Below are 72,089 nucleotides of genomic sequence, written 5' to 3'. Positions count from 1 at the left end.
GGTCTCCTGGTCTCCTGGACGAAGAGAGCGAGCTGAGTTTCACACGATCGTCGTTTGCGGAGTCTTCAAGTTGTTTCAGAATCTTTATATCAGATATCTAGGGGTTATAGGTTACGTCAGGAGGACAGTTTTTGTTAAAACGTTCGTTGACGCTTTCAAGCGACGCTAGCCGTCCTTTAATATTATCTGGCCCTGAGATGTGGGAGTTCACCGAACTGACAGGGTCTCTAAACCAGACTGGCTGAGTAATACCTACCCCAGTAAACTGATAGTGATATTCAACAGAAAATCTTAAAAATGAGTGTCTCTAACGCAATCAGGATATGCAATCAGAGCAGATGACTGAATTATAGGCAGCACAGTAGGTATATGCATGCTGCATAATGCGGATGCATTATTGCTTCCCAGGAGCGTAACCAATTCCAAAGAACGCCTATGTCTCCACGAATTGTCAGCGAACATTTTGTCCCTACTAAATGTTGTCACTTATGAAGAGATCTATCACCCCTAGAAGTTTGATGTGAAAACACTTTGTATGCCGATTCCTACAGAGGGGATTTTTCGGTATCCAGAATTGAAATAACATGTAAACGTGTTACAAAGTTCTACAACAGACCGACATCAGCGATATATGTCTGTAGTTCTGTGCATCTGTTTGATGACCCTTCTTGAAAACGGGACTGACCTGTGCATTTTCCACTCACTGAGAATACTTCACTCCTGCAGCAACACCACTGCTACAGGAGGACCAATTTATTTTACACATGTGTAGAATCATATTAGGTCCAGTCACGTTTCCTCTGTTGAGTTGTTTCACTTGATTTTCCATCCTGCCAACACTTCTTTTGATATGTGTCATTTTGACGGTGATTTACAGGAGAAACTGCAGAGTAGTGGGGCAGCACAAGTCTTAGAACAGTGGGTGCATTGTTCTCCTTAATGTGAACAAACCAGCCATTTCGCATAGCGTCCTTATGTAAGCAAACCATGTAATTTATGACCCGAACTGCTCCCTTGTGCTCTTAGTAATGTTTACGTGGGATTCAAACAGTCCAGTCAAATAAATTTGACCACTACCAGTGTTCAACGTACAATAACCATTCACAGATGGTAGGTGACAGCAATAACAAATGGTTCAAATGGCTCTGAGCACAATGGGACTTAACATCCATGGTCATTAGTCCCCTAGAACTTAGAACTACTTAAACCTAACTAACCTAAGAACATCACACAACACCCAGTTATCACGAGGCAGAGAAAATCCCTGATCCCGCCGGGAATCGAACCCGGGAACCCGGGCGTGGGAAGCGAGAACGCTACCGCACGACCACGAGCTGCGGACTGACAGCAATAACAGTGGGGGGTGATACGCAGAAAACAGAGCAGTCGTTGTCGTTATGCAGAAGTGGAGCGAATTATCTGAAGTCCAAAAGGGCATGACCATTGGCTTTTGGGCCAAGGGTGGAAGCTTTAACGAAGCTGTTCGCGTGCCGCCGTGGCTAAAGTATACCGTGCATGGCAAAACAGCACTACCCAAAATCGACGCTGAGGCAACTGTGGTGCACAATGAACTGTGGAATCTACTGGCGGGACAATGCAACGTCTCATACAGATCGCAGTGTACGTACGTGGCTCTAAGTGTACCAGGATGACTTTAATGTACTTCCCTGACCACCAAACTCCCCAGATTTAAACCCAATCGACAATCTACAGGACAACCTCGAGCAGGCTGTTCGCGCTACAGATCCTTAACCAGCAAAAATAACGCATCTGGCCACAACACTAGAGGCAGCATGACTTCACACCTCTGTCGGTACCTTCCAAAACGTCACTGAATCTCTTCCTGCACAGCTCGCAGTGGTCTGCACAGCAAAATGTGGCTATTCAGGCCTTTGACAGGTGATCACATAAATGTGACTGGGCAGTGTAATTCATGGCCAAATGTTAGTGTCATCTTAAAGACCATAATTTGTAACCCATTATAATAACATGACTACCATATTAAAGACCATAATTTGTGACCGAAAACCGCCGCCATTTTTGTTTATGCAAACACCCCCAGCTGCCAAACCGACCAAAAGTCTCTGCTCGGCCTCCCCAAAACATGACCTCAACACAGTCGCATTCGCGCCTAACACCGGAGAAACTGATATCACCTATGCGCCTTAGATTACGCTCCAAGGCAGGCCGCGCGCGCGTGCGGTCGGCGGGAGAGGAGGTTCCAGAGCCTCGAGCCAAGTTCAGCTTCCGCGCTCGTGACAGCCCACTAGAAAGGGTACTATCCTCTGACACATGTGAAAGCTGCATTGTTCTTCTCATGTATACCGCCGGCGTCTCAGGTCTGGACCTGCCTTCACGTCTATTGTCAGAATAGCCCATAGCTCGTTGACACACACGATTAACGCCGCCGCGAAAACACTTACTACTAGCCAGCAACCGTGATTGTGACGGAAAACCAATCTCTCTGATCTGCGCTGCAGGGGCGTGTAATGATTGACAACACTCTATTTATTTTTTCAAACAACTTATTTAACCATACAGTATATCTATCACGCTATCACAAAACACGCACCCAGATGTGCCCTGGGCCATGTTGCACAGCCAACAGAGACGCACCAAATCATAATTTCAGTACACACAATAGCAAACTGCTACTAAATAATTCTTCACACTGATGTGTAGATACGCTCAGTACTCGTAAACTATCCAAATAACTCATAGCAGAGCCTGCAGATCCGCTCGCAAAATAACTCAGCAGACGTGCGCAGGTACCCCCTTCCGCACCCTGTCCACAGGATCGTGAAGTCACACATCCGTCTGATTTCAGACCTCGCACAGCCCCTGCTCGGCTTCCGCAAGCGTGAGTTGGCGCGGTTGACGCGCTCGTCAGCTATCAAAGCACACACAGACGTCCGTCCAGGACCGCGATCCGTCACAACTCCGAGCCGCGACCACCGAACGCGGGTGAAAGTCAACTTTATATCAACGTAGCATAATTCCAAAAGCGCAGCATCCATACGCTAGACACATCATAGCAGCACATGTATTTACCTCCTATGACACAATAGCACACTGAGAATTGCTCCTGTCACGACATTACACGGCCCTTTAACTAAACATAACTATGCAACGCCCTCTTAGAAAAATTTATGAATTACTGTGCTGGTAAACCCCTTACGTTATTTGATTTTTAAACAGCTGAGCAAAACTGAACGTATTCAGACATTTCTCTCTTTACTTATTCTGATCATTACTAAACTGACACACAATATTTTTAGCGCAACGCAATCTGACTTTCAATAATCGCAAAAGAATGACCCTGACTAACAATAACCTATACCTTTCATGAATCACTTACCTCACAAAAATCTTCATTACTCTAACTACTGCAATACAGCGATCGCCAATACTGCCAGCTAAATAAAAGATTCAAACTACTGAAGGCACTAACTACTGATAGGCATACTAAACAAATTAAAGATTTTGATAGAGAACAAACAATGTATTTACCTTAATAGTGTTCAAAAGTCATAACATATATATATATCAGTTCATGATATCCAGTAATACAAATTTACTCTTTCTGGCGGACACACGTCCAGATCGTCCGCTCTTAAAATTCTGCCATCTCTCTCCCCACATCCACCACTGCTGGCGGCTCACCTCCAACTGCGCAACGCTACTCGCTGTTAACAGCCAACTGACCAACACTACAATAGCGAATATTACAACAATGCCAACCAGCCACAGACTGCACACAGCACAGCCAGTGATTTTCATACAGAGCGCTACGAGGCGCTACCAATATAAGAACCTAAACAGCCTACTTACAACTACACATCCCTGCTCTCGCCTCGACGCGTGACCAGCCATCTAAAACCTTCTCAATATTATTCTTACTTTACAACATATTTTTAAAAATGAGATCTAATTTACGCCTCCCACAGCACCTAACCTCACACCCGTCCCACCATCAACATACGCAAACGTCCTCAACCCTATCTTGACGCTCAGAATATAACCCCACAAACCATGTCCATCAATCAATTTACTATTCTCATCCCCTCTTTTCGAATTACAAACGTAGCCTCTATCTAAACACCAATCAACTCATCTTTCTCGCACTTTCAACAGTGAAATTAATTTTACACACACCCCGAAATACCAAACGCAATTAAAGAGTCAAACTTTACACAGAGCATCAAGCACATACGACACTCACACCAATATTCAAAGCCTGGTCCATATTTACCACCTCCAACTTGAATTAAATATTATTACCATTGCCGCAACCATGTCGATATGTTGGGCGATATGTTGGGCGGCCTCCCCTCATTATAGATGTCGGACGTCGTGGGCTGGGCAGACTGGTAAAACAGGACAGGCGGCGAACAGTGGTGGAACTAACATGAGACTTTAATGCTGCGCAGAGTACAAGTGTGTGTGAACACATAGTGCACCGAACACTGATAACGATGGGCCTCCGCAGCCGACGACCTATGCATGTGCCAATGTTAACACCACAATATCGGCAACTACGACAAACGGGCGCGTAACCCTCGGCGCTGGACGTGACAGAGCATAGCGTGGTCTGATGAATCCCGATACCTTCTTCACCATGTCGATGAGAAGGCGCGAACCTGTCATCATCCAGGTGAACGGCTCTTTGCACCTGTACTGTAGGACGGAGACAAGCTGGCGGCGGTTTTATTATGCCCTGGGGAACATTATGCCCTGGGGAACATTCACAGCCGGCCGCGGTGGCCGTGCGGTTCTGGCGCTGCAGTCCGGAACCGCGGGACTGCTACGGTCGCAGGTTCGAATCCTGCCTCGGGCATGGGTGTGTGTGTGATGTCCTTAGGTTAGTTAGGTTTAAGTAGTTCTAAGTTCTAGGGGACTTATGACCTAAGATGTTGAGTCCCATAGTGCTCAGAGCCATTTGAACCATTTTGAACATTCACATGGCCATCCGTGGGTCTAGTGGAGCTCGTGTGAGGCACCATAACGAGCAAGGAGTATCGCACACTGGTTGCTGACCTCGTACGCCCCTTTATGACATCATGTTTCCCGACAGTAGTGGCATTTTTCAGCAAGATAATGTGCCATGTCACAAGGACAGGAGTGTGATGGAATAGTTCAAGGAACACAGTGGCAAATTAAAATTGATGTGTGGCTCCCCCCCCCCCTCCTCCCCAACAGATCTGATTCCAGTCGATCATATCTGGTATGTGATTGGACGTGGCGTCCGAGCTCATCGCCCCCCCCCCCCCCCCCTCAGAGGAACTTACCAGAATGAGGTGACCTGTATGTACAGATGAGGTCCCAGCTCACTCCAGCGACCTACCAAGGCCTCATCGCTTCTTTGCTATGATGTGTCGCTGCTGTTTTCCGTGCCAAAGGTGGACATACCAGCTATCAGGTAGGTGATCATAATGTTATGGTTGATCATTGTATGATATACTGTACAATAATGTAATGTAAATGTTTTATTGTAATTTCCGCTTCTACTGTGGTGGATATTTACTGTTTTTCATCACAGTCGTTACACATATCTGCCTCATCTGCGCATGTTTCATGAAGCCATTTTTGACAATGAATGCAACGGAACCACTCCACTTGCGGTCCACTGGGCTAGCAATAAATGATTCAAATGGCGCTGAGCACTATGGCACTTAACATCTGAGGTCATCAGTCCCATAGAACTTAGAACTACTTAAACCTAACTAACCTAAGGACATCACACACATCCATGCAGAGGCAGGATTCGAACCTGCGACCGTAGCGGTCGCGCGGTTCCAGACTGAAGCGCCTAGAACCGCTCGGCCACAACGGCCAGCTCGATCGCAATAGATTATTTTGTACTGAACACAGTCATTGTCTTCAACCGTCAATTTCTTCCCTGTGTTGTTTGCTGACTTACGAAGTTGTTTATATGCTATGCTCTTCTGTTGCGTGAACTTCATGACGTTCAGGTTTTTCTTGCTTGTAAACACCATTGTTGATTTCTTCCTTCTTTTTTCAGGTGGTTCCCAAATCACTCTCCAAGCAGTATCTTGAAATGTGGTTTAGCTGCAATATGTGGATCAGATGCAGATCCTGAATCATTGCTGACTCCCAAGTCAGTTGGTTCATTTGCTACATTGTTTCGTCTGGAGGGTCCCGCGGTTACAGGAAGAATAGCTTCAGGAGCGTTTTGTTCAGTTGCAGTTCCCCAGATATATTAGTAGGTCTGTTGTGGAAGGAGCAGGGAGGAAGTGGTGAGGCGCTGGGTCGAAATTAATCTATACATTTTATCAAAGAAATAATTTACTACACGAAGCTCGGATTTTAATATTAAAGTTCCAAACATGGTATTCCTTCACAATTAAACGTGACATACCCTTACTCTTTATTACAGTTTCTAATGATACCATGCCCCAAGATTAATAGTTTAACAGTTTGATGGCAACGCACATAACATCAAGCTCATATTATAAGTTTTACACACTGACTGCAGCTCAAGTAACACTTTAAAATCTAAGCTTGAATACACAAATACAAAATAACGTAAATCTCAGGCACATAGCCTTTTCATACTGTATGTACCTATAGGAGCTGACGCACCTCATTAGAAACAGTGGTAGCTCCAAGGAAACACTAATAACAGCTTAAAATCAAATGGCTATTTTATGTAACTAACACCAAGTAGTAACTACAATTGACTAGCTTACAGCATGACAAATTAAAACAATGAGTAGCTTACAATATGACAAATTAAAATCCAGATAACTTAAGAACCTGGCTCCAGGCAATTACTCACAGGTGCAAACCCCACTGTCAAATGTCTGCTTCCTGGGCTTTTAACAAACCATCAGTCATCAAGGTGGTCTTTACAATGCGTTAAACGAGAACAACATTTGGGCAGAAATACGTGAAACATAGATTTGTTACCGCAAACAAACAACATAACTAAAACAGGGCATGGCACTTAACACTTGTTACGTACAACAGCTGTTGATTAGAAAGTTAACAAAACACGACCAGTTTGATGTCACAGCACTTTTCAATCGTTGACATGAGAATAAACATAACTCGGCTTTCAGAAGTAATCCAGAACGCGGGAACAATATAAGTAGTACAAAAATTCTCACCGCTTTCTGGGGGATTAGGTAGAAGAAAACGACTGGCACATAACTTAGCTCTCTAGACAAGCTAGAATTAACGCGGTGGCGACAGGATACCAGAGTAATAATAACAAGATTCCCGCAATAGCCTGCCACAGTGTCACTAATTCATTGCAGACTCCACAAGAGTCTGCTGCACAGGATTCCAAAATAGCATACAGTCTCCTGATCTGCTCCTCAGAATGCTAACACAGCCCTTCGAGACACAAGTTCCCCTAGCAGTGGCAAGCCGGACCATGCTGCTACACAAGTTTTAGCCACCTTTCAACGGAAACTCCCCATCGCACATCCCTCAAGTTTAGTGGTAAAATGGTCCAGTGGATTGCCCATCAAAAACTAAGTACAGATTAGGCATAAAAACAGGACGAAGGCGTACTGAACTGTGAAAAAAAAAGCAAAATAGAAACAGTGAACGGTTCGAGAGCAAGAAGTGCAATAAAAGGCAGTCGTGTAGCAACAATGGCGTCATAGATAAGTGGTCATGGTGTTGGACTACCAAGTGGGCGAGCCATGTTTAAAACTCCTTCGTGCCATTTATTTATATATTCACAACATTGTGAACTGTCTGTCCGGTCATAGAAATGTTCATTCTCTTTCTGTAGTCTTTGCAGTTGTCAGACCATACGTTGGATATAGAATATGAGTCATGTGGTAAGAATAAGTTACCGTCGCAAGTAAATATGATGAAGAGAAGGCGATGTACCTCAGAGACGTCTCACAGAAATAAAACAACAAAGAAATGGATGTGAACTACGTTACAACAAAGGAAGTCAAGGGTCAAGACTTCCAAAACGGAATGAAACTTCAAAACCGCTGAAAAAATATGTTTTGATAGAGCAGAAATAAGCTGCGTGATTGTGAAACTGTTGCGTTCATTTGTTGCAGCTTATGTGACAAACTACTATGTTTTCATCATGTCCTTGGTGGTGATCACACACACATTCGTACGAGCACCCACATCAGGCAATGAGGCATATCTCACTCGCTTACCAGTCGTAAAAATTACGTACGTCGGTAAGGGATTCCTGAAATATGACACATGTACTGTCACTAATGCCGCGTATGACACACCAGAAATGTTTTTCGGTGGAGGATTCGGTTGACTTGTCACCTTGTCATCAAACGTCTGCGGTTCCCATTCGAAAGCCAGTTGGTCCTTTCGGCTACGAAAAGAGTAGTTTTGCAGAATCAGCTGTCATTATGGGTCCCTTGCTGTTGCAGACGGGCGTTACACCGCGACACAGAGACAAACTTGAATAAAACGAACAGTGGGGAAAAAAATGGCAGGAGGGAGGTTTGAACACAGCTCGCCTGTTACGCAGTCGAATACCGTTACCACTTAGGTACGACGCCATTTCTCTTACCTCTTGCTCTGTATTGCACTTCCTGTTCTTGGACCATTCACTGTTTCTATTTTCCCCCTTTTTCACAGTCCAGTACACCTTCTTCCTGTTTTCATGCTTGATCTGTGTTCCGTTTTTGACGGGGTGTCCACTGGGCCCTCTTCTCACTAAATCTGTTGGGGGCGCGATGGGGAGTTTCCCTTGTTAGACACACTACAGCCGACTGCCCTGGCGCCTGTCGTCACAGTTCGTTATCACTCGCGGCAGCTTGCGGGGAGTCACCACACAACCCACGGAGCCACTCTCGAAGCGAAAAACACGCCAACCAGCACGAGCACAAATAGGCTCCTACTCATTGTACAAGAAACCTTCTGACGGGAAAAATTTGAGAGAACAATAGAATTACCCAAGAAATCAGAAGGCACAGCAAAACCATCGCAAAAGCAAAGCCGGAAAGCTCAGGCTCGCATATTTCCTTAGTGATAGAACCAAATACGCTGTCCTCGACGGTGAGTGTGCATCAGACACAAGGGTATCGACAGGAGTGCCACAGGGACGTGTGACAGGACCGCTCACGCTCTCTGTATACATAAGTGATGTGACGGGTCGGGTGAGCAGCAATCTGCAACTGTTCGCTGATGATGCTGTAGTGTACGGGAAAGTAGGGTGGTTGAGTGACTGTAGAAGGACAGAGGATGAAAGACGTAACTTCTGTACCTTCATCTAATTGTTGAAAAAATTAAATTAATGCAGATGAGCATGAAGAACAATCCTGAAATGTTCCGTTACAGTACTAGTGGCGTGGTTGATGACGAAGTGACATCGGTTAAGAAAATATCTAGGCTTAACGTCGCAAAGGCCGGTATTACACTATCAAATTTCTTTGTCAAAGATTTGATCAAAGATATGATCAAATATTCTTCAAATTTATTTGACAAAGATCTTTGATGTGGAGCTAAAAAGGAGTATTACATTGTCATCATATTTTTCGTCAAAGTTCAAGATGGCTGACAACGACTACTATTTGTTAACTGCGGCAGTTGCATGTACCATAGTTGCACTGTGTGCACATGTGGAAGAGAAGTGGGGGGAAAAAAAGGAAGCGTACCTGGGTGCAGCCGTGTGTTTTACGACGAGACGGTAAAAGCATTCAACAAAACTTGTTACGTGAGCTTATAGTGGACGTCAAGTCGTACATAAATTACTTAAGAATGGATGAGCAAACATTTCAGTATTTGCTCAGTGAAGTGTATCCTCATATCACAAAGCACAATACTCACTTAAGATCTGCTATATCTGCAGAAGACAGGCTCACTGTAACACTCCGATTCCTTGCTACAGGAGAGAGTTAGGTTAGGTTAGGTTAGGTTAGGTTAGGTTAGATTAGATTAAATTAGATTAGATTAGATTGGATTAGATTAGGTTAGGTCTCCAATCTTCTTAATCTATTTTTTTTATTCAGGGTGCCTCACGTTGTAAAGCGCCTCATGACCTCCATACATCTCTATTAATTTTGTAGTTGTCGGTACACACCAATTGTATTTACTGGTCATGTTTATAAACACGCTACATATGACAGAACTCTGCAGAGATGCTAGCGCTCCATGCGGTAACATGTCACATTGCAGTGAACAGAAGACAAGCGACTTTTATGATAAAATCTACAGCGAGGCCCTAGATTTGATCAAATTTATTTGACAAAGTGCCCTATTCATCATCAAACGTCTTTGACATAAATATTTGACATATCAACTTTGACAAAGAAATTTGATTGTGTAATACCGGCCAAAGCGGTATGAAATCGAACGAGTACATAAATAAAAAGGGAGAATAGTCGACTGGGGTTTATTTGGGGAGTTCTAGGAAGGTGTAGCTCACCTACAAAGGGCACTGTGCATAGACCACAAGTGTGACACATTCTTGAGTATTGATCGAGTGTTTGAGTTCCCCACCATGTGGGGTTTAAGTAATACATCGAAGTAAATCAGAAGGGTGCTGCTAGATTCGTTGTCGATTGTTTCGATCAACACGCGAGTCTTCCAGAGATGCTTCGTAAAATAAAATGGGATTAACCTGGGAGGAAGACGAAGTTCATTCCATAGAACACTGTCGGGGAAACTTAGAGAACACAGATTTGCAGTTGACTACTATGGTTCTGTCGCCAAGGTGCAAGTCGCGTATGGACCACGAAGACAAGAAATTACGTCTCGTAAGGAGGCATATAGACTGTGATTACTCCATCTCTCCATTTTCGAGTGGAGTAGCGAAGGAAATCACTAGTAGTGTAACATGGTACCCTCCACCGTACAGCACACCGTAGCTTGTGGAGTATACAGGGTGAAGAAAACTTAGCGCACTCGGACTTCGCAGCCTGATTCCTCACATACTGGCGTTTCACAAAATTTCGTCGTGAAGATATTTCGGGCAGTAAATGGACGTTAGAGATTGGTAATCTGGCAACACTGTAATGACATGTACGGTAACTACCTCCGTCAGCACAGAAAGCTGTCCTACGCAGTTGGTGCAGTGGATCGCGTTTTGGGTTAGCACGCAAGAGGTCGAGGGTTCGACTCTGGGTCGAGGCTTACTTCTTTTTATTTGCTAAAAGTAGGCTGAGTGGTACAGTATTTGGCGTCTATATCGTCATACAGCGATTGCAATGGGTCTTCTACAAAACATTTGCAGTTAAGTTCTATATCCACAGAAATGGAAGTACAATCGTTTTCATGGGTCAGCTTTTAAAAAAGCCTTTTGCACGACGTGGACGCGAATTGTTTCGCTCCACTGCGTCTACTCGATACCAAACCTATATTCTGTGTACCCTCTCCCAATGGTCCCACCGAAATTGTTCGCAAAGCACGTTGCTAGCCCTACTGGTGATATAAGGCCCTAACGAAATGTAATGGACCTGAACATGGCAAGAATAATATTTGGTATTAATGGATGGCACCACTGGGGGAAGGTACAGACGAAAGAACTTTGCAATCTAGTAGATGCAGTGGTGAAAAACAATTCGCGTCCCCGACGTTAAAAAGTTTTCTTTAAAAGCTGATCAGAGGCAACGATTATATTTCCGTTTCTGTGTTCGTAGTACGCAACTGCAAATGTTTTGTAAAAGACCCACTGTAATCGCTGTATGATGACTGAGACGCCAGATACCGTACCACCCAGACTACTTTTAGCAAATAATACCAAATAAGCCTCGACACAGAATCGAACCCTCGAACTCCTGTATGCTAACACAAAACGCTATCCACTGCACCAACTGAACAACAATATTGCTTTCTACTGACAGAGGTAGTTATCTTGCACGTGGTTACAGCGTTGCCAGATTGCTAATCTCTAACGTCTATTTACTGCCCGAAATATGCGCAGGACGAAATTTTGTGAGAGAATTTTTTGTATGTACCAAGTAATGCATCGTCTACGTCAGGCAGCTGTTGTGCACAAGGAAAAATAAATGAAATCCACGAACGCACATGCACATTAACAACGAATAATAATAAACATACAGTGACATAAATTGGTAAATACTTACAATTGACTGTGCGAGTCAGTTTTTTCTGTCTGGATGTGACAGGTCTCTGACGACACTTTATGAAGATGAACCTTTCACTATGGTAAAGAGCATGAGTGTTGATTTCACCCAGTGCTTAGTCAGCGTGGACGCTGCGAATGAGATATGCGGGGGTAAGTAACTTAGCACCACGAAAATTGGAACTATTACCCTGAAGCGCCAAAGAAACTGGTATAGGCATGCATATTCAAATACAGAGATATGTAAGAAGGCAGAATACAGTGCTGCGGTTGGCAACGCCTGTATAAGGTAACAAGTGCCTGGCGTAGTTGTTAGATCGGTTACTGCTGCTACAATGGCAGGTTAACAAGATTTAAGTGAGTCTGAACCTGGTGTTATAGTAGGCGCCCGAGCGATGGGACACAGCATCTCTGAAGTAGGGAAGAAGTGGGGATTTTCCTGTGCGACCATTTCACGAGTGTACCTGAATATCAGGAATCCGGCAAAACATTAAATCTTCGATATCGCTGCGGCCGCAAAAAGATTCTGCAAGAACGGGTCCAGCGACGACTGAAGAGAATAGTTCAACGTGACAGAAGTGCAACCCTTCCGCAAGTTGCTGCAGATTTCAATGCTCGGCTATCAACCGGTGTCGGCGTGCGAACCATTCAACGAAACTTCATAGATATGGGCTTTCGGAGCCAGACCCACTCGTGTACCCTTGATGACTGCATGACACAAAGCTTTAGCCTCGCCTGGGCCCGTCGACACAGACCTTGCTCTGTTGGTAACTGGAAACATGTTGCCTGGTCGGACGTGTCTCGTTTCAAATGGTATCGAGCGAATGGACGTGTACGGGTATGGAGACAACCTCATGAATCCATTAACCCTGCGTGTCAGCAGGGAGCTGTTCAAGCTGTTGGAGGGTCTGTAATGGTGTTGGGCGTGTGCAGTTGGAGTGATAAGGGACCCCTGATACGTCTAGATACAACTCAGACAGGTGACACGTATGTAAGCATCCTGTCTGATCACCAGCGTCTATTCATGTCCATTGTGCATTCTGTCGGACTTGGGCAATTTCAGAAGGAAAATGCGACACCCCACATTTCCAGAATTGCTACAGAGTGGCTCCAGGAACACTCTTCCGAGTTTAAACACGTTCGCTGATCACCAAATTCCCCAGACATTAACATTTTTGAGCAAATTTTTGGTGCCTTGCAAAGTGCCGTTCAGACGAGATCTCCACCCCTCGTTCTCTTACGGATTTATGGACAGCTCCGCCAGATTCATGGTGTCAGTTCCCTCCAGCACTACTTCAGACATCAACTGAGTCCATGCCACGTCGTGTTGCCGAAGTTCTGTGTGCTCGCGGGGGTCCTGCATGTTATTAGACAGGTGTACCAGTTTCTTTGGCTCTTCAATGTAATTACACGGCAACAGATGTAGAAACTGCTTGTCTTGGACTTCATGTTTTGTCTTTTTTTCCGAGATCGTTCATTTCAAACACCTGAACTAGCCGTTATATAAGTGTAGTCCTTCCAAGTTTTACCAAGGTCATAATAACTGTACATTCTTACTGGGGCTGGCATCAGTGTCAGTAATAACATCACAATAAGTGCGCGTGCCTGGAGAGATTGCGCGTGCTATCACAGCCTGGATGGAAGACATGCCTCGCATTTCTGACGAATCGTTTCGGAAGTTTGCTGCATGATTCAGGTGAGTGCTGGTGGCTCTGTTGGAATGCATAAATGGAGTTTCACGCCCTTAATGTTTGCGATCAGTGTGTGTGGTGCTGTATATAGGGGAAAAAAACTTGCTAGGTGAAAGTATGTCAGTTGCTGGAGATAGATTCCCTGTTTTGGAATGTTAATAGAATGACATCCCAGACGACTAAGAGGCCTGGCACATGAGACGGTACATCCCAGAAATAGTGACGAGAAACGTTAAAAACAGACTCGACCGAGCGCGCGCGCCCTGTTGTGACGTTAGGAGCAGGCACGGCCGTCCCTGGCGTGTGTTTTGACAGCCAGGAGGTCGAGCTGGGCCGCTGAGTTACCAGTAGATGGCGGCCCCCTTTCAGCCGCAGTGATTGGCAGACCCGCTGAGTGAGAGCTTAGGCCGCAGGTAAGGCAAACGCAGGTCTGGCCGCGTGCTTGGGAAAATTTGGCCGTTGGCGTGATACATGGAGGGGTAACAGTCATGGCGGAATTGACTGTCCAGAAAAAATATCAAATACGACTAAATATAATAAATCCAGAACCCAACTAGTGACAGAGAAGTCAGCAACATGATTGCAAAGACAAAATTCAGATCAGCGCACTGGTGGACACACGCCCTCGATAAGAAATGTAGTTTTTCAGTTATTTCACGTTAAATGTTTCATGTCTCAAACGAATTTTAAAAATTAATATCTCGGCAACATCTTCAGCGATTTTCACACACAAGGTGTCAACGCATATGTATCAGTGAGTACTATTGGACTATCATAATATATCTTTTATAATTGTTACTTCCTTTGAATTCTAGGCAGGAATACACATCCTGTGCATAAAAACCTAGATTTTCACATAAATAGGACATGAAACATTGAAAATGGCGGCAGCATTACTAACTAGATATAACTAGGGATGTGTGAGTGTACTTCTTTTCTAATTGTTTATGTTTATTAGTAACAGAACAATGCACAACATTGACTACCTGGACAAAATCATTATTGATGAACGAACTATTGAAGTTAGAGAAACTAAGAATAGCAGTAGAAATCTGAGAAAATTTGTGCAAATTCATGTATGATTAATGAATATAACATTAAATTTATAATTTTTAAGTATGTTTCGAAAGTCGGAAGTGTGTTCACTTGACTCACCTCAAGGTGAGGGTATAAATAGCGACAGCCAGATTTGCAAGGGGACACTTTCCTTTTGGTTCATGCGGCCGTCGGGTTTGAGATCTGGAACAGACAGTACATATGTGCAGCAGTAGATTGCATTTCGAGTGTGGTCAGGTATTTTCTAAGTGTGGGGCCGTGGACCTGTAATGTTCACGTGTGTCGCTAGCAAAAACTCTGAAATATTTTCAGCTTGGTTACGTAGAATAATTCGCGTGAGGCGAACTGGTTGACTCAATGGATTTGTGATATTCACGTGTCTCGCTGCTGAATACTCTCAAACATTTTCAGCTTGCGGACTCCGAATATTTCGCATAGCCGCACATATTCTGAACTCTAGAAACTTGACAGCAGTTGTTTTTGCGAGTGAGCTGGGCTCAAAAGTTGGTTAGTTCGCTGTTGTGAAACTTTAATGTTGAACTTGTGATATATGAACTTTGATTATCTTTCAGAAGTTTACACAAAAGTGAGATACTGTTCTGTTTCATTTAAGCTCCCATGTAGACAAGCATTATTTCAGGGATGAACAATTATTAACAAGTATTCCTTTACTTGAAATAAACTCAAATTTGTTAAAATTTAAAATGGTAAGTGTACTGAACACTATTTTCATCTAAAATTGCTACCTGGATTTATTTGTACTCGTGACTGAATTTTTTTGGGGGTAATATCACAGGTGAGTTGGTTGGCCCTCAGAGTAGCCAAAACTTAAAAATCCAACCATGCATTTCAGAGGCCTTATAAACAGAGACTTTATGATTTATAATTTGTAATTCATACAATTGCACATGGGGGGTTCACTAGTTACTGACTGAACAGTTATTTTGAGGATGCAACAAGTTTTCGCTTCTCCATTCACATTTATTATCCGTATCATCACATATGGCTCACCTCATCTCACAAAATTCTCATTTATTATTTATCTGTCATCTTGCGCACAACTCCAACAAACGTTATAGATCCTTCACTGAGATACTGAGCCTGCCGGAGTTGCCGTGCTACAGTCTGGAGCCGCGTGACCGCTACGGTCGCAGGTTCGAATCCTGCCTCGGGCATGGATGTGTGTGATGTCCTTAGGTTAGTTACGTTTAAGTAGTTCTAAGTTCTAGGGGACTGATGACGACAGCAGTTAAGTCCCATAGTGCTCAGAGCCATTTGAACTGGGATACTGAAATCCACTAGCACAAACAGGGTGTAAATTTTAAGTTGAAAAACCAGAATAACTCGAAAAATAAGCTTCACACGGAAAAATGTTTATAACCCAAAGTTGATTATTTTCGAGGGGGACATCTGCTGGTGCTAAAATTAGCCCGCCACCCCATCCCCCTGGGGGTGGGGCGTGAGGCAACTTTAAAATTTCAAATGGGAACCCCCATTTTTTAATTGCAGAATAAGATTCAACATAAAAAACTACGTACATTTTGTCTTAAACATTTGTTTTAATTCTTGGTAGTTGACGCTGTAATTCAAGAAAATCCATGTTCTCATTTTTGCATGGAAAATGGTTACGGATAAATAAAAAATACTTATTTACTTCGTAAATTTTGATTCGCTAAAACTGAAACTCTCCCTCTCTCCCCATAGGCTGGGGTTTGAGAGAGAGGAATTAGAGTTTTACAAATGTTGACTCAAATATTAATTTTTTCCTCAGATTCGGATAAGTATTGTTTGTTTCGTGGTCATGAGTCCACACAACCTTTAATTATCAAACAAATCATCTGACTTGCTAACTAACTAATCAAACATCCTACTTAGTAACGAGTAAACTCATTAAATAAAAAACTAACTGACTCACGAACCTAATTTTTATTACATTCGGAGTAATCACTCTTGTTTGTCGAGAAGCCCCACAACTCGGGTGCATGCTTAATTTGAGCCGTTTAGTTTCGGGTGGAAAAATGTAGAAAACGACATTCATAAATTTATTGTCTTAAATAAGTATTTTTTCTTTATCCGTAACAATTTTCCACGCAAAAATGAGAACATGGATTTTCTTGAATTACAGCGCCAACTACCAAGAATCAAAACAAATGTTTAAGAAAAATGTACGTAGTTTTTTTGTAGCGTCTGATTCTGCAATAAAAAATGGGGGTTTCCATTTGAAATTTTAAAGTTGTCTCCTACCCAACCCTCAGGGGGCTGGGGTGGCGGGCTAATTTTAGCACCAGCAGATGTCCCCCTCGAAACTAATCAACTTTGTATTCCACGCATTTTTCCGTGTGAAGCTTATTTTTCGAGTTATTCTGGTTTGTCAACTTAAAATTTACACCCTGTATATCGTCATCCAGTCCTAATATTAGAGCCAAATTTAGTGTAAAATTGAATAGTCTTAGGAATACATCGGAAAGCACTCCAAATGGTGATGGCATTGGCTCTTAGCTCCAATGCCAGAACTTCTCTGAGACGGAAGGGCGCAGCGTCAGCGGTTTGAAAGCACACCAGCAGTGTTCTGGTGGAGGATGGGTCACAAGATTTTGCCCACATTCTTAACTGCATAACATGGCGATGCGACACAAATATCCTGCAAGTTGCAATAAACAAAGTGGCTGTATTTGTTGCACCAGGTGCTCCAGGCTTCTTGCAGTGTTGTGGCTCCAGTGCTCCCTGTCCGCGTGGTGCGGATGAGATGCTGTCACTGGCTGGCTGCACAGCTGGGTGGTTGCATTGGCCCTTAGCTCCAATGCCCGAATTCTCTGATGTAAAAGGGTGCTGGGTCGGTGGGGCCAACGTGGAAGAGATCCTCAAGCATGTTTGCATAAATAAATAAATCCTCCCATCTTATTGTACTGACGCTACCTAGTCTTTGAGCAAAAGTTATAAGTCTCTAGCGAAAGTAATGAGAAGTAGTGTCGAAGCCGCTGTGAAGCATTGCTTTAACGGCTGCGAGCTGGTAGCCGCCAGTGTGGCGACGTGTGGTTCACAACAACAGACACACACAAGTGGACTCTGAAGCTTGGATAGCCAAGCAAAGCAGTAAACTTTACTGCCCAGCAGTAACCGTGCAGCCAACGCAGCAATGCCACAACAATAGGGCAGATATCTTATTATGGGAGACGTGACTGGGTGCCAGGTTTTAGTGAAACAAGTGCACGCCAGAGGCATATAATTCAGTCTGGTTTTTGAGGCAGGTATCACCTCTCGTCGTCGGAAACCTACTGCACCAACATGATGCCACAGCTATCCCAAGCAGCGAGATGATCCTGGCAGCGACAGCCAAGGGTTAGAGACAGGGCCGCACTTTCCGCCAGTGCTAAATCCTGCCGACCTTCCATCCGAGCCTGCAGCCGCCTCGTACACTGAGTTCCTGATAGGACTTGGTGCTACAGCACCAGCTACTGTCCAACTCTTGCCAGAGGGAAGCGAGTTGCACCCATCATACAGAGTCACAGTGATGTGAGCAGAGCAAGCGGCTGTGCAGGCTCCGCAACAGTGAGGAAAGTAGCACGCTGCCGACCTCAATAGCCTGGCCTCTAAAGGCTGCCAGCCTTCTGGGGGCCTGTCGTCAGCACTGTAGAACATCGATTCTGCAGCCAGGGCGGGAGCCGACGCCCATATGTCAGTTAAAGCCAGGGACAACAGCGAGAAGCGTGGTCGCCTCACTATGTCATGCATTGAAGTCAATAAAGGTCATTCTTAACTGTCAACAGTGATTCCACTGGGGACTTTGCGCCCACCACTCACCCTTCAATATCCTACCATAAATTTTTAAACAGAATGCTGTTTTTCAAACTTAGAACTGTCTGCTTTGTGGAAATCCAGTGCATGTTTTATTTTCCTGCCATTTTATACACAGCAGCAAGTGACCTGGCATCTACGCAGGTTGTCTTAGTATCACCAGATTCACCGTCTTGCATTCGATCACCATCGGAAAAACCGGCAGAACAAGTGGCCAGTGTGGGTCCCAAACTTATCACAGGTGGGCTGAAATGTTATAGAGGATATTCCAGTATCCCCAGGATTGTACTAAAGGCAGCCATCTTGGATTTTTATGCCACAGGGCTGCAAAGAAAACTGAGGAAATGTGACAACGATGTAGTCTACGCTAATGTCAGCCATATTGGATTGTGACATCATAGGGCTGTGCTCTAGTCTTCCATGTAGTATTTCATACTTACGATAATTGGTCTAGGCCCGCTATTTTGGATTTCATTCTTGTATTTTGACGATGTATGACTGTGCTAAGATCCGCCAGCTTGGATTTTATGCTGATGGGGCTAGTTCCACAATCTCGGAGTCTTTTAATTTACCGCCAATTTTTCGAATTCTAGGTCTGCTGTGACATGAGCGGGAAGAGGGAAGGAGTGGGAGGGACAATGCATGGTGATGTCATAGATAACTTCATAAGAGTGCAACTGTACTCGGGCTCATTCACTACCTATTTTACACGTGGTTCATCTGTAAAGGGGTTGGTAGTGAATGGTTGCATTTGCGCCCCTAATACTAACAAGGGGAGGCCACGACTTTGGAATGCGGATTTACTGCAAACGTCGTACACTCGTAGTACGCCATGAGGACAACAAAATGTGTAAGCAGTAGAGCGTACTTCTCAAGCGTTATTGAGAAAATTTCAAGATAATTTCGGTCGTCAAATATATACCTGCGCGTGGCCATTTTTACCATGAAGCGGCGGCAACCGGGTGGTTAGCGTTCAAGCCCCGCAATCGCTGGATCAATGGATCGAGTCCCGTTCGTCAGTTTCTTCTTTTATTTTCAACACAGTCATTTTCTTTACTATTTATATTACAATTGATATAATGGAAAAAATACGTGTAATCTGATGAACTTTTATTAAATTTACAATGTTATTTGGCTGTCTACATATTTTTACTATCGCAAATAGTATAATATTCATAACTATCGACTAGTAAACGACCAAACGCGTAAAGTGATACTGAAAATGTATGCTTGTCCGTGATTTGAGAAATCCCTTATACCTGGAAGGACCCCGAAACTACCTGTTACCTGCAAGTTTTGACCGGCACACACGGCTTTCGAAAGATGTACAATTAATCGTCGCTTTCGACATTACGAGTACAAATTGCAGGATTGTATTTTTCGTCAAAACATGGAAAACATAAAGTTATGAATATTATGTTACTTGTGATGATAAAAATTTGTAGACTGCCAAATAACATTGTAAATTTAATAAAAGTTCATCCGATTACACGTATTTTTCCCATTATATCAATTGTAATATAAATAGTAAAGAAAATGACTGTGTTGAAAATGAAAAAAAAAACTGACGATCAGGACTCGATCCAGCGATAACGGTGCTTGAACGCTAACCACTCGGCTGCCGAAGCTTCATGGTAAAAATGGCCACGCGCAGGTATATATTTGACGACCGAAATTATCTTGCGATTTTCTCAATAACGCTTGAGAAGTAGGCGCTACTGCTTACACATTTTGTTGTCCTCATGGAGAACTACGAGTGTACGAAGTCTGCAGTAAATCCGCGTTCCAAACGTCGTGACGTCCCCTTGTAAGTCATACATTGGCTAGCCTTTGAACAGCAGCGAACTGAATACACAATTGTCCATACCACAACCTTGCGCAAAATGAGGTACACTGTACAAGTTCAGATTGAAACTTATATAAAACACTTCTAACTTTGTGGCCATGCATATTAAAGTTCACAAATAAATCCGATATGGATAAACGATAATCGGTGCAATTCGTACACATGGTTTATTGTCTCGCACCTACACACTTTCACGTTGTTCCTTCACTGTTTATTCGAATACACTGGCGTCGCCCATGCTTACACTCGCGGCACTTTGGCGCTCCGAACTTACCACCACAACGGACAACGACCAACAGGCACACTTTTACGCTCATATCCCCAGTCCTGAGTCGGTTCACGTGACACTACATTAATCGAAATAATTCCTAAACATGGCCACAATTCATTTACAATTTTATAAGATTTAAATACTTAAACCTAAATACATGATATAATTTTACACACATTTATCACCAAACAGTTTTGAGATTCGTTGCAATTAAAAACCAAAACACTATGCAACGGAACTACGAACGCTCATCAAAACACAAAACAAGTACTTTCAAGTCCATTTTGCATTACACTATTTTCACTCTGCATTTAATACATAATTTTATTCTTAAGCACAGAAAATTAAAATCAGTGCTAATTTATGACATGCTATCAGATGTATATAATTAGGAATAACTCCATGTTTTGGCACAATTTCACCCCTATCCCTTCATTTAATGACATCTTTGCACGAAATACGAGATATGCAAATACTTGTCTGGCACTACAAAGATCGAAACTAAATGGTGTCTTCATAATAAAATAAAGACTTACTTTGCAGTTGTTCTAAACATCTTTATAACTTAATTCTACTACGAAGCGTTTAGATGGAAGTACACCAGCCCAACATATTATTTCTGCTGCTGTGCTTCAAATTTAAATTACGAACGTTTTCGCATGACTTCTATTTCAATGATTAGGTATCCAGCAAATCCAAGGACTCACATTATAAGCACACCCTACATTATTTACTTAAATGCAATGTCATGTACAATAACTATATGCAGTTATGTAACCAAGTAATTTAAACCATGTGAAACTGCTGAATGCTGCCTTCTCTTTATCAGGGAAAGATGAGTCTATAAATGTATTGACTTGTGTTTGTGCTTTTGACATTCCATCCATTTTTTCATAACAGATATTTCTATTTCCAGCAAAGCTGCTGTATGGCCATATTATCCCCCGTTACCTTACAAGGGGACGGGGAGAGTGGGAGGCAAATCTGGCAACAATGCAGACTGTGCCAAAACGTACCCATCCACCCTTCTATCACCGACCCCTCCCAAATTGCACCTCGCGGCAGCGATTACGTGACAAGCGGCAACGAGCTTACGGGCGAGGTTGAAAACTGAGGTGACTGGCTCTATTGTTCGCTATGAATTTTATGAGGTATCTCAGCTTGCGAATGTGTCTCTAACTGTTCAAGGAGCAACATAATATGCAACACTTTTTCAGCAATGTGTAACACAGAAGAGCTCTCACTGATATTACCAATAATAGGCAGTGCTCAACAAACCTCAGAGGCACACGCTGAAAGAAAGGCGTTGTGCATCGCATTGATGTTTACTGTTGAAATTTCGGGAGCTTACGTTCGAAGAAGAGTCGGGCGAGATATTACTTTCTCCCACATTCGTATCGCGAGGTGACCAGCATGACAAAATTAGAGAAATTAGATGTTATACAGAGGTTTACCGACAGTCATTTTTGTTGTGTCCGTCGGTGTACCGAGGTGAATGAACACTCTAGAGCAAATCAGTCACTATAGAATGATTAAAATATAGATGTATTTATTTACTGTATACAGAGCATTAAGCTTACATGACTTTGTATCCTTGAGTCTCTCTGCAGTCGCTCTCTGTTCCACTAGTACGATGTTACAGTATTCACTAGCAGTTGGAGTAGCAACAGTTTCGGGCTAGGTTTGTAATGCCTCACTGGCGTCGTGCTAGCTTCGTAATGTCCCGCTGCGCTGTGGTCTGTGAGCTCGGTATGATCTGCGACTCATCTAAGGATAATCTAAGATGAGGTCTGAGTGTCGCTGCTTAAAAGGACGCACCGTCCAATTACAACTGTAGCCAGTTGTGAGGTGGCGTTGTCTTCTGGAGGAGTGTGTGGGGACAACCGCCAGCGTAATGGCGAGCCCACTATAGCAGAGGTTCGTTGTGGCCTCCTTAACTGTCTCTTCTGCGGAGATGTGAGCGGTTGACGAAAACACTGTCGAACCCGCTGTTTTTCCTATGCGCTATTCATTAATGGAACGGAAAACCGAGGGGAAAGATAGTGTTACCAAAAGTACCCTGCGCCACGCCTCGTGAGGTGGCTTGTGGTATATGGCTGTAAGTGTATGGTGCAAAGCTGGACTAGTTTAACTTTTTGACCTGGCGGACATCTATATGTACTTTGTAGCGGGGTGGAAGGTTTCTTCCTGTTTGCCCTATGCACACTGCCAAAAAAAAAATAATATACGCAGAAAAACGACGTCGATTTTGATCCGATGATGGCATATACCACCAGGGGGTAGCACATGTATCGACAGAGGTTTCAACCTCGTCCACCAACAGATAGCGTAGTTGCATAGCTACCAGACCGCCATCTGTGCCTACCCTTTGATAGGGAATGCTCACAGTCGAAGGCTCAGCGTGGTGCAAACACACGAAGCAAGCAGGCAACAATGGCAACGAGATGCAATCGTGTTTCCTACAGCCAAGTGAGCGAGTATGAAAGGGGTCAACTTTTGGTCTTCCGAGTGGCGGGATGGTCCTTTCGGAGAATTGCCACACAAGTTGGACGTGCTCCGTCAACTGTACAACGATGGTGGTTATCAGTGGGCACGTGAACATTCTCACACCCGCAGACGAGGTTCTAGACGCCCACGCAACAGAGATGGCTCCAGGATCGTCGGGTTGTAAGGGCAGCAGTGGCAAATCGTACAGCTGCCACAGCACAGACGAGAGGGAGTGTGAGCCCAGCCGTGTCAACACGAACTGCTGCGAACCGGTTATTAGCAGTGGGACTACAGTCACAAACCCCTCTAGCCAGCCTTCCACTCACGCCACAGAATCGACGCGCACAGTTCGACTGGTGTCGTTAGAGGATCGCTGGGAAGATGGAATAGCACGCCGTGGTCTTCAGCGATGAAGGCAGGTTGTGCCTGGAAGCAAGTGATGATCGTTTGCGCGTGCGACCTAGACCTGATGGGCGCTGTCTCGTAGAGTGCATTCGTCCAACACACACTGGACCCACGCCGGCCTTATGGTCTAGGGTGCGATAAGCTACCACATTCGTTCACCTTTGGTGTTTCTGGATGAGACGCTAACTAGTGCTCGGTACGTGCAGAATGCTGTGAGGTCCATTCCTTTGACGCTCTTGCAACCGGAAGGTGACGTGTTGTTCCAGCAGGTTAATGCTCGCCCACACACTGCAAGACGCGTAGCATCTTCCCTGTCCAGCACGATTTCCAGACTTGTCTCCAATCGAGCACGTGTCGGATATGATAGGACGAGAAGTAATTCCTGTAATTTGTTAACCAGCAACTCTTAAAGAACTGCGAGGGTTGTCCAGAAAGTAAGTTCCGATTGATCGCGAAATGGAAACCACAGTGAAAATCAGAAATGTTTTATTTGTAACAATTAGCTGCACCTTCCAGCTACTTCTCTACGTAGTCGCCGTTCTGACTTAGACACTTGTCGTAGTGTTGTACCAACTTTCCAATACCCTCATCATAGAAGACAGCCGCCAGTGCTTTCCGCCAATTCTCTACGCTGGCCTACAGCTCGGTCTCTGTGCCAAAATGTCTTCATAACCAGCGGTTCATGTGAGCAGAGATGAAACTCAGAGGGAGTCAGTTACGGGCTGTATTGTGGGTAATCAAACATTTCCAATCGAAAACGATGCAGGAGCATCTTCATTGCACCTGCAGAATGCGGCTGAGAATTGTCTTGAAGAAGAAACCGCACTACAGTTATGTAATGTTGGCTGCATAGTTTCAGGCGAAGTTTCTCACCAAGTCCTCGTACTTGGCGGGAGACACTATTTTCCAGACATCTTTAGGCGCTCACTGTGAGCTCATAAATGAGAAGAGCGACGTGATGCTATCTAGGGTCATACTAGAGACACTGCCCAACACATCTGTGCAAAGCTTTATCGGATTATCATAGTCGTTTCCATTTCGCGACCGATCGGAACTTACTTCCGGGACACCCCTCGTACGTGAACAGGTCGAGCATGCGTGGTATAACGTGTCCCATAACAGCATTAGCCATTTGCACGATTGACTGGATGCAGGATTCAGCGCCTCCATTGCTGCCTGTGGAGGTTACACCACATACTAATATGGGTGTTTAAGCATTGTCGATGCCTGGTACCTCAGAACCGCATGTCCTAGTGATCTGTAAATGTAACCGTTTCACGTACTCCATATGCACTGTTGTAACAATAACTCTTGAATGAATTGGAAACCTATGAAAGGGTGTACTGATTTTTTTCCGGCAATGTACAAGCAAGAAAAAGAGCATGTGAGTATATTTGTCGGACTTATGATGCCACTGTCTAGTGGATTTATTATTGTGAATAATTTGAAACGTCCCCTTAGAAAAATTTATGAATGACTGTGCTAATAAACCTCTTACATTATTTGCTTTTCAAACAGCTGAGCAAAACTGAACGTACTCAGACATTACTCTCTTTACTTATTCTGATCAACACTGAACTGACACACAATATTTTTAGCGCAATGCAATCTGACTTTTGAAAATCCCTACAAAAGAATGGCCCTGACTAACAATAACATATACCTTTCATGAATCACTTACCTCACAAAAATCTTCGTTACTCAAACTACTGCAATACAGCGAGCGCCAATACTGCCAGCTAAATAAAAGATTCTAACTACTGAAGGCACTAGCTACTGATAGGCATAGTTAGCAAATGAAAGATTTTGATAGAGAACAAACAATGTATTTACCTTAATAGTGTTTAAAAGTCATAATATATGTATACATATATCAGTTCATGACATCCAGTCTTACGAATTTACTCTCTCTGATGCACACACGTCCAGATCATCCGCTCTCAAAACTCCGCCATCTCTCTCCCCACATCCACCACTGCTGGCGGCTCACCTCCAACTGCGCAACGCTACGCGCTGTTAACAGCCAACTGCCCAACACTACAATAGCAAACAACAATGCAAACCAGCCACAGACTGCACACAGCACAGCCAGTGATTTTCATACAGAGCGCTACGTGGCGTTACCAACATAAAAACCTAAACAGTCTACTTACAAATTTTATTTTATTATTTATCATGTTTATGAAAAGAAAATTTTATATTATGTGGTCTGAAAATATTTGCAGATTTTATGAAATTTTACTGTCGTTGATTCAGTGTTACATGGGGTTTGTTCATCTAGGGTGTTTATGAGGAAGGGGTTATATCGATTATTTGGAGTTATTTATTTAGGTACATTCAGTTCATTACATGCATTTGCTTCTCTGATGGGGATGCGGGACTTCCGATACACAGCAGACCAGAACAAAGAGATCTAGATAGATTCGGGTGGATGTGGTGGTATTAAAGTCAAAATCAGGGGTAGTGAGGTTTCTCTGTGTCTGGAAGATATGCTTATTATTATGATTGGAACAGACATGTCAAGAAAATTAATTCCTTCTAGATAAAAATTCCATCTCATGATGACCCGGCATTGGTTAGGAAACCAGTTAATTGTACAATAAATCATATCAAATTACGAAACTTCCTGGCAGATTAAAACTGTGTGCCGGGCCGAGACTCGAACTCGGGAAGGTCCCGAGTTCGCGGGGAAGTGCTCTACCAACTGAGCTACCCAAGCACGACTCACACCCCGTCCCGAGTTCGAGTCTCGGCCCGGCACACAGTTTTAATCTGCCAGAAAGTTTCATATCAGCGCACAGAGTGAAAATCTCATTCATATCAAATTACGTTTACAAATCATTCCTAGACAAAGTCCAATTGCTTTATTATTTTGTGGTGGAGATTTCTGAGGGTACTGCAAGTAATCTGTTAGGAGTATTGAATGTTTCCGGTATATGTTTTGTGATGTAACTGGTTAGTCACATTTCACTAAGTGACCATAAATACAATTATTGCTAGTGTATTACCCGAAATTTCCTTGGTGAAGGAACGGGGCTTGCGAAGTCTGGAGTACTGAGCTGGATAAATTCCCTGTTGCTGGAATTTGGTGAGGAAGGCCAACTACGAGCTCACGACGTTGGGTGGCCGAGGAGCAGATTTCCGGAACGCTTGCCTGAATTCCCTTGAGGACATTAGAGCCGCGTGAGAAGGCTGGCGGAGGCAGATGCTGTCAGGCTAGGGTGCCATAAGGCGTCTTTTCGGAGCTGTGCGAAAGACAAGTGGTCTCTAGGGGCAGGGATGGGGGGAGGGTAGCCAGAAACGCCCTCGGTCTTTCCTAGAAGCATACGCAGAGAAACAGCCAGCGCCATATTATTCTACACAGCGTGGGCGAGCTAACTTTTTTCGCCTGGACGAATTTTTAACCAATCGGAGTGAAGGTCCGTCCGTTGCCGACTTCTAGTCAGTTTACGGAAATACAAGAAGCGCTATTGGAGAAAATTCTGCGGGCTTCCACTGCAATTTTTAATGCGAGGAGAAATTCTCGGCTGCCACGGTGCCAAAACTCGAACTTCATTCTCTCCACCGGCAGCGTAGAGGAGCAGTGAGGAACACAGGAGATGACAGTTAGACGGGGGACGTGGTGTTCACGGTTCGGGGGACGTCTCGTCGCCAGATATCGCGAAGTGTCCGACCCATCATTGCGCTTTTTTCGCTGTTCTTTTTGAGTAAGTGTCGCGGTTACTATTTGTGTTTTTCCTCTGAGAAACTCACAATTTACGTTTTTCTCTCACGACGTGAGTTTAGTTCCTATAGCGCATTTCTTGTATTGGGATCTTTAGTCGATCTTGTCCAGTATCATTGCATTTGCGAGCTGATCAGACCTTGAAATATTATTGGCTTGTGGAGTAGCAGTTTTTCAAACAGCTTTTAGGTGTCTTCGGCATTTATCCAGTGCGTTCAATAAAAATGGAATTTTATCTCATGATTAGGTAATTTCTTTCTGTTTATAATTCCACGCGCAGTAATTTCACTATCCTTGACACGGTGTACTGTCACCATAGTTTCCCTTGATATATGAATAATATTATCTTTCAGTCAATAAACCAGAGATTAACTTCAACGAGTATTATCGTCTCTTATGTCCTACGACCGTTTGATGAGGCGACTCTTTTATCTTAATGAATATCATCATACGAGTCTATATGCCTGCATTGTGCACCCGACGTGTCGGCGTTCTGATGTAAAACAGGTTGCACTGTCTGGAACATTTTTTGATTAATCAGGAAAGATAACTGTGTCATTCCTTTTGTTTATGAATTTTTTGGGATATACTTATTGATAATTAAACTTCACCTGAATCTCAGTAAGCGATGTGAGTGGTTACCATTTTAGCTCTCGTTCTGTGGTGCTGTAAACCAACAAGGTGTAGTATATCGAGAGGTTGTAACAACGGAAAATTGTACCGAAATGCAGGAGTATCTGCAACGAATCGAGGCATGGTGCAGGGAATGGCAATTGAATCTCAATGCAAACAAGTGTAATGTGCTGCGAATACATACAAAGAAAGTCCTTTATCATTTACCTACAGTATAGCTGGTCAGCAAATGGAAGCAGTTAATTCCATAAATTATCTGGGAGTAGGCATTAGGAGTGATTTAAAATGGAATGACCATATAAAATTAATCGTCGGTAAAGCAGATGCCAGACTGAGATTCACTGGAAGAATCCTAAGGAAATGCAGTCCGAAAACAAAGGAAGTACATTTGTTTGCCCACTGCTTGAATACTGCTCACCGGTGTGGGATCTGTACCAGATAGGGTTGATAGAAGAGATAGAGAAGATCCAACGGAGAGCAGCGTGCTTCGTTACAGGATCATTTAGAAATTGCGAAAGCGTTACGGAGATGACAGATAAACTCCAGTGGAAGACTCTGCAAGAGAGACTCTCAGTAACTCGGTCCGGGCTTTTGTTGAAGTTTCGAGAACATACCTTCACCGAGGAGTCAAGCAGTATATTGCTCCGTCCTACGTATATCTCGCGAAGAGACCATGAGGATAAAATCAGAGAGATTAGAGCCCACACAGAGGCATACCGACAATCTTTCTTTTCACGAACAATACGAGTCTGGAATAGAAGGGAGAAGGGAGAACTGATAGAGGTACTCAAGGTACCCTCCGCCACACACCGTCAGGTGGCTTGCGGAGTATGGACGTAGATGTAGATGTAGGTGTCGAATAGCTGGTAGAATTAATCGTATTTTGAGTCCGTAAGCGTGGCAGAGAGCTTAAACTCATTGCTGCCGAACCCCAGACGGCTCGCACGAACCTTGGAGCACTACCCACACAAAGGCCGTAACATTACAGCTTTTAGTGTAGGAGTTGGGCCGTGTGAACTTCCTGAGAGAAATTAGATTGTTAGACGACACACAACCTTCTTGTTGTTGCAAGACGACAGATAAGCTTCTTGTCACATCGCGCATCCCGTGATGTGAAAAGAACAAAATTTTCTGTCGACGACCCCGCGGGGAAATCGTAATGGACTTTAAAGGAAAAGTGAATGAAGCAGTAAACTGATGAGCAGGAACGGTCATTCTTGTAACGTTATCTTGCCGGACATAGTGAGGCTGGTGATCCTTGTGAACACTGCTACACGTGTTGCAGTGCCATGAATTGATCCGGTTCCCCATGAAAACGATACCTTTCGTAATCAGTGTAGTGATTCGCATCGCGCGCCATCGCCGCTGGCAGCACGTGACTTCCCGTCGAGGACGTGCGTCACTCATGCAAGATGCGCGAGGCGACGATTAACTGTGGGCTGTTCGGAGCACGCTTAACGCAACCATGGCTGTCCAGTGCTAGCTTTACTTTTCTCATAGCTTGAATGGCATGTCACCACAAAGCACTGAGATTAAAGTGGAAACATTAATATTTCTTTATTTATATACTGCTGTTACAAACTAAACCTGCTGTTTCGTTACTTAATGCAACTTTTATAACACAATATTGTAATCGTACAAATATTAAAACATGAATTTCTACAATCACTACACAGTGTTGAACATGAAACTTCCGGGCAGATTAAAACTGTGTGCAGGAGCGAGACTCGAACTCGGGACCTTTGCCTTTCGCGGGAAAGTGCTCTACAATCTTTTTTTTTTTTTCTTTTTTTTCATTTTGTTCGTTGTTGATCGGCGTGTGTAATGGTTGCGGACGTCACATGACATCCGGTCAAGTTCGTTTTGTTGATCCTTCCACTCAGTTTTTTATTACAGAGACCAACCAGCTTTCTGACCGAACACGCTGAGCTACCGTGCCGGCAACCATCTGAGCTACCCAAGCACGACTCAGGCCCCGTCCTCACAGCTTTACTTCTGCCAGAACCTCTTCTCCTACCTTCTTAACTTTACAGAAGCTCTCCTGCGAACCTTGCAGGACTAGCATTCCTGAAAGAAAGATAGGTAGGAGACGAGGTACTGGCAGAAGTAAAGCTGTGAGGACGGGGCATGAGTCGTGCTTGGGTAGCTCAGATGGTAGAGAACTTGACTGCGAAAGGCAAAGGTCCCGAGTTCGAGTCTCGGTCCGGCACTCAGTTTTAATCTGCCAGGAAGTTTCATATCAGCGCACACTCCGCTGCAGAGTGAGAATCTCATTCTGGAGTGTTGAACATATCTGCTGCAGCTAGAATAATCTGTCCAAATAACCCGGCACCAAAATCCTTAGAAATGAATCTTAGGATTATGCTACTTTGAGTAGTCGTGTCATTTTATATACGAACTGCGACTTGGGAGTCCTGTAGCAACTGGTGCTCTGGCACTTACAATTCATAGACTAATTGATCAAAAGTACGCAGACACCTAATTGTGGGCATTAACGTGAAGTATATCCATTCTTCACCTTTATGACGGCTTTGAACACTGCTGGGAACACTTTCATCGGAGTGTCTGAATGTTCGAGTAGGAATGGCAGCTTATTCTTCCTCGGGACCCGAAACCAGAGAAGGTATTGATGTTGGACGCTCGGGTCTGGAGCAAAGTCGATTCAAAGATGATGCAGTGGGTTCAGATCGGGACTCTGGGCAATGTTATTGTACACAAACCACTGCCTCACATTTCCCGCTGTATGACAGGTTGCATTGCCATGCGATTACAAACAATCGTAGTCTCAAAATCGTTCCTCTACTGTACGCAGTACACAGTGCTGTAAAATGTATTCATATCGTTTCACATTTAGCGTTGTCTTAAGTGCAAGTCCGCATCTCGTTGTCCAGTGGCGTTGCTGCCCCTGGATCACGGTGTCCCGGGTTCGATTCTCGGCCGGGTTGGGAATTTTCTCCGCTCGGGGACTGGGTGTTTGTGTTGCCCTCATCATTTCATCACCATTCATGAAAGTGGCGAGGTTGGACTGTGTAATGATTTGGAATTTGCACGGGCGCTGATAACCGCGCAGTTGAGCGCCCCACAAACCAAACATCATCATCACCATCATCATCATCATCATCATCATCATAAGCGCAATAAATGGACCACAAACTACCCGGTAAGAACACACACATAACACGACCTCCTTCGTAACTGACTTTTGATACTACACATGATGGCACTTAACGTTCTCCAGGCATTCGCCATACCCAACAAACCTTTCCGTCGGATTGCTGTAGCACGATTCATCGGTCCAGATAACTCGGTTCCACTCAACCACTATCCAGTGGCGTCGTTCTTTACACCATCACATTCGTTGCTCAGCGTTTACCACAAAAATGTGTGACTTACGAAGAGTGGAACGATCATTGTAAAGATCTTCTTCTTAACTCCCTATGCACAGCCATTGTGCTAGGTGGAATGCTGGTAGCACTGCATCTACATCTACATGGATACTCTGCAAATCACATTTACGTGCCTGTCAGAGGGTTCATCGAACCACCTTCACAATTCTCTATTATTGCAATCTCGTATAGCGCGCGGAAAGAGCTCTGATTTCCCTTATTTTATCGTGGTGATAGTTTCTCCCTATGTAGGTCGGTGTCAACAAAATATTTTCCCATTCGGAGGAGAAAGTTGGTGATTGGAATTTTGTGAGAAGATTCCGTCGCAACGAAAAACGCCTTTCTTTTAATGATGTCCAGCCCAAATCCTGCATCGTTTCTGTGACACTCTCTCCCGTATTTCACGATAATACAAAACGTGCTGCACTTCTTTGAACTTTTTGGATGTACTCCGTCGGTCCTATCTGGTAAGGATATCACACCGCGCAGCAGTATTCTAAAAGTGGGCGGACAAGCGTAGTGTAGGCAATCTCCTTAGCACTTTGGAACTCACGAGCGATAACTTCGTATGATTTCATGCGATTTTTTTACAACCACCGTTGTCAGTGCTCGATGGTCACTGTCCGTCTGTATGTGATGCCTACCTAGTCTTTCTTTAGCTGTCATTCTTCCTTCGAGTTTCCACTCACAGTGACTTCACAACTGTCGCCTTGTACACCTTTAGAGCGGCTCAAGTGTCCCTGATGGATTTTTTACTCAGGTGACATCCAATGACTAGTACACGTGCGAGGTCACTGAGCCCTTCTGACCGTCCATATCAGCTTTCATTACTCCTCGTGACATCTAATATTCAATTCTGCATTACATAAGGGTGTCACGATACTTTTGACCAGATAGTGTATGCCAGCAATTGTCATCGATAACAAAGTCTATGAACTAATATTTTTCTGATTTGGAGAATTGGCAAGTAAATGCCAGAGCTGTGAGACCATTTTCATTCAGTGAAGGAATCTTTGCAGAGAGTGAGATTCAAACAAAAGTAAAATTTCTTGGGCATTGCAATGGCAGCAAGCTGGTAAATACATTTTGATTAAACGGAAAGCCGGCCGGAGTGGCCGTGCGGTTAAAGGCGCTTCAGTCTGGAACCGCGTGACCACTACGGTCGCAGGTTCGAATCCTGCTTCGGGCATGGATGTGTGTGATGTCCTTAGGTTAGTTAGGTTTAAGTAGTTCTACGTTCTAGGGGACTGATGACCAAAGAAGTTAAGTCCCATAGTGCTCAGAGCCATTTGAACCAGTAAACGGAAATCGTAACTTGATTTAATAAAACACCTAAACACAATTTAACTTTCATTTGTTCAAACGCGAACTACGTATCGTTCATCTTTCGCCGTTTTGAAAACAGGAATCTATCTAAAATTTACTTAGTTGCTAATCTTTGCTGCATGTATTAGTTGACATCTGATCTCGTTCAAGGGTAATTATCTCACAAATTATTGGGAAAGTCTGACCGAGAGTGTTGCAGATTTTGCTCAGGGAAGTGCATGGGCGCCAGACGGCTGGCGAGAGGTGACTCTTCACCTCTCTCTCAGACCACGGCATCGACTGTGGACCTCGTCAGATGAACAGGCACAGTTTTTTATTCCACTGGATTTTCAAGAAAATTTAACTTTCTAGCACGAAATACATCAGAAATGTTCAGCATTTCTCTTATTTGACCCCTTTCAATTTAATCATTTCGTGGTCGGAGCTGTTTTCTTCCTAATATGTAATAAACAACTATGGCTCTGCCTGGAGTAAACACATTTTTCCTTATATTCTATACATGTTTCAGATAAGTTCCTACATCTTCAGTGTGATTTATTTATTAACTGTTGAACAGCTTACAGAAATTTTATGTATTAAGTTATTTACAAGATTTGATATTATAGTATTTACATTACTATAAATATTGATAGAAGTATTAACATGAAGAATAATTATCACAGAACTGTGTTCACAAGTCTGTTTAGTATTTGCAACATAGCTGTAACTGTCGCCTTCCAGTATGTCACCTGTAATTAATTAGCATTTATCAATTTTCGTTAGTGTAATTTCTCAAAGTTTAGGCCTAACGTGATATTATCGATTTTTATTTTATCATTTTTCTATTGCACTACTGTCATTACGTTATGTTACTTTGTAAATGATTCGCTATATCACTCTTTTACTAGCGTTTTTTAGGATACATTACTATTTTTCGGAAAATGTGTTGAACTGTATTCTGATGGTGATTAGGCTTTATGAAATTGTGATTGAGGAGGGGGAACAGGCTGTGTATGTGAGTGTGTTTACTTACTTTTTGTAGACCTTGTGTTTTTCTTACTTTTACACGGTGTTTGAGTGGGCGTTCCTAAACACGCACTACATCTACATCTGCAGCCATACTCCGCAAGTCACCTGACGGTGGGTGGTGGAGGGTACTTTGAGTATCTCTACCAGTTCTCCCTTGTATTCGAGTCTCGTATTGTTCGTGGAAAGAAGGACTGTCGGTATGCCACTGTGTGGGCTCTAATCTCTCTGATTTTATCCTCATGGTCTCTTTGCGAGATATACATAGGAGGGAGCAATATACTGCTTGACTGCCGGCCGGAGTGGTCGAACGGTTCTAGGCGATACAGTCCGGAACCGCGCGACCGCTACGGTCGCAGATTCGAATCCCGCCTCGGGCATGGATGTGTGTGATGTCCTTAGGTTAGTTAGGTTTGAGTAGTTCTAAGTTCTAGGGGACTGATGACCTCAGAAGTTAAGTGCCATAGTGCTCAGAGCCATTTGAACCATTTATACTGCTTGACTCCTCGGTGAAAGTATGTTCTCGAAACTTCAACAAAAGCCCGTACCGAGCTACTGAGCGTCTCTCCTGCAGAGTCTTCCACTGGAGTTTATCTATCATCTCCGTAACGCTTTCGCGATTACTAAATGATTCTGTAACGAAGCGCGCTGCTCTCCGTTGAATCGTCTCTACCTCTCCTATCAGCCCTACCTCGTGCGGACCCTACACCGGTGAGCAGTATTTAAGCAGTTGGTGAACAAGTGTACTGTAACCTACTTCCTTTGTTTTCGGACTGCATTCCCTTAGGATTCTTCCAGTGAATCTCAGTCTGGCATCTGTTTTACCGACGATTGATTTTATATGGTCATTCCATTTTAAATCTCTCCTAATGCCAACTCCCAGATAATTTATGGAATTAACTGCTTCCATTTGCTGACCTGCTATATTGTAGCTAAATGATAAGGGATCTTTCTCTCTATGTATTCGCAGCACATTACACTTGTCTACATTGAGATTCAATTGCCATTCCCTGCACCATGCGTCAATTCGCTGCAAATCCTCCTGCATTTCAGTACAATTTTCCGTTGTTACAACCTCTCGATATACCACAGCATCATCCGCAAAAAGCCTCAGTGATCTTCCGATGTTATCCACAAGGTCATTTATGTATATTGTGAATAGCAACAGTCCTATGACACTTCCCTGCGACACACCTGAAATCACTCTTACTTCGTAAGACTTCTCTCCATTGAGAATGACATGCTGCGTTCTGTTCTGTAGGAACTCTTCAATCCAATCACACAGCTGGTCTGATAGTCCATATGCTCTTACTTTGTTCATTAAACGACTGTGTGGAACTGTTTCGAACGCCTTGCGGAAGTCAAGAAACACGGCATCTACCCGGGAACCCGTGTCGATGCCCCTCTGAGTCTCGTGGACGAATAGCGCGAGCTGGGTTTCACACGATCGTCTTTTTCGAAACCCATGCTGATCCCTACAGAGTAGATCTCTAGTCTCCATGGTGTTGTTGTGTGATGTTCTTAGGTTAGTTAGGCTTAAGTAGTTCTAAGTTCTAGGGGACTGATGACCATAGATGTTAAGTCCCATAGTGCTCAGAGCCATTTGACCCTTTTTTTTTTTCTAGTCTCCAGAAAAGTCATTATACTCGAACATAATACGTGTTCCAAAATTCTACAACTGATCGACGTTAGAGATATAGGTCTATAGTTCTGCACATCTGTTCGACTTCCCTTCTTGAAAATGAGGATGACCTGTACCATTTTCCAATCCTTTGGAACGCTACGCTGTTCTAGAGAGCTACGGTACACCGCTGCAAGAAGGGGGGCAAGTTCCTTCGCGTACTCTGTGTAAAATCGAACTGGTATCCCAATAGGTCCAGCGGCCTTTCTTCTTTTGAGCGATTTTAATTGTTTCTCTATCCCTCTGTCGTCTATTTCCATATCTATCATTTTGTGATCTGTGCGACAATCTAGAGAAGGAACTACAGTGCAGTCTTCCTCTGTGAAACAGCTTTGGAAAAAGACATTTAGTATTTCGGCCTTTAGTCTGTCATCCTCTGTTTCAGTACCATTTTGGTCGCAGAGTGTCTTCACATTTTGCATTGATCCACCTACCGCTTTGACATCAAACCAAAATTTCTTAGGATTTTCTGCCAAGTCAGTACATAGAACTTTACTTTCGAATTCATTGGACGCCTCTCGCATAGCCCTCCTCACACTACATTTCGCTTCGCGTAATTTTTGTTTGTCTGTAAGACTTTGGCTATATTTATGTTTGCTGCGAAGTTCCCTTTGCTTCCGCAGCAGTTTTCTAACTCGGTTGTTGTACCACGGTGGCTCTTTTCCATCTCTTACGATCTTGCTTGGCACATACTCATCTAATGCATATTGTACATTTGCATGGTTTTGAACTTTGTCCACTGATCCTCAACACTATCTGTACTTGAGACAAAACTTTTGTCTTGCGGCGTCAAGTACTCTGAAATCTGCTTGTTGTCACTTTTGCTGAACAGAAAAATCTTCCTACCTTTTTTAATATTTCTATTTACGGCTGAAATCATCGATGCAGTAACCGCTTTATGATCGCTGATTCCCTGTTCTGCGTTAACTATTTCAAATAGTTCGGGTCTGTTTGTCACCAGAGAGTCTAATATGTTATCGCCACGAGTCGGTTCTCTGTTTAACTGCTCAAGGAAGTTTTCAGATAAAGCACTTAAAAAAATTTAACTGGATTCTTTGTCCCTGCCTGTTACTGTGTGTGTGATGTTCACTTGTTCTACCGTCTTTTTCTGGGTGTTCTCGGCGGGAATTTTGTATTTTGCAGTGACATTAGGCTGTAAGGTTTGTCTTTGTGTGTGTGTGTGTGTGTGTGTGTGTGTGTGTGTGTGTGTGTGTGTGTGTTGCTTTAGAGCTGAGAACAAGGTTCCAATGCATAGTGCTGTGTATTCATCCCTCCTCCTCCTTCCACTAGGGCTTCTCGTACATTGTAATTTTTTTCTGTGACAAGTTTCTGCGGTGGGCTATTGCTGCATTTAAGAATTTTTAAGTCCGTGTTTGTGTCTGCTGGTCTGCGTTTCTTGTCCCTGAGATGATCTGCAAATGTAGACTGACTGCTGTTACTTTTAAATGCCCTTCTGTGTTTAGTGTATCTAAATCTATAATTTCTACTTTTTTGTCCAAAATAATTGGAGTTGGTGTACACATGAGTTGGTAGATACCAGACGAGTTATGTTTGTCTGTATTAGTGTTAACTGCCCTCAGTTTCTTTTTTATACAGTTGTCTGTCTGTAGGCAATTTTCAGTCCTTATTTTCTGAATATATTGCCTATTCTGCGAGCTGCTTTGTTGCTGTAGGTGAGTGTGTGCCATTTGTTTCTTGTTATTGTGGGTGCCTTTTTTTTCAGATGTATTGTGTGTGTTTCTGTTCTGCATGTTTATGTCCTGTGCGCCTGTGGTTGTATGTTGGTGTTTATCTGTTTATTGTTACGTGTTGGGTGCATTTTTCATTTTTGTTTGGAGCAGAAAAAATCTGATGTGCTTGTTTTATACACCACTCTTTTACTGGGTAGCTTCAGTCTTCTTCGAACAGACGGCAACCTGGAATTGTCATTTCCGCTACAGTATGCAGTCACGTGGTCGTTCCATCGTGTACTGGCTTCAAACATCAAGTCAAGTTGGTTGAATAACCATTAGCGATGCGTCACTGATGGATGTGGCTCAGGAGCCACATCTACGACTCCTATCAATAAATATTCTCCAAGAAAACATTATATTATTTAAATAAAATTTTTTGGACACACATTAAATCTGCGCCTTTGTACTACTTATCTACATAATCGACATTCTGATTTAAGAATACATCATATTTCTTACCAAGTTGAAAAATTCTGCCACTTGAGACTGCAACCAGTTCGTGGAAATTTTAGGTTATTTATTCACTTTTGTAACCTGGAAAGTAGAGGCTGATGCAGACAGTATTTCACAAAAAATTCTCTTAACACGATTTGACAAAAATTTCTATGTTTAAGTCACTTTCTCTTCAAACTATCAAAATTGATTTACTCTGTTGTCCCTAAAACATTGACTGGGTTGTAAAATAAGAAACAGAAAGACAGAGAAAGGGAAACGCAATGTGATGATAGCTGTCTCTATTGTTATTTGTAGCGCATTTTATGTGACTACCTCCACCAGTCCCGTATAATTACAACTGTTTCTTCTGTATCTAATGTAAATTTGTGTTTAAGAAGGAAAGAGAGAGAGGGAGACATAAAGAGAGGTAGGTGGGAGGATGAATCAAAATTTCTAGAGCGAATTTTTTAAAACTAAATCTATGCTATATTACGATACTCATTTGTTCTATACATTTCGAATCCTGTGTTCTCTCTAATACTGAAGTATTTTTCTAATTCAGTAAACCCTAAATTAATAAACTCTCGTAAAACTTACGATTGCAGTAAGGTACAAAACAAGGCATTTTGTACTTAATTTAGAATGTAACGTACCATCGGAGATGTAGTAACTGTAATTAGCTGGTGCATAACCTATGACTTCCTGTGGATAAAATGTGGAGTGGTAAATTTTATTATGATTTAGTAGCAATGTAACTCTTTCCACTCTTTAGTGTTCTAGGGTTAATGAATGTTCACAGGCTGCTTAGGATAAGCTGCTCAGTAGATCTTGTTTCTAAGTAAATGTTACACATTCATTGTGTAATATTGTTGCATTAATTTGGGGTGTAAGCGGTGCTGATATTCAATAAAAGCGGGTTAAAAGCTGTGAGCTGTCTGGGGAAGTTAACCTTGCATTACTGAGCAACTGTTTCACCAGGTATCCAGTCGAGCTTTCCAAATTCCGAACCAGACTAACATTAATTATAATCTTTTAATCGTCATACGATATATATAAAGAGAATTTAACTAAAAAGAAATAAATCAGTTTATATTTGGAAATTTATTTTAACATTGATCATTGAAATTTCAGCATATTAAACTTGATTCATAACTAAACTGGTGCCTTATTTAGGATTGTGAAAATGTGAGTTTGTAATCTTACGGAACACATCAAATATGGAGCCAAGATTGGGAGACTGCATTCATAAAATAACACACGAAGAACGTTGAAACATATGCAATAGGAAATTAACCACAACCAACCGATTCAATTTTCACCCAAAGAAGTTAAGTTCGTAGCGCAATCCTGTCCGTCATGTAATTACCAAACACTGGTATACTACATTCATACTAACTCTCTGTGAAATCTTCCCGAAAAGAATAGCTGAGCGCTACTTTGATGCTTACACCACATGCTTCACGTGGTCAACTTGGTTTACACAAAGAGTGTAACTTTACAATAATTTTGATAATTAAAATAAATTAGATCGAAAAGCAATTTACAGAAGAAAAACCTCGAACTGGTTACTATCGTCTTACTGTTAACCTGATGGGTCAAACAACTGTATAACCACGTGGTACTGGTCTCACAAAGTACACCCCACGTGGGTTGAACATAAAGAAAAGTTGCTATATTGAAAAATATTGTCAAGACGAGACGTTATAATCTCACGCACATTCGCATTTAAGATTTATGATCTTAGTTAGAGTTACTGATCAACACGTGGTTCCACTTTACTCACAAAGTAGTGACAGAGCAACTACTGGAAGATATTCTGAACTTCACACTCGAAATACACTGCGATGCAATTTAAGATAACATTAGATATTTTAGATCCAACCCTGAAATAAAGGTATTAAATTTTCAGTTAGGCTGAACTTAAGAAATCCATTGTCCTACGGACTTAGCAGAGACGCGCTTAGCCGGAGATCTTACCACTTCAGACGCTCGCCGCGGACAGACTGACTGGTCCCTTCCTGAGGGGTGGCTCACAAATGCAAACGGAAGTGACCAGAGAAGCAGCTTCCTATACCAACATGACAAGGGACGGACAGGACCATACTAAGAATAGAAACCTCTTTGCTTCTAGAAAGCGTAGCTACCTGTTCCGACGTTGGTCCCACTGTTCTCTAGCAGACAGGCTTGTCTGCTACCATCAAGCATGCAACTAGAAATACATTTGCTCATTCTTTCTTTCACACAGAAGGGAAGGGGGATGACAGTATCTTATCATATACAGTATATAAAAGAAAGCGGATGTAGGTTCCGTATGAGACTGTGTGACATGAATTACATATAAACTGTGTTTTAAAGTGTAGTAGTGTGACAGCTCGTTCTTGTTTATGTGTAAAAGTAACACGTTCACTGCTCAGTCTCCTCCCAGATAGTCAGAAACACCACAGTAAATTTAGAAGAGGAATTTATACCGTAAATGACAACAGTTTTAAGAAATTAACATGAAAGGAATCCAACAGGGACCTTTCAATTGTTATAAGTTTGCGTTTCCCTTCGTCAGTAACGTCATTTTCCCTAAACGTCTAGGAGTACCTACAATGTGACACTGACACTTCTTACCTTGTCTCAGTTTAAAACTAAGCACTGTATTTAGAATAAGGTCTGTGCTCCGTTACGACGTGACATACACTCCTGGAAATTGAAATAAGAACACCGTGAATTCATTGTCCCAGGAAGGGGAAACTTTATTGACACATTCCTGGGGTCAGATACATCACATGATCACACTGACAGAACCACAGGCACATAGACACAGGCAACAGAGCATGCACAATGTCGGCACTAGTACGGTATATATCCACCTTTCGCACCAATGCAGGCTGCTATTCTCCCATGGAGACGATCGTAGAGATGCTGGATGTAGTCCTGTGGAACGGCTTGCCATGCCATTTCCACCTGGCGCCTCAGTTGGACCAGCGTTCGTGCTGGACGTGCAGACCGCGTGAGACGACGCTTCATCCAGTCCCAAACATGCTCAATGGGGGACAGATCCGGAGATCTTGCTGGCCAGGGTAGTTGACTTACACCTTCTAGAGCACGTTGGGTGGCACAGGATACATGCGGACGTGCATTGTCCTGTTGGAACAGCAAGTTCCCTTGCCGGTCTAGGAATGGTAGAACGATGGGTTCGATGACGGTTTGGATGTACCGTGCGCTATTCAGTGTCCCCTCGACGATCACCAGTGGTGTACGGCCAGTGTAGGAGATCGCTCCCCACACCATGATGCCGGGTGTTGGCCCTGTGTGCCTCGGTCGTATGCAGTCCTGATTGTGGCGCTCACCTGCACGGCGCCAAACACGCATACGACCATCATTGGCACCAAGGCAGAAGCGACTCTCATCGCTGAAGACGACACGTCTCCATTCGTCCCTCCATTCACGCCTGTCGCGACACCACTGGAGGCGGGCTGCACGATGTTGGGGCGTTAGCGGAAGACGGCCTAACGGTGTGCGGGACCGTAGCCCAGCTTCATGGAGACGGTTGCGAATGGTCCTCGCCGATACCCCAGGAGCAACAGTGTCCCTAATTTGCTGGGAAGTGGCGGTGCGGTCCCCTACGGCACTGCGTAGGATCATACGGTCTTGGCGTGCATCCGTGCGTCGCTGCGGTCCGGTCCCAGGTCGACGGGCACGTGCACCTTCCGCCGACCACTGGCGACAACATCGATGTACTGTGGAGACCTCACGCCCCACGTGTTGAGCAATTCGGCGGTACGTCCACCCGGCCTCCCGCATGCCCACTATACGCCCTCGCTCAAAGTCCGTCAACTGCACATACGGTTCACGTCCACGCTGTCGCGGCATGCTACCAGTGTTAAAGACTGCGATGGAGCTCCTTATGCCACGGCAAACTGGCTGACACTGACGGCGGCGGTGCACAAATGCTGCGCAGCTAGCGCCATTCGACGACCAACACCGCGGTTCCTGGTGTGTCCGCTGTGCCGTGCGTGTGATCATTGCTTGTACAGCCCTCTCGCAGTGTCCGGAGCAAGTATGGTGGGTCTGACACACCGGTGTCAATGTGTTCTTTTTTCCATTTCCAGGAGTGTAGTTTCAGGTGTTCTTTCCTCTTTAGTTCCTTGACTGCTGGAAGCAGCTAACGAACTCTGGTGCTAGCTTAGCGTTCTTCGCACATCTTCTACCTTCCCTTGTTAACGCAGATTCGCTCGTGTTCCCAGTTCCTGTGATTTGCACTACTTTAAATGCATTCTCTTACGGAGCCAATACACATACTGGATAACGACCAACGATTACGAGTATCCAACCGTCAGACTTGATACGGTTACAGCTAAACGTTCACGATTAGCCTCAACAACTATAAGATCTAGAAAAACCTTCTGCAGCCGAGATCGCATGGTATTTTATTTTCTTTCACAATAAAAATGACAGGTTTGGACCGAATTTTGGTGTCATCATCGGAGACATTCTGTCGAAACCGGTCACTGTGAAATAAAATAAAATATCAAGTGATCTTGGCTGCAGAAGATTTTCCTATTCACCAATGACAGATCGTTCCCTACGAACATGTGCAACCTACAACTATGAGATTTTTCTAGAAAGAAAGCGTATTATAGAACGGATATCAAATTCAGCAGTACTCTACACTGTAACGATCGTTTAGAAGGGCATGTACCGGGTGAGTCAGTAGAAAAGTCAGTATAAATTTGAAAACTGAATAAATCACGGAATAATGTAGATAGAGAGTTACAAATTGACACACATGCTTGGAATGACCTGGCGTTTTATTAGAGCCGAAAATTCAAAAGTTCAAAAAATGTCCGACAGATAACGCTTCATCTGATCAGAATAGCAATAATTAGCATAACAAAGTAAAGATGATGTTCTGTACAGGAAATGCTCAATATGTCCACCATCATTCCTCAACAACAGCTGTAGTCGAGGAATAATGTTATGAAGAGCACCGTAAAGCATGTCCGGAGTTATGGTGAGGCATTGGCGTCGGATGTCGTCGTTCAGCATCCCTAGAAGGGTCGGTCGATCACCATACACTTGCGACTTCAGATAACCCCAAAGCAAATAATTGCACGGACTGAGGTCTGGGGACCTGGGAGGCCAAGCATGACGAAAGTGGCGGCTGAGCACACGATCATCACCAAACGACGCGCGCAAGAAATCTTTCACGCGTCCAGCAATATGGGGTGGAGCGCCATCCTGCATAAACATTGTACGTGCCAGCAGGTGTTTATCAGCCAGGCTGGGGATGATGCGATTCTGTAACATATCGGCGTACCTCTCACCCGTCACGGTAGCAGTCACTGACGCTTTGCTTTCCAGCGCCATCTGTCGGACATTTTGTGAACTTTGTTTTTTTTTTTTGTTCTAATAAAACCACATGTCATTCAAAGCATGAGTGTCAGTTTTTACCTCTCTGTCTACATTATTCCGTGGTTTATTAATTTTTCAAATTTATACTGAATTTTTGATCACCTGGTACATGACTTTAAATGCTGAAGTCACTATTGTGGCGATGTAGGAAAGTAATGCAAGATTTAACACTTTTCAATACGTGTTATTTACGTATTGTAACATTTTATTTATAGCTCCAAGGAGGCTGCTTTCAGGACACCTCTTGTACATTAACTCTTTCGTTATATTTCCTCCATATTTCCGTGGAAAAATACATATCTCCTTTCGATTTTTGCGGGGACTATTTCGTACCACTGACGTGATTTCACCAACTAACACGTCAAGTAACTGCGCTTGTCTCCCAGTCTTAAGCATTCTGTCTGCCGTGACCTCCGTGTCACCTGCCTAATTTCGGGTGCAAAGTGATACGCCAGCTTATGCCTGTCTCTCCCACACGACCGCTTTGCTTAACAAATAGCACTTCATTTCCATGTCTTCGGCGGCGTCCCAGGAATAACTGTGTAGATGTCACACGCTGGCATTCAGGATAACCCAGTGCCCGAGAAAAAAAGAGGAACACCCGTTTTTCTGAACCGACGACGTGCACATTACTTTGAAAAGCGAAGAATTCTGGCGAGTCGCAGAGGAGATGCGTATCGTGGCGCAGGCGGCAGCTGCCAGAAGAAGCAGTTTTCCCCGGCGACCTCGCAGCGCCAGAGAAACACATTAATTCGCAGCGTCTTGCGTAAAACTTAGGAGGCGCGTCGGGTGTGAGGGTATTTATAGAGGGACTCGGGGGAAAAACAAACAAATCCACCCTAGAACGTGGAACTCGTAGTAGTGTGAGGGCGAGCGGTACGTCGGAACGCATTTGTCAATGTTGCGCGCGCGGGCGGCGTGCATTTTGCTGGGCATGTGACGGCCCGCTGAGAAATTAACGGGCCTGCGACGGCCTGCTATAAATGGGCGGCGGCGCAGCGCCCGCCTCGGCTCCAGTCGGCCTCCTTCGGAGGTACTCGGCTGCGCGCCGCCAGACAGCTGTTACCACCACGCCACGTGGCTGTGCAAGCCAAGCGCGGCCCTTTGTAATCAAGTCTGCACTGGGAACCAACTGCACAGTAAGCGAGGTCTGTGTAAGGAGGGCATCTCACCACTGTGTTGGCTGGAAGGGACACCCATCCACGAGATAGTGTGCCTACGTCACGTGACAAAGCTCACATTTCGTGCGCCAGATTCTATTTCCTTCCATCCTATTCGAAAACCGCTAACGCTCCTAGAATTGAATTTCTTTACTGGTAATTGTTATCTGTTTTCAGAGTCTGCACTTCGTTATCTAGTGGTTACCGTTCCTGCTTCTCGATCGCAGGGACCCAGTTTTAATTCCCAGCCCGGTCGGAGATTTTCTTCCCTCGAGGGTTGGATGTTCGTTTTCTCCTAACAATTTCACCTCATTTTCACTGACACCCAAGTCGCCGAAGTGTTGCCAAATACAAAGACTTGAAGCAGGCGGCCTAACGACGCCAGACCGTGTCTCCCGACCAATAATGTCATACGATCAGATTATTTCTGTTTTCGATTGTTTTACAGATAGCTAACGTCGGATGTGAGAGAAGTACGGATGGTACAATATTCTCAATCTTTAGTTAGTTATATATTGTCATACGACTCTTTCTTTCTTTCTGAACATCATTTTCACGATTTTTGCCGACATTTTGTGGAACGAGTTAGTTTGCAGGCTACATTTACATGATTTGTGGGTATGGCCATTAGGGGTTACTAAATAATTAAATCGAATATGAGTGAAAACATTATTTATTAATACTATTTATGTAACTTGTAATACACCCGAATTCAGATTTTATGAGCTACACGGGTTGCCTGCTATTAATTAATAGTTCATATGTGGAATAGAAGGTCTACTATATCTAACAGGAAGCAAAATTTTAATCTAGCTTAAAGTCGTTTCTTCTGATGACTCCCGTTTTATTTTTTATCTTTTTATAATTTATTTGTGCCTTCAGACATGATCCATTCAGCTAGCCTCCTGTACGTGATATGTTACAAATTAAGAGTCATATCCGATCATACATATGAAGAGCTTATTTCAATAGTGGTACAAGTCCATTTTTGTTCATTTTGAGATACAGAGTCCTAAAGCTAAACGAGCGCTGAAAAATCTACAGTTGAGATACCAGAAATATTCAAGCATATGGCTCCTTGCTAGAGATGAACCTTTATTTCTGTTTGTTTGGATCATTAATTTCAGAAGCATTATAGGCAGAAAAGTGGAGGTAATGGACTTGTACCACTATTGAACTAAACCGTTCATATATACTCAAGACTCGCACTGAACATTGTCATTGGTTGTACACATAACACAGATTCGATAGTTATGCACACAATCAATGTAAATATCCGTGTGTGTGTGTGTGTGTGTGTGTGTGTGTGTGTGTGTGTGTGTGTGTGTGTAATAGAGAGAGAGAGAGAGAGGGAGAGAGAGAGAGATTGGATTGGCTTGGCTTTTGTTTTGTAACATATCACGTATTGGAAGCTGACTAAGTGGATCATGGTTCAAATGGCTCTGAGCACTATGGGACTTAAGTTCTAAGGTCATCAGTCCCCTAGAACTTAGAACTACTAAAACCTAACTAACCTAAGGACTTCACACACATCCATGCCCGCGGCAGGATTCGAACCTGCGACCGTAGCGGTCGCCCGGTTCCAGACTGTAGCGCCTATAACCGCTCGGCCACTTCGGCCGGCTAAGTGGATCATGTCCGAATGCAAAAATCAAATGTTCAAATGAGTGTGAAATCTAATGGGACTTAACTGCCAAGGTCATCAGTCCCTAAGCTTACACACCACTTAACCTAAATTACTTAACACACACAACCATGCCCGAGGGAGGACTCGAACCTCCGCCGGGACCAGCCGCACAGTCCACGACTACAGCGACCCAGACCGCTCGTCTAAGCCCGCGCGGCTTGTCTGACTGCCAGAAACAAATTAAAAATACGAGTAATTTGAAAAGAAAGGATTTTTATCAAGATTTAAAATTTTACTTCCTGATCGACATTTTTGTGGTTGCATATTGAACTGAGAGCTTTAGTAGTGAATAATATAGATTTTCACTACCCGCCAGGGTAGCCGAGCGCGCTAACGCGCTGCTTCCTGGACTCGGGTGGGCGCGCCGGCCCCGGATGGAATCCGCCCGGCGGATTAAGGACGAGGCCCGGTGTGCTGACCAGCGTGGATGTGGTTTTTAGGCGGTTTTCCACATCCCGCTAGGAGAATACCGGGCTGGTCGGGCTGCGTTCACACTGCCGGCCGGGCCGAGCCGAGCCTGGCCGGACCGCCGCCCGCTTCGATATCAAACACATGGTTTTGAATTGCGGTGTTCACACTGGCGGCCGGGCCGCGCCGACACGGCGTGAGCCTCCCGGAGCCGAGCCGGCGACATCCCGAGTGTTTAATATTGCCGGCGCGAGCCGACCGCAGGCGTGAGCCTGTGGAGCAGCACTACAGCTTCTGCAGTACACGCATCACACGTCTCCCTTCTGTGTGACTGCATACGTCTTTTATTTTAAGATGTTACCTCACATTTCACAATCAGTGAGGAAAAATTACGTTTATTATGATGATACATGCGAAATTACTTTTATTTCATTTATTTAATCTACCGTATTTACATGCATTTACAACAATAGCTTGCCAGCGATCGCGGCATTGCCGCCACTGAATAGTTCGCATTTACTTGTAAACGGAGACAGATATGAGTGTCACTGAGGGACGGAAATGTGTCCCTACCAGATGATAATGCATTGTAAAGTCATGCTGTGGCAGTTCCTTATCAGTGGAGATAGAACCACTGAGTCAAAGGGCATTATCTCAAAACTCTTCGCCCATCAATCTGTCTATCTTACAAGGTAATGAAAAGTATTCTGTGAGGTCATCAGTGGCTCCACATGATGAACCATCACCACTGCCAAGCGCTGCATCATGAAGAAAAAAGAAGAAAAAAGTTGGAAAATTCTGGAGTATTTCTGCGATTCTTCGTTGAAGGCACAGCAAGACATTACCCAAAATGACGAAGCTAATTACTTCCTAATATTCTCAGGAGTCCCATAAACTCTCTTCCCCTCAGAGGTTAGCGTTTGTGAAATTTAAAATACAAAAGCATGACTACAATTAACTGGAGGTAGCGAATGCTGTACAAAGTTCTACTGCAAACCAAAAAGTGTGTACTAACGAATCTTACCTTATCGTTATACACAATTTTTCTTCTGCTGTTATACATCTGCGAAAATTTGTGTTCTGTTTAGAAATTTTGTCTTGAATGTTCTGCAGCACATACTGAAATGTATTATGATTCATTCTGTAATTTGAATAAAATTTTTCAGGATAGTTTTTAAGTTCTTCATATAAAGAAAAAAACTCTGCTAAATGTCTGTCGCTATTCATAGGATGAATCCATAACCTCCTAGTTCTTCTGTACTTCAAAACTCGACGAGTTACTGCAGAGTCAAAACAATACCAATAAAAGAGTGAAGACATTGTTCTACACGACAGCACAGACTAGCTAAAGGCGAGCAACTGTTGACTGCAGCTGCGTTTTCTACTGACTTGCTTGTCAGCTGTCGAAGGGTGCAGATCTTTTTAAATTTATTTGGCCTCCCGCCAGCCATTTAGCCAAAGAGTGGGGATTACCTTGACAGTGCAGCGTAGCCCGCCAAGGAAGGAAAAAAAAAAAACAATGAAGAACAATGAAACGCACATCTGTGCCGATCTACAGTAGTTTCATTAACGCTCCATTATTTTTTCTGTCAAAGTAGACAACGAGACTACAGAATTGCGCTTCATTTATCTTTTAGTTCGAAATACGAAATGTACATCATACTAATTGTAGGATGTTGATGACAAATAATTGTCTTTTGTGATGCAACGTGTGGCCAATTATAAAAGCATAGCAGATGATTGTCCAGTAGCCGAGGGAAAAATTCTTATACATTTGGATTTATCTAGAGAATGAGACCATTAAAATAATAAGAGGTACCGGCACTAGGTCTGCGCTGATCACTAGTAATTATATGACTACACTAAACCAAGCTGTAACCGCGCGAACTCCGTGGCTTGCGGACGCGGCACTGTCGCCACTGAATAGCTCGCATTACTTGAGACCAGAGACAGATATCAGTATCACTATCATTTCAAAAACTTTTTGGTACTTTTAGCTACATTTCATTCCCAACAATGTATGGTCTAAAACGGATCTAACAGTAAGCTAACCGCTACATAACTTTTTCACTACAAGATTTGTGAATCAAGTGCACAACGTTGACAAATAGCATCATTTCACAATGACTGTTAAGAAATATGGAAAGATAAATGATTCAATACGAAGCTAAGATGTTGCACTACCACGTGTACAAAAATCAGATTCTTTAGCAGCATACTTTCTTCAAAATCGGTTGGGAAGCGTTACGAAACTAAGAAATCACGCGAAACGAAAAGTAGACTTTTTCTTTTTTCACGACGTAAGTAACGCTTTTAAGGAAAAAATAAGTTCATAAAACGAAGTGGCGAAGTCTTATATACCGCTAAGAATTATTAGAACATGAAAATCGGAGAAGTGGATTTTCCCCCATTTCGCCGTCCCGGCTCGGCGCGGCGCGCAATGTGAATGCACCACACGTCGGCCTGAGCTGGGTAGGCACGAGCCGAGCCAGCACGCGTCAGCCCGGCTCGGCCCGGCCGGCAGTGTGAACGCAGCCTATTTTGCGTTCACACTGCCGGCCGGGCCGAGCCGAGCCTGGCCGGGCCGCCGCCCGCTTCGATATCAAACACATGGTTTTGAATTGCGGTGTTCACACTGGCATGAGCCTCCCGGAGCCGAGCCGGCGACATCCCGAGTGTTTAATATTGCCGGCGCGAGCCGACCGCAGGCGCGAGCCTGTGGAGCAGCATTACAGCTTCTGCAGTACACGCATCACACGTCCCCCTTCTGCTTTCTTCACAAGTGTGACTGCACACGTCTTTTATTGTAAGATGTTACCACACATTTCACAATCAGTGAGGAAAAATTACGTTTATTATAACGATACATGCGAAATTACTTTTATTTCATTTATTTAATCTACCGTATTTACATGCATTTACAACAATAGCTTGCCAGCGATCGCGGCATTGCCGCCACTGAATAGTTCGCATTTACTTGTAAACGGAGACAGATATGAGTGTCACTGGGGGATGGAAATGTGTCCCTACCAGATGATAATGCATTGTAAAGTCATGCTGTGGCAGTTCCTTATCAGTGGAAATAGAATCACTAAGTCAAAGGGCATTATCTCAAAACTCTTCGCCCATCAATCTGTCTATCTTACAAGGAAATGAAAAGAATTCTGTGGGGTCATCAGTGGCTCCACATGATGAACCATCACCACTGCCAAGCGCTGCATCATGAAGAAAAAAGAAGAAAAAAGTTGGAAAATTCTGAAGGAGTATTTCTGCGATTCTTCGTTGAAGGCACAGCAAGACATTACCCAAAATGACGAAGCTAATTACTTCCTAATATTCTCAGGAGTCCCATAAACTCTCTTCCCCTCAGAGGTAAGCGTTTGTGAAATTTAAAATACAAAAGCATGACTACAATTAATTGGAGGTAGTGAATGCTGTACAAAGTTCTACTGCAAACCAAAAAGTGTGTACTAACGAATCTTACCTTATCGTTATACACAATTTTTCTTCTGCTGTTATACTTCTGCTAAAATTTGTGTTCTGTTTAGAAATTTTGTCTTGAATGTTCTGCAGCACATACTGAAATGTATTATGATTCATTCTGTAATTTGAATAAAATTTTTCAGGATAGTTTTTAAGTTCTTCACATAAAGAAAAAAACTCTGCTAAATGTCTGTCGCTATTTATGGGATGAATCCATAACCTCCTAGTTCTTCTGTACTTCAAAACTCGACGAGTTACTGCAGAGTCAAAACAATACCAATAAAAGAGTGAAGACATTGTTCTACACGGCAGCACAGACTAGCTAAAGGCAAGCAACTGTTGACTGCAGCTGCGTTTTCTACTGACTTGCTTGTCAGCTGTCGGAGGGTGGGGATCTTTTTAAATTTATTTATTTGGCCTCCCGCCAGCCATTTAGCCAAAGAGTGGGGATTACCTTGACAGTGCAGCGCAGCCCGCCAAGGAAGAAAAAAAAAAAACAATGAAGAACAATGAAACGCACATCTGTGCCGATCTATAGTAGTTTCATTAAATCTCCATTATTTTTTCTGCCAAAGTAGACAACGAGACTACAGAATTGCGCTTCAGTTATCTTTTAGTTCGAAATACGAAATGTACATCATACTAATTGTAGGATGTTGATGACAAATAATTGTTTGTCTTTTGTGATGCAACGTGTGGCCAATTATGGAAGCATAGCAGATGATTGTCCAGTAGCCGAGGGAAAAATTCTTATACATTTGGATTTATCTAGAGAATGAGACCATTAAAATAATAAGAGGTACCGGCACTAGGTCTGCGCTGATCACTAGTAATTAGTTTTTTTCTGTGCTGCATTATATGACTACACTAAACCAAGCTGTAACCGCGCGAACTCCGTGGCTTGCGGACGCGGCACTGACGCCACTGAATAGCTCGCATTACTTGAGACCAGAGACAGATATCAGTATCATTATCATTTCAAAACTTTTTGGTACTTTTAGCTACATTTCATTCCCAACAATTTATGGTCTAAAACGGATCTAACAGTAAGCTACCTGCTACATAACTTTTTCACTACAAGATTTGTAAATCAAGTGCACAACGTTGATAAATAACATCATTTCACAATGACTGTTAACAAATATGGAAAGATAAATGATTCAATACGAAGCTAAGATGTTGCACAACCACGTGTACAAAAATCAGATTATTTAGCCGCATACTTTCTTCAAAATCGGTTGGGAAGCGTTACGAAACTAAGAAATCACGCGAAACGAAAAGTAGACTTGTTTCTTTTTTCACGACGTAAGTAACGCTTTTAAGGAAAAAATAAGTTCATAAAACGATGTGGCGAAGTCTTATATACCGCTAAGAATTTTTAAAACATGAAAATCGGAGAAGTGGATTTTCCCCCATTTCGACGTCCCGGCTCGGCGCGGCGCGCAATGTGAACGCACTACTCGTCGGCCTGAGCCGACGAAGTTCGTGTCAGCCCGGCCCGGCCCGGCCGGCAGTGTGAACGCAGCCTTTTTAACACTGCCAAATCCGTTGTAACCACGGCGACCCTGCGAGCGCTGCGGGACTATGGCGTAAGCGAAAGAAGAATATAGGTTTTCAGTAATTATGATGCATTATTTACGCTGAATTTCATTAGCATTACACATATTGTGAAGAGGTAGGTAGAACGACTGATTGCTATAAGAGGCAGCTGCAAGATGATTCTGGGCGGCTGGTCCCAGCGGAGGTTCGAGTCCTCCCTCGGGCATGGGTGTATGTGTTTGTCCTTAGGATAATTTAGGTTAAGTAGTGTGTCAGCTTGGGGACTGATGACCTTAGCAGTTAAGTCCCATAAGATTTCACACACATTTGAACATTATTTTTTTTTTTTTTTTTTTGCAAGATGATTGCAGGTGTATTCCACAGCTCACTTTTGTCCAGTCAGTACTTTCTACGTCAGAGTTACCCCAGAAAATGCTTCCCTATTCAATAAAATTGTTGCTTGTCGTATGTATCAGTGAATTTCACTATCTCGCCTCGCACAGTAACATACTGCCAACGTAAATGCATGTTTAGACCATGTAAACAGAACACGCTCTGTTAATTTGGTGTTTCAGTTATCTGTCAGTGTTGTTTCAATATACTGGGACAGATCACATCTCGCACTGAGATAGAGCGGCAATGGTAAATAGCCCGTCTCATTACTGCCTGTTGAATCCTGCCTAGTCGCCGAATATAGGGTATCCAGGAAACCTGCTTTCGTTCCGTCAGGGCGCGGATTGGCCAGTCGCCGTGACGATAGGAATCCGCCACGTCCTGGAACAGAGGGAAGGTGTGCAAATACCTCGAATTTGACAACTGCACACTGATAATGACTTAGTAGATAGATAATTTTCAGTAGGAAGTAGATCAGGACATCTCCAAACAGAACCTGCAGCGATTTTCTAAAGGCCAGCCCGGTGTCAGGGGCACGCCCACTGGGATTAGTTCGGTGGGCACGGCCAAAAAAAGTGGGTTTATACATTGACTGGCACGCCTGTAACGCTGCAGAAACTAGCTTCTAGAATACAGGGTTATTACAAATGGTTGAAGCGATTTCACAGCTCTACAATAACTTTACTATTTGAGATATTTTCACAATGCTTTGCACACACATACAAAAACTCAAAAAGTTTTTTAGGCATACACAAATGTTCGATATGTGCCCCATTAGTGATTCGGCAGCCATCAAGCCGATAATCAAGTTCCTCCCACACTCGGCGCAGCATGTCCCCATCAATGAGTTCGAAAGCATCGTTGATGCGAGCTCGCAGTTCTGGCACGTTTCTTGGTAGAGGAGGTTTAAACACTGAGTCTTTCACATAACCCCACAGAAAGAAATCGCATGGGGTTAAGTCGGGAGAGCGTGGAGGCCATGACATGAATTGCTGATCATGATCTCCACCATGACCGATCCATCGGTTTTCCAATCTCCTGTTTAAGAAATGCCGAACATCATGATGGAAGTGCGGTGGAGCACCATCCTGTTGAAAGATGATGTCGGCGCTTTCGATCTCCAGTTGTGGCATGAGCCAATTTCCGCGGGCTACGCGTGAAACTTGCCCGCACGCGTTCAACCGTTTCTTCGCCCACTGCAGGCCGACCCGTTGATTTCCCCTTACAGATGCATCCAGAAGCTTTAAACTGCGCATACCATCGGCGAATGGCGTTAGCAGTTGGTGGATCTTTGTTGAACTTCGTCCTGAAGTGTCGTTGCACTGTTATGACTGACTGATGTGAGTGCATTTCAAGCACGACATACGCTTTCTCGGCTCCTGTCGCCATTTTGTCTCACTGCGCTCTCGAGCGCTCTGGCGGCAGAAACCTGAAGTGCGGCTTGAGCTGAACAAAACTTTATGAGTTTTTTCTACGTATCTGTAGTGTGTCGTGACCATATGTCAATGAATGGAGCTACAGTGAATTTATGAAATCGCTTCAATCATTTGTAATAGCCCTGTAGTTAGATTAGAGTAGAGATTAGTTCTTATCCATTGAACAACTAACTTGTCATTTCCTGTAGCATGTAAGGAGGTTAAAATTAGAAAGTGCTGCTAAGTATTGTAGATGTTAAGACCCACTAATGTATAAGGTAGTGGGTTATTATGTATGATATTATTGGATTGAATAAAGAATTCAAAAAAAAAAAAAAGCAAAAAAAACTGCTTTCTCGGCTCGCTGGACAACAATTCAAAAAAATCGTATAATCAGTTTTATTACAAAAAGTACATGACAATACTTAATTTTGAGAAATACATAGAGGTGTCGCAAGCAAAGGGCGACTGACAATACAAGTAATCTCTTCAGTATACACATAAAATTCCTAAGTCGTTGCTATGCAAGTGCCTAATCTTGAAACTTCTCGTAGAACAGGACCGCGGCCAGTCGGGCACGATGCTTATGTTCTCTCCGCATAGATGCCACTGCTGTCGCGTTGTCGTCCTGGAGAGGGGTCGGTCAGCGTGCAGTTGGCTGACGTCTTCTTCACAGCCCTCTCTGATCTCTCGTTCCCGACAGCGTGACTTTACGCCAAACACTGTCTTACAGGATCTCACTGTAAATGGTCTCCAATTGGTACAGAGAGTTGTATAATACTCCCTTGTCTCTTGGCGAGTAAGAGCTGACCGGCTATAAAGGAACCGCAAAACAGCAACACTGTTGTTGGTTACTATCTTCCTTCGCTACTTTCAATGTAGTACGAGGGTGTGCTGAAAAGTAATGCTTCATAATTTTTATGTGAAAACTCTTAAAGCTTTCTAAATAAAACAAAACGTTGTTAACATTCTACATGTTTTTCTTCATGTCTACATATTGAAACCTTCCCGTCTCCTCTATATCTCTTTTGTTACGCAACCTTCCCTTTTACAATAACCTATGAAACCTTCTCTTAGGATTTCTACCTCTTGCTTAGTAATAACAAATGAAATCTTCCCTTTGAAATTAAATCTCTTTCTCAATCTTAGCATTCAAATTTAAATGCTGCTTATTAAAAGTTATTTTCTGATTATTTCGACGAAACATAGAATGTGTCGTCGTCTTGGCCCTCAGTCGTTACCTGCAATAACCCAAAACTATTCCTTACCTTTTTTACTGTTACTGGATCGCCATCTGACTGCTACATCGAACTTCGACGTGAATATGCTTACTCTGTTTTACTATACTCTATTAGCTGCTGGTGGGCTGTTATAATATGTGACTGTATTTATTGCCAAAGCTGACGTTATTCTTTAATAGCAAAGCTGACGTTATTCTTTAATAGCAAAGCTGACGCAATTCTTTAATTAATTTGACTGAAGTTACGTAATTCATAGTTAAAACTTTTTCTTGACAACAATAAAATTTTGCGAAGTTTTACGTTGATCGTTTTTGACATGGATTATAATCAGTAATGCAATATTGCTGGCAAAAATTGATTATATTCTGAATGAAATGATTTTACAAACGTTCAAATGGGACTTACTTTTTACAATAATCTTACAACTAGCAATGCGCAAACATACCTTCAGTAGTCTTGAGTTTCCCAAAAAATTAATTCAGTAATATTAGTTCCTCTTATGATAGTAGTTAGCTGACGTCTTCGTACATCCGTTTATAATCTCTTGCAAATCATAGCTAGTGGCTGGCAGGCACACTGCTCCCCTCAACCTCTCGCTTCAGACCTGCTACCGACTCTCTTCACATCTCGCTTACTATTGACTTCCTACGAACGCTAAAGTGCGGTCTCTCCTGTCAACAATGCTTTCTGGTGCAGACAACCCCTGATACCATTACAAAATGTATCAATGCGCGGTCTTTCCCGCTCTTTTCTTAAAATGTATCCAAACGCTGTCTCTCCCGCCCTTTTTAAAATTATATCAATGTGCGGTCTCTCTTGCATCAATACTTTGATGCAGACATTCCCTGCTACCACAATTATTTACAACATGACAAATATTAATTATTCCTACTTAATCCTATTAATAAAAAATAAACATCTTTCATAAATGGTGGTTTGACAATAGAAATATACACGTCTTACAATATTTGTAGCCCACTGCCGCTAGAGGGCTGCGAATTGTAACGTGTAGCATGGCGGTGTATAGCGTACACTACTGGCCATTACAATTGCTACACCAAGAAGAAAAAAAATGGTTCAAATAGCTCTGAGCACTATGGGACTCAACTTCTGAGGTGATCAGTCCTCTAGAACGTGGAACTACTTAAACCTAACTAACCTAAGGACATCACACACATCCATGCCCGAGGGAGGATACGACCCGCGACCGTAGCGCCTAGAACCGCTCGGCCACCACGGCCGGCTACACCAAGAAGAAATGCAGATCATAAACGGGTATTCATTGGACAAATATATTATACTAGAACTGAGGAGTGATTACATTTTCACGCAATTTGGGTGCATAGGTCCTGAGAAATCAGTACCCCGAACAACCATCTCTAGTCGTAATAACGGCCTTGATACGCCTGGGCATTGAGTCAAACAGAGTTTGGATGGCGTGTACAGGTACAGCTGCCCATACAGCTTCAACACGATACCACAGTTCATCAAGAGTAGTGACTGGCGTATTGTGACCAGCCAGTTGCTTGACCACCATTGGCCGGACGTTTTCAATTGGTGAGAGATCTGGAGAATGTGCTGGCCAGGGCAGCAGTCGAACATTTCCTGTATCCAGAAATGCCCGTACAGGACCTGCAACATGCGGTCGTGCCTTATCCTGCTGAAATTTAGGGTTTCGCAGGGATCGAGTGAAGGGTATAGCCACGGGTCGTAACACATCTGAAATGTAACGTCCACTGTTCAAAGTGTCGTCAATGCGAACAAGAGGTGACCGAGACGTGTAACCAATGGCGCCCCATACCATCACGCCGGGTGATACGCCAGTATGGCGATGACGAATACACGCTTCCAATGTGCGTTCACCGCGATGTCGCCAAACACGGATGCGACCATCATGATGCTGTAAACGGAACCTGGATTCATCCGAAAAAATGACGTTTTGCCATTCGTGCACCCAGGTTCGTCGTCGAGTACACCATCGTAGGCGCTCCTGTCTGTGACGCAGCGTCAAGGGTAACCGCAGCCATGGTCTCCGATCTGATAGACCATGCTGCTCCAAACGTCGTTGAACTGTTCCTGCAGATGGTTGTTGTCTTGCAAACGTCCCCATCTGTTGACTCAGGGATCGAGACGTGGCTGTACGATCCGTTACAGCCATGGGGATAAGATGCCTGTCATCTGGACTGCTAGTGATACGAGGGCGTTGGGATCCAGCATGGCGTTCCGTATCACCCTCCTGAACCCATCGATTCCATATTCGTCCAACAGTCATTGAATCTCGACCAACGCGAGCAGCGATGTCGCGATACGATAAACCGCAATCGCGATAGGCTACAATCCGACCTTTATCAAAGTCGGAAACGTGATGGTACGCATTTCTCCTCCTTACACGTGGCATCACAACAACGTTTCACCAAGTGTCGCCGGTCAACTGCTGTTTGTGTATGGGAAATCGGTCGGAAACTTTCCTCATGCCAGAACGTTGTAGGCGTCGCCAGCGGCGCCAACTTTGTGTGAACGCTCTGAAAAGCTAATCTTCTGCATATCACAGCATCTGCTCCCTGTCGGTTAAATTTCGCGTCTGTAGCACGTCATCTTCGTGGTGTATCAATTTTAATGGCCAGTAGTGTAGTTTGCTTCTAAGGACATTTGATTAAGTGAACTAGCTTTTAGACAACATTTACACGAGAGCACGGGACAGGCGGATCAACATACACTGAGGTACATGTATCGTAGGTGCAACCACAACGCAGTTATAAGTACCAATTCACATAAAATGACCGGCAGGAAAAATGTATGGCTGGCTGAAATAATGTTTCTGAAGTTGTTCTGTCGTCTGCAATGTATCCTGTATCAAGACGGTTGTGGTAACACTGCGAGGCATTGTTCGTCTACACTAGACAAATATCGCGTCTACAGCACTGTGAAATATGTAAATGAAGTAATGCTGCATCCATTTCTGGAGTTAGTATTTTAGTAAATATTTTGGTTTTTGGATACCAAGTTGAAATACATAATTTTTCGTTTTGCAATATTTATTTGGAATTGTAATTCTTATCAATCGTATTTTAAGAAACGGAGTAGCCTCTCAGGATGATTCACTGGGCTGACCTTGTTAAATTGGCCATGGTTGCAAAACATTGACACAAATTATTTACAGAAGAATGGAAAAACTAGTAGAGGTCGACATCGAGGAAGAACAGTTTGGTTTCACTCGAGGCAGTTCTGACCCTACGACCTATCCTAGAGCATAGTTTGAAGTAAGGCAACCCTACGTTTATAGTATTTTTATGGATTTAGACAAGCTGTTTGACAACGTTGATTGGGCTACATTCCTTGAAATTCCGAAGCTATCAGGGATGAAATACAGATAGCGAAGGTTGCTTACAACTTGTACAGAAACCTGACTGCAGTCATAAGAGTCGAAGACCATGGAGGTAAGCCATTGAGCAAACTGTAAAGGGAACCAGGAAGAAATGTGTGAGACGGATCCATCATATCCATCTCATGTATTTGTCTGCTATTGTGAGTCCATTCTGTCTTGCTTTGCCGCTCGCTACCTCATTGACAGGCTAGTAAGCCTCTCGGAAACAAGTGAGTCAAACATACTCGATATTATCTTTGCCACTTGTGCACCTGTGTCTTTCCTGTGTCCCTGCCCAACTATTCAATCCCGTGTGTGTGATTGGAATGAGTGAATGTGAGTTTTCGTAAGATTAGCCAGCATCCGTTGTCTGCCAGTGCAGTTTTCCCAACAGTGGTAGCCGCAGGGGAAAGGCAGGGAGCTTTACCATTACCGTAGGTCATGTATCTGAGTAGGTACACAGTTAAGTTGCCAGATGGTCATCTCTGGCCACACCCTTTCCGTTGGAAACCGAAAAGCATAAGCGGTTACCGTTCATCTGATACGGCATTCTGCCATAGGGATCGGGTGAGGACAGGTGTCCTTCAGACACTCTATAGGTAGAGGCACTGGAATGTACTTAGTGTGTAACATTTAACAATAGTTCAAACTATAGATATAAGGGGAAAATTACGTTAGTTATGGCAGGAGAACTTTCGGATTTACCATTACTTTTGCAATTTTTCTAGGGATTACTTAGTGTGTCTGATGGTTTGCGTGTGTGTGTGTGTGTGTGTGTGTGTGTGTGTGTGAGAGAGAGAGAGAGAGAGAGAGAGAGAGAGAGAGAGAGAGAGAGAGCTGACTACTTCGTGTGGAGTGGTATATAAAAACTTCATTGTTCCATATAGTTAGCAAAGTCAGATTGTTTTCAGCGTGTAAAGTACATTTGCGGAATGTAATTGCGAGAAGTGAGGGGTTTAATTTTACATTTTTCTGAATAAGATTTGGCTCTCTTCCTTATTTAGCTTGCAATTTCAGTGCTGAAGTGATATTTGTGGAGGTTTCCAAATTTAAGCTGATTTTCTCCGGAAATAGACAGGTTTTCTTGGTATGGACCATGGCGGACTAGGCCCTGTGTCACTCAAAGTACATCGAAAATCAGTTCTTCGTTAATAATTGATTAGATTAAAATATGTAAAGTATAGTGAACACCTACATGCGTGAATTATTTTTTGTCATTTTGGAGTTGTGAAGTTTAATGGACGTTTCATGGGTTGGGGACTTGGTGAAATTACGTGCATTCCTTCACTAGTTCTTCGGTAGTGTGTCATGATCTTCAGTGTTCACATAATATGTATGCAGTTTTCACGTTTTGTGTTGAATCTTATGGTAGAAGAGACAGGATTTCTTTGTAAGCATAGCAATCTGTTCTGCTACAAGTTACACACAAATTCAGTTCTTTGTTAATTAACTGGGTAGATCTAACCTCACGGAGTGGAAAGAATATCTGCTTTCAGGGATTACTTTCCTTTACTTTTATATTGTGGAATTTAACAAATATTTCGTTGTTTTGCACCTGCTCAGGGTTGAGCTAAGACTCCTCCCCCGAGTATGCCATAGGATTCGTATTACCCATAAGGAGTGATAAACCACTTTCATCTCTCTTGCTTGATGTACGAATGAGTGTGGGATTACAGGATTCCCATCCTAAACCATGTGCGAACCTACCCCGGCCATCCCCTATCACTATTCTGTGTTGGTACGACGACAAATTTAATTTAATTTTTTTATGAAGCAGACACCATGCCAATATAGTAAGTTGATGAGTGTGCTCTAGTTGCGTATATTTTGTCCATATCTAACTTGATTGTCCAATAAATTATTCGGATCGAATGTTTAAAAGGGAGCCATGGCTTATATACTACAGTCCAATCCCATCCTCATTATATTCGTAAAGTAATAAGATAAAATTTCTACAAGTAAAATTGGCTGTGGCACTCTGATTTTTCATTAAATAATTTAAATGAAATAAAGTTATATGTTGCATTTTATAAGAACCATTACCAGATTCAGATCTTATGTGAGCCAGTAACTGAAATAAGTCGGTAACGAAAGAGTTAATGATATTAAAGTGACCATTTGTTCAATAACTAGGTTGCAAGGTATTTCATATCGCGACTCTTGCTAAAATCATAGAAATGTTTAGAAATTGGAACCTCTTACATTGCGGCTCAGCCTACAATACTGAGGACAGTAATAGTTATCTTTCACATGCTGACTCTGCCAGGATATGTTATTTTGCTGACAGTAGGAATCTCTTATTTGGAAAGGGAACTAAAGGTGATGGACAAGAAAGAAAAAACTTAAAAGTTTGTCGATGACATTGTCATTCTGTCAGAAACGACCAAGGATTTGTAAGAACAGTTGAACAGATTGGACAGTGTCTTGAAAAGAAATTATAAGATGAACATTAACAAAAGAAAAACAAGAGTAATGGATTGTAATTGAATTAAATCACGTGATGCTGGGAATCAGATTTAGAGATGAGAAACTAAAAGTAGTAGATGAGTTTTGCTGTTTGGCAGTAAGACGACCTAACGATGGTCAAAGCAGAGAGGATATAAAATGCAGACTGGCAACAACGAGAAAAGCATTTCTGGAAGAGAGGAATTTGTTAGCATCCAATATCAGTTTAAGTGTTACGATATCTTTCTGAAAGTATTTATTCGTCTAAAGTGCAACATTGTATGGAAGTGAATTGTGGACGATAGGCAGCTCAGACAAGAAAAGAATAGAAGCTTTTGAAATGTGGTGTTATAGAAAAATGTGGAAGATTAGATGAGCAGATCTAATAACAAATGAGGAGTTATGGAATCGAACAGGGAAAAACGAAATTATGGCACAACTTGAGTAAAACAGGGGATCAGTTACTGAGACATATCCTGAAACCTAAAGGAATTGTCAGTTTGATAGCGGAAGGCAGTGTGGGGGCTAAAAACTGTAAATGGAGACCTAGGCTGGAATACATTGGCAGGTTCAAATGGATATAGGTTGAGGTAGTTATGTAGAGATGAAAAAGATTGCACAGGATAGACTAGGATAGAGAGTTGCGTGAAACCTGTCTTCGGACTAAAGATTACAACAACAATAAAAAAACAGTTTCGCATTATAATTCACGATGAACCGATGGTCATTTCGTCATTTGACATTACTACTTTGGTAGCCCGAAATCAACTGACCAAAAGCTCAAAATTCTAAAAATTTTCATCGGAAAGTGTGCTCCCTGGACACTTCATGCTTATGTGCATTTGGTTATATATTGTTGCTTATGAAATAATCTTTAAACTTGAAAGCTAAGCCGTACCTACCGTCGTTCACGGTGAAATGGGTTTACTACACGGAAGTGCGGTGCGTTCGGAGAAATCATTGTGCGGCATGGTGGATTCACTTGTAGCGTGTTGTGCACCTCACAAGCATGCTGCTAGATGTGCCACCAAACGGCTCGATCAGAACGAGAGGGTTACGGGAATGCTCTGTGAATGTTGAGGGGAGTGCTTTGAAGGAAGAGGGCATTATTGAGGAGGTTCAGACACCAAACGTTTGCAACAGACAGCAGAACGATTCTACTGCACCGAAGGGTCATCTTGTGTAAGAACAGTAGGGACAAAATAAGAGCTGTTAGGATTCTTACAGCCGGCCGGGGTGGCCGAGCGGTTCTAGGCGCTACAGTCTAGAACCGCGCGACCGCTACGGTCGCAGGTTCGAATCCTGCCTCGGGCATGGATGTGTGTGATGTCCTTAGGTTAGTTAGGTTTAAGTAGTTCTAAGTTCTAGGGGACTGATGACCTCAGATGTTAAGTCGCATAGTGGTCAGAGCCGTTTGAACCATTTGATTCTTACAGAGGCACGCTGGCAATCACTTTTCCATCGCTGCACTTGTTAGTGGAAGAAGGAAGCGAGTGACCAGCTGTGGTACGAAGCAGCTTGCGCACTATAGCACTGTACAGTGGCTTGCAGTGTGTGTATGAGGAAGCACATGTAAACTTAAGATGCTCCAAGAGCTGCACAGAAAGTTTCTAAACGCGTTGAGAAGGAATCTGATGGGCAAGCGGTTTGTATGTGAGTCAACAATGCATTAACAGTGTATGTTCGAAGTCAGACAGGCATCATGATGGCTTATTTGTCAAGAACGTACAGCCCAGGTAGCAGCAGAACCCGTCACTTTTTATAGAAGGTTCGCACATTCCACAAGTGACCTCGCAGCTGGGTGAGATCACACGACGAGAATTTCACGCACGTTTCCAAATCGCACGTTTAGACATCTGACATTCAATTTACAACCGATCGTATGTCTTAACGCTCTCTGGAGCACGCTAATGGAGCGCTCACGGTAAAAACCTCTAGACACAGACGAACGTTTGTGGTCGCGCAGTTAGGAAGGTGCACAACTAGTGGAACAGTAGGCATTCTGGCGCTGACAACGATCTATCACAAGTTCATGGCCGCACTCCGGGGAATCCCCCTCTCTTCGCCCAAGTATCTTGAGCAATTGCGTGGGACATATTAAACACCAGGATGTAGTCTGATGGGTGTCACGTGCCAAGAAAGCATCGTGGGTAATTGCGTGACATAAAAATTAGCGGGAAAATGAAGGTCAGGATGTAACTTGATACGTGTCACGTGTCAAAGCAGCGCCAGTGCATGCGTAGGTGTAAGGATACGGTAGTGGGACGTGGGTTACCGTTTTTGCTGTGTACCCTCCTCATTAGTTTGTGGTCCGCGTATATACACTGCTCGGCAGGAACATATTGCCAGAAGTCTGCCACTCGTGCAAAGAGAGTTGGATGTCACAGAGCGTGAGGTCAGCGTGACTATAGCGCCAAATGCGGCTCGCCCCTAAGGAGTAACTGTCAGTGGAAAATCTGACACCATTAAGATAGTTGTTGAATAAATAAGTTGGCCATTTTTATCTGTTGCACAGCGGATAGCAGTAGGACGTAAAACGGAAGTTTCCGAGGGAATACGCAAGCATGTGCTCTGGTAAAAATATCACATTTATTCAAGAACAGCTGAGCAAACTAATAAGGTAAACAATAAATAAATTGGTGATGGTTGCTATTCTTCATTAACACTCTCAGTGGAGTTACATAGTCACATTTACAACTGCGTCCTGGAGCCTCCACCATGATTTATTATTAATTATGGAAAGGTTAGAGAAATCTTTCAGTCACGACATTAACGCAAATATACACATACGAGGTGCATTCAAGTTCTAAGGCCTCCGATTTTTTTTTCTCCAGGCTGGAAAGAGATAGAAACATGTGCATTGTTTTAAAATGAGGCTGCATTCATTGTCAATACGTCCCAGAGATGGCAGCACCGTACGGCAGATGGAATTTTGCCACCAGCGGCGAGAATGAGAACTGTTTTAAATACTTAAAATGGCGACGTTTTCCTTACTTGAACAGCATGCAATCATTCGTTTTCTGAATTTGCGTGGTGTGAAACCAATTGAAATTCATCGACAGTTGAAGGAGACATGTGGTGATGGAGTTATGGATGTGTCGAAAGTGCGTTCGTGGGTGCGACAGTTTAATGAAGGCAGAACATCGTGTGACAACAAACCAAAACTATCTCGGGCTCGCACAAGCCGGTCTGACGACATGATCGAGAAAGTGGAGAGAATTGTTTTGGGGGATCGCCGAATGACTGTTGAACAGATCGCCTCCAGAGTTGGCATTTCTGTGGGTTCTGTGCACACAATTCCTCATGACGACCTGAAAATGCGAAAAGTGTCATACAGGTGGGTGCCACGAATGCTGACGGACGACCACATGGCTGCTCGTGTGCATGTTGCCAAACAACGTTGAAGCGCAACGACAGCATGAATGGGACTTTCTTTTCGTCGGTTGTGACAATCGATGAGACGTGGATGCCATTTTTCAATCCAGAAACAAAGCGCCAGTCAGCTCAATGGAAGCACACAGATTAACAGCCACCAAAAAAATTTCGGGTAACAGCCAGTGCTGAAAAAATGATGGTGTCCATGTTCTGGGACAGCGAGGGCGTAATCCTTACCCATTGCGTTCCAAAGGGCACTACGGTAACAGGTGCATCCTACGAAAATGTTTTGAAGAACAAATTCCTTCCTGCACTGCAACAAAAACGTCCGGGAAGGGCTGCGCGAATGCTGTTTCACCAAGACAACGCACCCGCACATCGAGCTAACGTTACGCAACAGTTTCTTCGTGATAACAACTTTGAAGTGATTCCTCATGCTCCCTACTCACCTGACCTGGCTCCTAGTGACTTTTGGCTTTTTCCAACAATGAAAGACACTCTTCGTGGCCGCACATTCACCATCCGTGCTGCTATTGCCTCAGCGATTTTCCAGTGGTCAAAATAGACTCCTAAAGAATCCTTCGCCGCTGCCGTGGAATCATGGCGTCAGCGTTGTGAAAAATGTGTACGTCTGCAGGGCGATTGCGTCGAGAAGTAACGCCAGTTTCATCGATTTCGGGTGAGTAGTTAATTAGAAAAAAAATCGGAGGCCTTAGAACTTGAATGCACCTCGTACAATAGAAATTCAGGACAAATATAAGAATGAAGTAAAACTTCACCAGTGTGCACGTGGTTGGGAAACGGTCGTCCCCTTGTCTTGAGTGCACGAAGCAAGTGAACAAGAATTCACCGATAAGAATAGACCGTTAATAGTCGCATCACAGAAGAAGTTCTGAAACTAATTTCGATGTTTTACCCCGAGAATAAGTAACTGTGACGTGTAGCGATTCTCATAATCCGCGAACACGTGGCCGTCACACACAGAAATTATGGATAAAATGAGTGCTAAAAATTCAGAATAGCTGAGCACATTGGGCACGATATATTACTGCGAGATACGATCTGCAAACTTAAGCCTCTCAGACCCGTACTTAACACGTGCTGAGACAACAAAGACATCTGAAACTGAAATCTAAATTAGTGAAGTTTCAGAAACCTGTTCAATTATACTATACTCGTGAGATCAACAACGAAATAAATCAGACTGAACTGAGAAGATACATCATGAGTCCACATGCTTGCACAGAGGTAGAGCAGAGCGATGGCTTGCATGCATGGCTAAATGCAACTGCTCATAATGTTCCGAAATTAGAAAGAAAAATTCCGTATACTGCTCAACGAGCGACGAGAGCAAAACGTTATTTTTGACTTGAGCTGGAATCTACAAAAATAAGATAACGAATCAGCTATGAATAGACTCACTTACACTTAGTCGGTGTCGCCTGTCTCGCGTCTCCCGACACTGCCGAGCGAACTCTTTTGGAACTCAACGCGTTCCGTTCTTCCGGAAGTGCCCAGAGAGCTCTCTATTGCGTGGCGCTAATCTGTAAAAGAGCTTCGTCCAAGGCGAACAGAAACCTCTTTGCTACCTGGTACGTGCATTATAGGGTTGGCTATTCTGCCACAGTAGCAGATTACTTTTACTCCCACAGATCTAGAGCCGCGCGGATTTAGCCGAGCGGTGTCAGGCGCTGCAGTCACGGACTGTGCGGCTGGTCCCGGCGGAGGTTCGAGTCCTCCCTCGGGCATGGTTGTGTGTGTTTGTCCTTAGGATAATTTAGCTTAAGTAGTGTGTAAGCTTAGGAACTGATGACCTTAGCAGTTAAGTCCCATAAGATTTCACACACATTTGAACATTTGAACAGATCTAGATACTGAAATTTACGTTGTACACTCTCATTCACACTTTTCATTTATCAGATGAGAGGAGGAAAGGGTGTATATATTGACATGCTGCATATAGATGTATTGAATATGCGTATGGGGCTCCAATAATTACGAAAAATCTCAGTTAAATCTGAGGTGAAAGAAAGGTAATACACCTTGTGGCCTCTATACATACACTCAGTTGCTCAGTCTCATTTTTATGTAGTTTACAGTTGGCGCCCAGAATTGAGGAGCCAGAGGTGGATAAATTAAGTCAAATGCTAAACAAAATGATGAAGAGGATTCAACACAAGACAATTCAGCGAACGGGAAAAGACAGTGTGTGTCAGTCAGCGAGCAGTTACGCTCTACATCATTACAGTATGGCCCGGAGACTTCAAGGGGAAGAATCATCGGGAAACTGGGAGAAGCATGATGTGTGACGAGTGTAACCCAGGAGTTTGATACTGCTCACAGAACTGTTTCATGTGCATGGCGAGCATCCAAAAGGCACCGCTGTGCAAGAAGAGGGGGTGGACGACCATGTTCAACGACAGCAGCAGATGACCGCTATTTTGTGCAACATTCTATCGCGAATGGGTCGCGGATGTGAGTATAAATGCATAAGTTTGCATAAGATGAACATGTAAGAAAGCAACCTAACGTCAGCCAGGGTGCTGGGAAGCAGGAAAGGTTGCGTTTTTGTGGCAAGGGACTGGAGCTACATGACCAGCTAGGACAGAAAGTTCTGGAAGGACACGGGAGACGCGCGTGATCGCGGTGGATTGCACCAGACGAGCCTACATAAGCAGGGCCGCCGATGCCACTAGAGGATTCCTTCGAAAGTTGCCTCAGACGCTGGACCTGAGTTACTCTACCCTCGGGACGGGCCTTAGTTCTCGTGGCACTTAGCTGCGCAGGGTACATGCAGGATTGCCCAGCTTACATTCAGCGTGTTGGTGCCTCTGAGGGTGCGACAGTAGTCTTATCCTACCTCGTGGTTCATCTCAGTTATTTCATCAGAAGTATACGTCCTTTATCCCACAGAGTTCCCTTATCTGCAAAGAATTTCCAGCTTGTTTTCGAGCACCAGTACTTCGGGTTGGACGAGCCACCTCATTCCTGGATTTAGCGTCTAGCCCCATCCTGATCCGCTCGCAGGAAACTACAGACGTGACAATTCCACAATGGGATAGTGAAACAATCCATGCGGGGTCCACGTCAAACATTAAGTGCGAATGCACCCACTTTTAACGGTGCCGTGCGGTATTAGCCGTGCGGTCTGAGGAGCTGCAGTCATGGGCTGTGCGGCTGGTCCCAGCGGAGGTTCGAGTCCTCCCTCGGGCATTGGTGTGTGTGTTTGTCCTTAGGATAATCTAGGTTAAGTAGTGTGTAAGCTTAGGGACTGATGAACTTAGCAGTTCAGTCCCACAAGATTTCACACACATCTGAACATTTGAACTTTTAACGGTACAACAAATCACACAATCTCAGACTACACAGTGACAAGGCGACTGCGTGGGATTGGTCCCTTTGCCCGACGACCAGCACGTTGTGTTCAGCTGTCACTCGCACATCAACGACATCTTTTGCAATGGTGCTAAGCTCTAAGAGACTGACGATCAACGAGGAATGGTATCGCGAGCGCTTCCCGGGTGAGAGCAGATTTAATCTGAGTAGTGATTCTGGACTTATCCCTATATGGCGATAGATAGGAACACACAGTGCATCCAGAGACATTGTCAGACATTATCGTTTGTTTGGTCCAGGTTTTGTGGTGTGGGGAGGCATAAAGTTGCATAGGTAAACTGACCTCTAAATCATTGAACACGGTACACTCGCCGGTCAATATTGCAGTGATATTCTAGTCCTTCCTCATGTGCGACAGAAAGAATAGACATCACACAGATTGTCTTTGAATCAGAGTTTCATTTCTGTTCGTCTCATTGCACGTTTATTTCAATTCCCTTCCGTGCTATACTGTTGCAGTAATTTCTATGTATCCACGTTTCGTCGAGTTATGTTACTTGGCAGTGACACATCCTGCGAGTGTAGATAGCGTCGGTGTGCAATGCAGACGATCGCGCGTTTCTACCGTGACCAGACGTATTGTCTGTGCGTGTCTGCTATTTTTTTCAGGTGGACCTTGCGGAAAATGAATGAAACCCAAGGCGAGAATGTTGACATAAGACCTACTAACTGTCAAAGTAGAAAAAAGCCCAGCGATTTCGAATATATCGTCGGAATCGTATAAAAATAAATTGTTGCGACGAAGAGCTTGGGAAGAATTTGTTATTATCTTCTGTGTTGGTAATGAATCTCAAGAAAAGAAGAATATAGGTAAGAAATTTTTTATTAACAAGTACACATTTCTTCATACCATGTGATGTGTAGGTTCAAGTCTACTTTCATTAACAAAATACGCTATCTGATCAAAAGTATCTGTACACTCACTTCTGAACCTTAATATTGGATGTGTCCAACCTTCGTCTTTAAGACGTCTAGAACTCTGCTGATGACACATTCAGGGAAGTGTCTGAATTTCTATGGTGGAATGGCAACCCATTCTTCTTCAGGAGGTGGTAGTGACGTTGGATGCTGGGGTCTAGAGCGAAGTCGACGTTCTAACTGATTCCAAAGGTGTTCCATTGGGTTCAGGTCGGGACTACGGAGAGGCCAGTCCATTTCCGGAACTTTTATGTCCACAAACCATTGCCTCGCAGATGCTACTTTATGACAGTGCGCACTGGCACGCTGATACAAACAGTTATCAAATGGTTCAAATGGCTCTAAGCACTATGGGACTTAACATCTGAAGTCATCAGTCCCCTAGACTTAGAACTACTTAAACTTAACTAACCTAAGGACATCACACACATCCAAGCCAGAGGCAGGATTCGAACCTGCGACCGTAGCAAAACAGTTATCGTCTAAAAACGGTTCCTGTACTGTACGCAGTATATAATGCTGCAAAACATGCTCACATCATTCCGCATTTAACATTTTATTCAGCACAACAAGGTGACCACATTCTAACCACGAGAAACACCTCCATACCATAACACCAGCTCCTCCATACTTCACTACTGCCACTACACATGATTTCTCCAGGAATTAGCCAAACCCAAATTCTTCCGTCGGATTGCCACAGGTTATAGCGTGATTCATCATTCCACAGCTCTCGTTTCCAGTCAACGATTGTCCGGTGGCGCCGATCTTTACGCCACTTCAAGCTTAGCTTAGCGCAAACTACAGAAATGTGTGCTCGACCCTTGAACGCCATTCTTTTTAACTCCCTACACCCAGTCATTGTACTAGCTGGAGTGCTGGTAGCATATTGGAACTCACGAGTGCTTTCTTCCGCTGATTTCATGCGATTTCTTACAACCACCCTCTGCTATGTTCAACGGTCCCAAGCCGTCAGTCCGTGAACTCTGCCTAGTCTTGTTTGAGCTGTGGTTGTTTCTTCGCGTTTCCACTTCACAATCACATCACCAACAACCCACTGGGGCAGCTTCAGAAGGGCTGAAATGTCCCTGGTGGATCTGTTATTCGCGTGACACCCAACGACTATTCCACTGTAAAAAAGTACGTGCCGGAAAGGGGGGATAGAATAGTTACATCCCACTGCTGACACCAATTGTAAAAGAGTACGTGGTTTGGGGATCGGGAGAGAAACTTCTGACACCAATGTTAGTGTATAAAATGGCAGGGAAGGGATAAGAAGGTTGTTAAATATGCCTCGTGGCGGCAGTGTGCAGGAGGCCGAGCGGTCAGGATTTGATAGTGGGCATCCAGGGCTGCCGTTAAATGACAAAACAGAAAATTTAGTACAATAAAGAGGACATACTTCAATATACGGAGTGCGAAGGACGTGCCTAGGGTCGGAAGGTAGCAGGTTTAGGCCAGTCTAGGAGGTCGAACAATTAATTAAAATGGGCAACGGATGGGGAAGTGGTTCATGTTAACTTACGTTGGTGGCCGGTCTTGAAAAGCATAGCCAGAGGCTCTGCCTTCCAAAAAGACGTCTGTTCTGCTGGAGGTCTGGATTACAAGAGAGAGAAGCAACTGTGTTCTGCACCGCAGGACGCTCCGGCGTCCACACACGTGATCGGTATCCCGTGTACGCTATTGGCTAAAACCAATGGCGTGAATCCCCTAGCAATTTCAGCAGGGCGTCTCCTGTCAGCAGCTTTAAATGGACAGAACCGCCTCGATTTTGAAAGGAAAGCGACTTGTGTCTCGTAGACACGGCGTGAATTACTCCGGGAGAAAATTTGTAAAGATTTCACTGGGCCTTTGAAATAAATTCTTTTAAACCAATTCCCTAAAATATTCCTTGACTGGCTGCCATCCTGTACACCACGTTCGAAGTCACTGAGCTGTCCTAATCGACCCATTCTGCTGTGAAGGTTTCTGTACTGGCAACACAATACTGACCCTCCTCTTTTAATACTGACGAATCCGCTTCTCCTAATATCTAGTAGTCAATTCCACTTTACATACGGATGTTGGGATACTTTAGTAGCATAATGTAGTTGGTAAAGTTAGCCTGGACGTTATGTGCTTATAAATTGGGTCGTCCATTGTACATAACATTTATACTTGTGAGATTTCCTTCTACTGTGTCTTCGTGTTTAAATCCATCTCCGATTCAAACATTGTTATGAAGTACTGTAATACCTTTTACTGTATGTTTGGCACAATCCACAAAGACATATAACAGGCGGTGTACTCGTAGTAATCTCCATTTACTACACGACACAACTAAAGCACAGTCAACATACCTACGTGCTAAAGCTGGCCGCTAGTTTAATATCTTTTCCCATTAGTCAGCTACTTTCCGCTGTAGTGTATCATTAAAGTTTCCATGAGCCCAAATGCTTCATCACCTACAATCACGAAAGGAACCGCCATTTCTTGTTTTTCCTCTTACTGTCTTGGTTTCGGTATATCTATAGATTTTTCTCCATACAGATCGGAATCTCCGAAACTTCCTCCTGAATCGCTGTCTTTTCCACAAGCGCCAGTGTCTGCCCAGATAAAGCAATAGTCAGAGTCACATAGCACCAACAGCAGTGGAGAAAAAAAGTTTATAGTTAAAGTATAAGGTACCCGAATGTTCTGGGTTTGGTTGTCTGATATATTTACCATGGAGAGCTCGGACGCAACGAGGAAATTTCGGGCACTGTTTAAATCCTTAAGATAAATTCAGTCCATTTTCCATACGGCGTTGGTATCACAACGTATTTTAAATTTGTCCAGGCAACTTTGCGTAATTGATGAATTATCTCAGATTAGTAGATTTTGCGGTTTTACAAGAATATCGTAGCTCAGCCACTGAATATCCTCTTGCAGCATATCTGTACTGAATAATATATATTCCTATTTACTCTTTTACAGGTGCTTTGATACGGGCAACAAGGAAAAACTTGAGGGGTAGTTTAATTAAAGCGACGAAGAAAGGAAAATTTTTGTCTGACGCGTGCAAGAGCAATTAAATTCACTCTAACAGATTTCTGTTCCCAAGGACTTCCGTAGAAGTTAAGGAAAGGTACAGTAATTTGAACGCTGACATAGATGAATCTGAAGCAGGATCAAGTAGTGATACGAAGGCTAATAATGACCCAGTGGTACCATCATCTTCCGTCTGACAAAAACTTCAAACCCAGTGACATTAAGGACAATCTCAATAGATTTTTAGAGAGGAGTGTAGAACACGGGCATCACCGAATTAACATATTATTAAGATGATGCGATATACGAAGACGAATTATTTTGCTTATCTTTGGTAAATGAAATACAGAAAATCCCTGGATGCAATCGTCGTAGAGCCAAGGTAGACATAATACAATGCAATAGCACAGCACCAAAGTACGAGCAATAACTTCAACTTTCCATCAACTTAAACACCAGATTATTCACACGAAAACAATTAGCTCATACAACAATATTCTGCTGGTTATGTCTACACGACGAGCAGGTGGGATTCAGCAACCAGCGCACAATCTCCAGCTGTCTCCAGAGGAGATTCACAAAGTCATTGGTTTCCTGGTTGTTAAATTGTTAAGCTATTAAATGTCAGCACTGATAAAAACCAACAAATACTAACTTTAAGGTAATTATGAGTTTTTCTTTTTGTGAAATGCAATATCTGATGGCATTAAAGTCTACTTTGATATAATCTTGTATGAGGAGGTGCAAGTCTTCAAATAATTTTATAAACATCCTGAAGTACTGGTAGTGGACAAAAAGATGGAAACACCAAAAGCACAACACGTTACCGTACCAAATACGGTGTAGTAAAACCATCGACTTTCAAAACAGCTTCCAGTCCTTTCGGAATGGATAAATACAGTTCCTGTATCCTTCTCAAGGGAATATTGTGCCGTTCTTCCTGCTAAAAAGCGATAAGTTCAGGTAACGATGATGGAGGAGGATATCAATAACGCACTCTTCCCTCCAGAGGAGACCACAAAGCTTCAGTAGCAAATCTGGTGATTCTGGTGGCCGGGGGGTTGCGATAGTTCGTCCCCATGCTCACAAAGCTAGTCCCCGACCATGCCAGCTGTGTCTTGACTCACAACACCACCCCAAACATTGTACCATGGGATGGATCTGATCATCCAAAATGCTCACAGAGTCCTTGACAGTAGTGCAACATTGCAAAGTAAGCATAGGGTCCTTGCAATACCACGATATAGCTGCCCAAATCATCAATGAACCCTTGCCATGTTCAGGCGAGAATTTGGAAACAGCATGAAACAAGATTCATCCAATCAAATGACTTTCT

The sequence above is a fragment of the Schistocerca piceifrons genome, chromosome X, assembly GCF_021461385.2.
Source record: "Schistocerca piceifrons isolate TAMUIC-IGC-003096 chromosome X, iqSchPice1.1, whole genome shotgun sequence".
In the NCBI taxonomy this organism is placed as follows: domain Eukaryota; kingdom Metazoa; phylum Arthropoda; class Insecta; order Orthoptera; family Acrididae; genus Schistocerca; species Schistocerca piceifrons.
This window is presented reverse-complemented; position numbering follows the sequence as displayed.